This window comes from Aulonocara stuartgranti, assembly GCF_965226115.1.
Source record: "Aulonocara stuartgranti genome assembly, chromosome: 19".
NCBI classification, from domain to species: Eukaryota; Metazoa; Chordata; class Actinopteri; order Cichliformes; family Cichlidae; genus Aulonocara; species Aulonocara stuartgranti.
Genome location: NC_138955.1, coordinates 9,619,833 through 9,691,921, shown reverse-complemented (window position 1 = coordinate 9,691,921; position 72,089 = coordinate 9,619,833). Strand labels below are relative to the sequence as shown.

The 72,089-nt window shown below is 40.7% G+C and overlaps 1 protein-coding gene, 7 long non-coding RNA genes and 3 gene segments (V, D, J or C); 4 read left to right on the top strand and 7 right to left on the bottom strand.

Moving 5' to 3' along the window:
* Window positions 1-2,107: 2,107 nt before the first annotated feature.
* LOC309695010 lies at window positions 2,108-3,887 on the bottom strand. Its single transcript, XR_014273014.1, has 2 exons — window positions 3,262-3,887; window positions 2,108-2,639 (listed from the first exon to the last, which is right to left on the bottom strand). It is a non-coding gene; the product is annotated as an uncharacterized lncRNA (long non-coding RNA).
* A 73-nt stretch (window positions 3,888-3,960) lies between these two features.
* Window positions 3,961-4,435, top strand: LOC309695011. The gene is made up of 2 exons (XR_014273015.1): window positions 3,961-4,040; window positions 4,133-4,435. It is a non-coding gene; the product is annotated as an uncharacterized lncRNA (long non-coding RNA).
* Window positions 4,436-12,450: 8,015 nt separating this feature from the next.
* On the top strand, window positions 12,451-16,916 carry LOC309695063. Its single transcript, XR_014273036.1, has 2 exons — window positions 12,451-15,098; window positions 15,266-16,916. It is a non-coding gene; the product is annotated as an uncharacterized lncRNA (long non-coding RNA).
* A 2,859-nt stretch (window positions 16,917-19,775) lies between these two features.
* LOC309696250 (Ig kappa-b4 chain C region-like) lies at window positions 19,776-21,045 on the bottom strand. The segment is given in 2 exons: window positions 21,036-21,045; window positions 19,776-20,098 (listed from the first exon to the last, which is right to left on the bottom strand).
* A 2,576-nt stretch (window positions 21,046-23,621) lies between these two features.
* LOC309695496 (Ig kappa chain C region, B allele-like) lies at window positions 23,622-25,775 on the bottom strand. The segment is given in 2 exons: window positions 25,670-25,775; window positions 23,622-24,260 (listed from the first exon to the last, which is right to left on the bottom strand).
* Window positions 25,776-39,649: 13,874 nt separating this feature from the next.
* LOC309695970 lies at window positions 39,650-41,470 on the bottom strand. Its single transcript, XR_014273275.1, has 2 exons — window positions 40,833-41,470; window positions 39,650-40,182 (listed from the first exon to the last, which is right to left on the bottom strand). It is a non-coding gene; the product is annotated as an uncharacterized lncRNA (long non-coding RNA).
* A 7,069-nt stretch (window positions 41,471-48,539) lies between these two features.
* Window positions 48,540-50,313, bottom strand: LOC309696249 (Ig lambda-3 chain C region-like). The segment is given in 2 exons: window positions 50,256-50,313; window positions 48,540-48,862 (listed from the first exon to the last, which is right to left on the bottom strand).
* Window positions 48,872-54,196, top strand: LOC309696248 (uncharacterized protein; the record flags this gene model as incomplete). The annotated part of the gene is made up of 3 exons (XM_082517399.1): window positions 48,872-50,342; window positions 50,435-53,845; window positions 53,936-54,196. Exons 2-3 carry the CDS (start codon window positions 52,967-52,969, stop codon window positions 54,194-54,196), a joined length of 1,140 nt encoding a protein of 379 aa, XP_082373525.1. The 5' UTR covers window positions 48,872-50,342; window positions 50,435-52,966.
* Window positions 54,197-56,612: 2,416 nt separating this feature from the next.
* Window positions 56,613-58,619, top strand: LOC309696139. The gene is made up of 3 exons (XR_014273359.1): window positions 56,613-56,632; window positions 56,825-57,035; window positions 57,128-58,619. It is a non-coding gene; the product is annotated as an uncharacterized lncRNA (long non-coding RNA).
* Window positions 58,620-63,384: 4,765 nt separating this feature from the next.
* LOC309696030 lies at window positions 63,385-64,643 on the bottom strand. Its single transcript, XR_014273303.1, has 2 exons — window positions 64,540-64,643; window positions 63,385-63,899 (listed from the first exon to the last, which is right to left on the bottom strand). It is a non-coding gene; the product is annotated as an uncharacterized lncRNA (long non-coding RNA).
* A 4,912-nt stretch (window positions 64,644-69,555) lies between these two features.
* On the bottom strand, window positions 69,556-70,819 carry LOC309695521. The gene is made up of 2 exons (XR_014273171.1): window positions 70,712-70,819; window positions 69,556-70,070 (listed from the first exon to the last, which is right to left on the bottom strand). It is a non-coding gene; the product is annotated as an uncharacterized lncRNA (long non-coding RNA).
* Between the last annotated feature and the right edge of the window lie 1,270 nt (window positions 70,820-72,089).

The window sequence follows — 72,089 nt, the reverse complement described above, 5'->3', positions numbered from 1 at the left end:
TAGAAGGAGCAGTCAGGGAATGGACCACAGGAGGGAAACACAGCTGGGGCAAATTAGACCTGACGAGACAAGGAAACGTAAACTGAACACACTAAGATAACAACAGACCTTCAAAGTAAAACAGGAAACACATGACAGTCACGCAAAAACAAAACACTGACAACACCGAAACGTAACACATCATAGCTAAAACAACTAAATTTGGAACAGCAGGCTTCCTGACCAAGAACCTGATAGAGCTTTGTCAGAGGCTATGGAGAGAGAACCACCTTCTACGGCACTCCACCAATCAGGCAAGTACAGCAGAGCGGTCAGATGACTGGTGTGAAGGTTCATCTTCCAACAGGACAATGACCCTAAGAACACAGCCAAGATAACAGGAGTCGCTTCGGAACCACTCTATGAAGCTCCTTGAGTATCCCAGCCAGAGCCATACTTGAACCTGACTGAATATGTCTGAAGGGATCTGAAAATGGTTGTGCACTGACAGTAGTGATCCAAATTCACTGAACTTGAGGGGAAGAATTTGAGAAACTTTAAAAAAATACTACATCATTACAGAAAAAAAGTAGTGAGCAAAGGCTGTGAATATTTATACATATCATATTTGCCTTTTTTATTTCATTTTTTAATGCAATTTAATGCAGCCTTTTCTCTCTTCATCATTATGGGGTATTGCTTAGGATTTTAAGGTGAAAATGACAAAAATATGGAACTGAAGCACTGAATACTTTCCAGATGCACTCTGACTCTCCAAGTTGTTGTTGTCAACAGTATAGTAGTGTTGTACCCTGCACACTGGCTCATGTAGAGAGACGGGACTTCCTGTGTTCATTTTGGATGCCCCTGCAACTACCCTCACAGCATAGCTTTTTAATAAGTTTTATTAAAAGGGATTCACTCAAAGAAAGAGTTAGACCACTGTTTCAACCAAACCAAAAACAACCACAACCTAAAATATCCTGGGAAAAGAAAACAAGATACTTAACCAAGTTTCTGGTTTACTTCTGCTGCCAGCACAGACCAGATACTCAGTAGGCGCTCAACACCCAAAGCTGGCCCACTCGCTGAGTCAGCAGTGCTTCACTGGCTTCTATAGTTCTGGGTAGCTGATTGCTGAATGAATACAGTAGTGCACTGGTTCCTCAGGAGAAATGGGTGGCAGCTGAGCTCCTGGAAGAGACTGGGCACACCCACACAACACACAAACTGCTAGAGCTGTAACAAGGAGAAATGGGTAAAAAGCTGGACAGCCTTTCACTCGAGAGTAATAAAGTCCAACCACACGAAGATTTAAAGTACAGCGATATTAAGATAAAACCCATTATTCCAGCATTCTGTCTGAATTTATGTGTGACAAAGAGGAGAAAAAACATTTTTTCACATCAGGACTTTGGACAGTATGTTTTGCCATGTTGCTGCTTATTTTACCATTAGGAAGAAGACAAAAGACAAAAGTGAAACTGTATCAAGGAGAAAAAACACAAAAATAATATGACAGCTCAATCACATGAACATTCATAATACCTACCCTTTCTACTTTACAAGAACAGATGTGTGTTTGCCTCCTTAAATGTGTTTTGCATGATTTTTATGCCTCATTGCTTCTCAGAGTTTAAGTTCTTCTGTCACTGAGTGTCTGAACTGTTCATTCACTCACACTGAAAAGTACAGCAAAATGATGTTTTCTATAACTCAGATTGTGATGTTGGATTTTCTGACTCAGGGCGTGAGACTTCAAATGTGAAAATTATATTGTTAGAACAATAAAATTGTCATGTTTTAACCTCATATAGCTCTATATTTCTTTTGCCAAAGCTGTTCTAGATGATGAAGAATTTTGTTTAAGACTGAGTTTAGTGTTTTCCCATGTGATCAGTCTGAACCTGCTCATTGTGTGCCACCACCTGTTTGTAGAACAACCAAGCTAGTTAACGAAGAGACTTAGCTTCCCTTTAAAAAAACACCTGCAGAAACAGCTGCTCCAGTTGTTTTTGTGAGTTTTTTCCAAAGACTGTGGTGCTTCTCCTTGTTAAAAAAACAGGTACGGGTTTGATAAAGCATTTATATTTGATAAAGTATTGTGAAAAGGACCAAAGAAAAGTGATTTTTCTTAAGCTGTGATTTTATTTTGTGATTTAGACTTTTTTTTTACAGCACGGTTTTAAAGAACAACATGGATAATAATAGCTGCTCAAATTAGCATGCACATCAATAGAGAGTCAAATGTTTGCAGAGATATTGCAAGAACAGAAACATGTAGCTTCATCAAACTATAAAACACATCATATGCAGACAGGAAATGTTGCTGAAGCTCTACTATGAGCAGTGGTCAGGGTCCAGGGTTTGAGTGACGGGGCTCTGTCCACTCAGACTGGCCTCACAGCTCACTGAGCCCGCCTTCCTCCACTGGTCTGCGGAGAGGCTCAGGGTGCTGCTCCAGCTGTAGCGGCCGTCTGTCCCCAAGACCTCCAGGCTGGTTGACACCCCTGAGGATGTGCTGGTGCTCCCCACCTTCCAGCCCAAATTCCAGTTTGAGGGGAATCCCCCGGTTGCCAAACACACCACAGTGGCACTACTCTGTTTGTCTTCGTCTTTGGAGGGAGGGAGGACTGTGAGGGTGGGCCTCATCACACCCGCTGGAGGAGAAAAGGTTGAAGATAACCGAGAAAAGAGATACAAATGTACAAACATCTGAATAAATATATAGTCAGTGATTATTGATCAAATCTTTTTTTTATCATGTAGTTAATAACTTGAACCTGTGATTATTTTCATATTTGAAACTGACAAAGCTAAAGCACTCATGAGAATACAGTTAAAACTTCACATCTGTTTCTTTCACTTCCTTTAAACTTAATTTCAAATTGATCAGCCATGAATAAAAACTTGATGTAAGTATACTTAGTAAAAAAAATTTAAGTCGACAAAACATAATTCAATATTTGTTTTTACTTTAAATAAGTAAAAATACATTTTAATTTAAAGTGAGCTAAAACTTCACTATCACAGATTTTAATATTTTAACCGGATAATATTTAAAGAAGCAAAAAACAACCAAAAGAACATTAAAAATTGTTTTCTGTAAATTCAGTTCTTTAAAAGACTGAATGAATATTGATTGAAGAAAAGTTTATTATAAAATTATGACATTGAGTTAATAATAATCATTGAATTTGATCAAAGTTCTGTTTAATATATTTTAAAAAAATGCTTAATAAATACTACATTTTATAAAAATGACAAATTTCTGGTACTTACAGCCAACGATGAGTTTGGTTCCTCCGCCAAATGTGTACCACAGTGATACAAACTCATTAAGTGGCCGTACAAAAACCTCCTGCACTCTGAACAAACCTCTAACCACTGAAAATTAACCTTTTTGTCATGTAAAACATCACAGTACAACTGATTACATGTAGAAAATGATTTAACTAAAGTGACTTAAAATAATTTAATGAATTCAAATCATAATTATCTTAATTGTATTTTTACTAAGAACTGAAAGACAAAACTTAATTTTCACATAAACCTATAGCTATTTTAAAAACAAACAAACACACACACACACAAAACTGCTTAAAACAGCAAACAGAAAAACACTTTAAAAATCATGAATTCAGAAATTATGACAATATAATTTAAAAAAAGCTATACAGGTATATTGTATTTGTTGAAACCAAAATCAAAAAGTAAACATACAAACCAGAGTGCCATTTTAATCCAGGTGGTAAAAATACGTAAATCTTTCCAATATATTTTCCTCTATTACATAAAATTATTAATGGTATTAATTCAAACAATTTTTCTTCTGATTCTGTGCCCCACATTGCCCTCAGTGTGTTGAGAGCAGAGAAATGATTTCCATAGAGAGCAGGCTTTGCATCATCAGCTGATCCTCCAGAGAACTGAGAAGGTTTATAGTCCTGTGAGTTCAACACTGCAGGACTCACATCTGTCAGTCAACACAGCAGAAAGCACAACCGCCATGACTCTCATCACCATCCTCATCTGGACGCTGACCTGCTGCTGTTTTACAGGTTCATTCACTCAGCAACATTTCAAACATGATGTGCTGCTTTTTCTCTCATTGATTTCTGCTGATAAATGAATGATTTGTTTTTGTCTGCAGGAGGCAGCGGTCAGGTGACTGTGACTCAACCTCCAGCAGTGACATTTACTCCTTCAAACACTGTCACTCTGACCTGTAGGACCAGCCAAGCTGTTTACAGACGGTCTGATGGTGATGAGTGTATGTTCTGGTATCAACAGAAATCTGGACAGACTCCAAAGCTCCTAATAAGATACGCGAAAAAGCTTGAGTCAGGAACACCATCTCGATTTAGTGGCAGTGGAAGCAGCTCTGACTTCTCTATGACCATCAGTGGAGTTCAGGCTGAAGATGCAGCAGTTTATTATTGTCAGAGTTACCACAGCGGTGGGGTGTTCACACAGTGATTTGTAGTCGTACAAAAACCTCCCTCAGTCAGACTGCAGAGACACTGAGCTGTTACAGCACGAACTGACTGCAGCTGTTGAAGAGGAAGAAACTCTGACACAGACCACTGAACACAGTAACCTCACCAACTCACAGTTTTGTTTCTTTTTTACATTTCCCTAATAATCACATTGCATTAAGACTTTGTTTGTTTTTTTATTTTTTTTAAGCTTTATATTCCCAATATCTTCCCATGAAGGCCATGAAGATCATTAAAGCTTGATCGAAGCTTTAACTTGTTGTTGTCAACACTTTTTAGCAGTGATCTCTCTCACACAAAGTTTTCTTCAAAAATCATATTGATCAGAGCAGCAGGCGTGTTCCTTTTCCCAGTGTGAGTTCATGCCCAGCCTCTCTGATCTTTGCATTACCACAGATCTACTTTCAACCAATTCTCTTGGCTTTGCGTCGGAGTGCTGTTGTATCAGTAGTTCTGTCAGTACAAAACCTGAAGTACCAAAAGGACAACCTGTGGTTATCGCAATAAGCTCATGTTTACTATCGTGGGTGTCAGTCTGTCATATGTAAGGAATCATGATCTCATCATCAGATCATGATGAGATTGGACTTAATAACCTTTCCTGCACTGGACACCAGGTTCCTTCTTTGGTTTTTGGGTTATGTCATGTGGATAAAACATGTGCATGTGACAAAAAGAAAAAAGAAGTTTAATAGATCATAACAAGTTTAGGTAGTATGTTTTGCCAGCACACCAAAGCCATGTTCCTGTTTTTTTTTCTTAAAAAAAATTTTGATTTTCAGCAGATGAAAACACTATGTCACTGTACTGTTTTGGCCTCCGGCGCTGTCGGCCTCCGGGTCGGCCCCCCGAACTTGTCCGGTTGGGCCTTTTTGGACACTGCATGCATCTTGGGTCCTTCTTCCAACTCCACACGGCTCGCCTCGGCAGCCGTGACACTTTCCCTGTCATTGGTTATAGCTGGCAGGCAGGCAGGCAGGCAGGCAGGCATACATACATACGCCCAAAAAGCGGCCTGGCAGATGACCGACGATGTGGAGGTGGTAGTAGGGAACCTGAAGGCTGCGTTGCCCCCGCAGCACCAGGCGAGGCGGAGGCTGGACCAGACGAGGCGACACCAAAGCTGAACCAGGCGAAGCTGATGAGGACGCTGAAGCTGGACCGGACGCTGATGAGGGCGCTGAAGCTGGCCCGGACGCTGATGAGGGCGCTGAAGCTGGCCCGGATGCTGATGAGGCTGCAGCTGGCCCGGATGCTGATGAGGCTGCAGCTGGCCCGGATGCCGATGAGGCTGCAGCTGGCCCGGATGCTGATGAGGCTGCAGCTGGCGAGGCTGATGAGGCAGCAGCTGGCGAGGATGATGAGGCTGCAGCTGGCGAGGATGATGAGGCTGCAGCTGGCGACTGGACAGGCTCCTCGGGCCCTCCAGCTGACGAGGCAGGAAGCTGGCTAGGTTCTCCTGAACCTCCAGCTGACAAGTCTTGGGGCTGGACGGGCTCCTCGGGCCCCCCAGCGAAAAGTCTCAGAACCAGTGGGCACTGGAGCCCCTGGCACACACAGGACAGAACCAGCAGGTGTGGGGACCTCTGGCAGGGACAGAACAGAACCAGCAGGCGCGGGGACCTCTGGCAGGGACAGAACAGAACCAGCAGGCGCAGTGGCCCCTGGCAAACACATAGCAGGCTGCAGCTGCCCAGAGCATTGACTCTTCTCAGGCAGTGACAGCCGGGTGCAGTCCTCAGCTGGGTTCCTAGCCTCCAGGGGTCCAGAGTGGGCTGAGGGCTGAAACTCAGCCTCTGGGGAGGCCCTGGAGTGTGTCACAGTCTCTGAACTGGCCAGCTTTTTAGGAATGATTACATTATCATTAGGTTTGTCTCTCTGCTTAGAACAAACAGATGAAACAGTTCCTTTCAGATTGATTTGACTGAGCTTGTTGTACCGGAGTAGCAAGTGACACAGGATGCAGGGCTAGTGGCTGCTGAACAGGAGGCTGAACTGAGGGTGACTGAAACAATGGTTGGGATGATGACGGTGGTGGAACTGGAGACTGAGCTGGAGGCCGGGCGGCTACCTGAGCTTGAGGCCGGGCGGCTACCTGAGCTTGAGGCCGGGCGGCTACCTGAGCTTGAGGCCGGGCGGCTACCTGAGCTTGAGGTTGCAGTTCAAAAGAATAAACAGTCCTGGTATTATCAGAGCTGGTGTTAATTGTCTCTGGGATATATGCCACAGTTTTAGCAGACCCTGGGTTAGCTGACATGGGTTTAACAGGTTCAGAAGAAACAGAAGAACAACAGCCCTTTGCTTTCACTGAAGTCTTAAAAATGCCAACCTGGGAGAGATCAGTTACCACGAAGGTAGGTAAGCTTTGCGAATCAGCTCCCACTGACACACCCCGAACAACCCCAGAAGAAAAAGTCTCAAAGTTCAAATCGGAGCTGTTATCCTTTTTACTCACCACAGTCGGCCGCTCTGATATCCCAGGGTCCGACTGTGGCGAGGGGCGTCGACGGCTTGAGTGCCGTTTCCCATTTGAAGGCTGGACCGACGGGCCGGGCAGAACACTCTCCGTCGGGTCAGGGAGGGAAGCATGAGTTGCAGGGTGGGTGGTAGCAAGGGGGAGAAGATGAAGCTCGTTCAGAACAAAATTCTGTGTGAGCGGGTGAAGTGAGCTGAGCAACCAGGGGAGACCAGAAACTAAGAGCTGTAGCCGAACAGCTATGCCTTGGCGGAATTCTCTCGCCTCATGCTCCAGCCATAAGTTAATGAATTTGTCTACCGAGTAAATAATGTCCTCCCGGAGCTCCTCGGGCGGGTTGACTGCTGCTGGGTCCATAGTGGCCGGTTCGTACTGTCACGGCTGCCGAGGCGAGCCGTGTGGAGTTGGAAGAAGGACCCAAGATGCAGGCAGTGGATGAAATGCTAGTGAGGTTTATTAACAAAGGTGTAGTGGCAAACAAGCAGTGGGGCATGACAAATAACTGAAGACACCTAAACTGGGAGAACTAAAAATAACAGACCTGGGAGCATACGACAAAGGGATGAGACGCAGACAAGGAACAGGACACCGTAGGACACAGGGTAACGCAGACTGACACGAAGTAACACAGACAAACCAGCAACAGGCAGGAGAACTCACAGGGCTTAAATACACACACCAGTAATCAGGGGATGAGAGACAGGAGGGCAACACGGCTGGGAGGAATCAGAGCTGACGGGACAGGGGAAACGTAACTGAACACACTCACATCAGACAGAGACCTTCACAATAAAACAGGAAACTAACAGACAGAGAACCAGACAGGACATTGAACTTGACAGGCGGACTCATAAGTAGACACAATAACACCATGGACAGACAGAAGGAACACAGAGAAGTGGGAGCAGGCAGGCAAAGAACAGAAACCTAACAAATGGCAAAATCACAACAGAATACATACTCGGAATGAACAAAAGCATAAGGAAACACAAAACACTGAGTCCTCAGACTCAGGACCATGACAGAAAGCGAATAACACTGATTATCTCTTCTTCTTATCTTACCTCACAATTTGTTGTGTATGTGGCTGTATAGCCACAGACCAGTCAGGGTGCCCACCACTATAAGCGCCAACAATGGGCATCCGAATGTGGTCTGAGAAATCACATGTTCTTTTAAATAACATGTGTGTGCATTGCTTAACTGGAGAACACCAGGCACCAGGATGCACTATAGGAGGAAGTGTGATCTGTTTGGGAAACCTTGGGTCCTGGCATCCATGTGGATTCTACTTTGGCACTTACCACCTACCTGAGCATTGTTGCAGGCTTTTCGTAGAAATGATATTCCCTATTCGCTGTGGCCTCTTTCAGCAGGATAATGTGTTCTCCTGCAAAGCAAAAGTGGTTCAGAAATGGTTTGAGGAGCACAACAATGAGTTTGCAGTGTTGACTTTGTCTCCAAATTCTCCAGATTTCAATCCCATCAAAACATGTGTGAGATGCGCTGGACAAACAAGTCTGATCCATGGATGTCCCACCTTACAACTTACAGGAATTGAATGATACAGCAGGACACTTTCAGAGCTCGAATGGAGTCCATGTCTCAACTGTTCAGGGCTGTTTCACCAGCAAAAAATGGGACCAACCAATATCAGGCAAGTTTTTTTCCTGATTGATGTAGTCCTGCTGAAGACAATTCCAGGTCTATATTAAAGGGCAGGAAGAATAAGTCTGAGTTACAGCAGGATGATTATGTTAGTTTAAACGAATCAACACCCCCAAGAATCCTTGAGGGGGGCGGTGTGGCAGCAATTTTCCACACCAGCTTATTAACCAACCACAGACCAAGACAGAGTTTTAATTCAATTCAATTCAATTCAGTTCAATTTTATTTATATAGCACCAAATCACAACAAAAGTCGCCTCAAGGCGCTTCATAGATACAGAGAAAAACCCAACAATCATATGACCCCCTATGAGCAAGCACTTTGGCGACAGTGGGAAGGAAAAACTCCCTTTTAACAGGAAGAAACCTCCGGCAGAACCAGGCTCAGGGAGGGGCGGGGCCATCTGCTGCGACCGGTTGGGGTGAGAGAAGGAAAACAGGATAAAAGACATGCTGTGGAAGAGAGACAGAGATTAATAACAGATATGATTCAATGCAGAGAGGTCTATTAATACATAGTGAGTGAGAAAGGTGACTGGAAAGGAAAAACTCAATGCATCATGGGAATCCCCCAGCAGCCTACATCTATTGCAGCATAACTAAGGGAGGATTCAAGGTCACCTGGTCCAGCCCTAACTATATGCTTTAGCAAAAAGGAAAGTTTTAAGCCTAATCTTAAAAGTAGAGATAGTGTCTGTCTCCCGAATCCAAACTGGAAGCTGGTTCCACAGAAGAGGGGCCTGATGATTTCAAAGCCTGATGCTTAAACATGTTCACCCGGGCTGGAAAACCCCCCAAAAACAGTCTTATTTGTTCACATCTATCATCCACCTGGGCCTTACACAGAGTTTCTGTCTGATTTCTCAGACTTTTTATCTGATTTAGTGCTCAGCTCAGATAAAATAATTATTGTCGGTGATTTTAACATCCATGTAGAAGCTAAAAATGACAGCCTCAACAAGACATTTAATCTGTCATTAGACTCAATTGGCTTCTCTCAAAATGTAAAAGAACCCACCCACCACTTTAATCACACTCTAGATCTAGTTTTAACATGTGGCATAGAAACTGAACATTTAACAGTGTTTCCTGAAAACCTTATCTTTTCTAATCCTTTTCTAAGTACAATATTTGATTACACAGCAGTGGAGAGTAGACTTTATCCCAGTAGATGTCTTTCTGAAAGTGCTGTAACTAAATTTAAGGATATAATTCACTCACTGTTATCATCTTCAATGCCCTGTACCAACACTGAGCAGAGCAGCTATCTGAACACTGCTCCAACAGAGGTCGATCATCTTGTTAATAATTTTGCCTCCTCACTAAGTATGACACTGGTTACTGTAGCTCATGAGAAAAAGAGATCCTCAAATTAAAAGTACTTGACTCTATGGTATAACTCTCAAACACACACCTTAAAGCAGATAACTTGTAAACTGGAGACGAAATGGCGTATAACAAAGAAGATCATCATCATCAGGCTGACAAAAAGTCAGAGCGCTGTTGACTCAACCGTTCCTTTAACGTTAACTAGTAATGACTTCAAGAACTTCTTCACAAATAAAATTTGAACCATTAGAGAAAAAAATACTCATAATCGTCTCACAGATGTAACATTATCTACAGCTACTTTCAGTACCATTAATATTCATATAGAGTCTTTTTCTGCAGTTGGTCTTTCTGAGTTAACTTCAGTAACTGCTTCCTCAAACCATCAACGTGTCTTTTAGACCCCATTCCTACAAGACTGCGCAAAGAAGTCCTGCCATTAATTAATGCTTCAATCTTAAACATGATCAACCTGTCTCTAGTAATCGGCTATGTACCACAGGCCTTCAAGCTGGCAGTAGTTAAACACTTACTTAAAAAGCCTTCTCTTGACCCAGCCGTCTTTGCTAATTAGTCTTAGCTTTCTTTCATCTCAAAAATCCTTGAAAGAGTAGTTGTCAAACAGCTAACAGATCATCTGCAGAGGAATGACTTATTTGAAGAGTTTCAGTCATGTTTCAGAGCTCATCACAGCACAGAAACAGAATCTGCTTATAGCCTCCAGTGTTAGAGAGTAATGGAATACATGTACCGGCATCACATATTTAATACAAAATCTGAGTAAATGTATTTTGTTACAGTTACCATTTAAATAGGTGTCCCTCACGCCAACCGGTTGCGGCAGATGGCTATGGCGGGTTTTTTTGTGCCTCTGTTCTGAGCGCACATAAAGAAAACTTGCAAGTGCAAATGTTGCATTTTGAGGAGAAAATGATTTTGAGCGAAGAAAAGTTTAATTTGAGCGAACAAAATTCATTGTTGTGTGCAAGAAATGTATTTCAGTGTTTGCTATTATCCATATACACACATAATAACAGCCCCTCTCTTGCTCAGATCTCTGCTGTGTCCTCACAGACATCTGCAGACCTAAAAGCTAAACAACCTGAAACATGGAAACATAGCTGGAGAGACTCTGGGGAAGAGGAACAGGATGACCAACAGGCATGATACACAGAATGATACGCAGACACTCCCACGAAGAACAGAGGTAACCACGCACTAAATATACACACAAGGTAACAAGAAAATGGCAGACAGGAGGGAGACACAGCTGAACCTAATTAGACAAGACAACAGTGAAGCAAAACCCAAAACACTGAACACTGGACGTGCGTGTTTTAACCCTTGTATGGTGTTCGGGTCTGTGAGACCCGTGTTCAGTTTTTTTCAAAAGAAAAATTAAACAATTAATTATTTTTTCACGTGTAAATGTGTTGTGTCTTTCCACTCACTCCACTTGATTATAACTGATTTATTTATAACATTTTATATAAAAGAAAAACGAGAAGCACATTAATTCATAAATGTGATCTAACAAAGGTAAAGGGAAAAAATTAACCATGTTTGCTGTTCATATGTCTTGTAATTGGGATGAAGTAAACATCTGTTGAGTAATTTAACATAAAATTGTTTGATAGTGTTAATTTGGAAAGCCAAAACTCTAGCGGGTCCACCAGACCCATGAACACTGGCTGAGTAACAAAAATACGAACACCACACAAGGGTTAAAAGAGGTAAAAGAGGAAATACAAGACAGAAAGTCACAATTCCCAGAATAAAACTTAAAACAAAAACAGAAAACACTGAGTCGCAGTGTAACTGCTGAAGCTCTACTCTGAGCAGTGGTCAGGGTCAAGTGATGTTTCCAGTAACTCAGGTTATAATGTTTGGCTTTCTGAGTCAGGATGAGAGTTGTTTTATTTGTTTGTTTTTAATTCTGTTTGTGCTGTTCATGTTTCGCTGATTTAACCTGATACATTTTCTGTTTTTTCCTCAAGATTCACATCATTTTAGTCCTCATGTCATGGTCTGGAGTCTGCGACTCCATGTTTATGTTTAGTTTATTAGTGTTCTGTGGTTTTGGTTGCCTTGGGTGTTTGTACTCCTCTGTTTCATGGTTCATGTTCCTATGTTCTGTGTCCCCCAGTCTGTGTTACGTTGGTGGGTTATGTCATTGCGTGTATGTGTTTCCTGTTTTATTGTGAAGGTCTGCGTCTTATGTGAGTGTTTTCAGTTTGCCTCCCTAGTCTCGTCACGTAATCACTCCCAGCTGTGTTCCCCACCTGTGTGTAATCTCCCTGTGTTCTCTGAGTGTATTTAAGTTGTGTCTTCTGTCATGGTAGTTGCTGGTTCGTCTGTGTTGTTTCCCCTCGGTCTCCCTGCGTCTCTCCGTATGTATTTCCCCGGACCTCCCTGCATCCTCGTTTCTGGTTTGTCTTGTTAGTTTACCCAGTTTAGGTTTCCAGTTTCATGTTTTGCCACCATTGCTGTTTGTACAACTTGAGGATGTCAACAGCGCTGCAAAAAAGCGATCTCATGCAGTAGAGACGGAGAGCACTAAACCTAAAGCCCGTTTCACTACACGGGGGAAATTCCCAGGCTGCGTCAGCTGACAGAGCTGTGACGAGACGCGCATTAAGCCCGGAGGAAAAGGGAGGGTGAGCAAAAGAATGCTGACCTCTGAGAAGAGCCGAACAGCAGAGCTGCAGAAGGCCGTGGAGCAAAGGAAAGACAACATAAATAGACTCTGATCTGACGTGGAAGGAAAAGACTCTGAGGTTTTTGCCCTCAGTAAGAGCTTAAGGCATCAGAGCAGAAACTGAGCATGGCTCCGGAGGAGCTGGCTGCTAATGGAACTCATCAGTCAGATGTGGAGTTTCACGTACAGGACTTGAAATCAGGCGGAAGCTTGCTGGAGCAGGAGGTCGTCAGTAAACCCTGAAAGAGCTACAGAAGCAAAAGGGTCAAGTTACAAGGAGAAGATGCAGGCAGCTGCAACAACGGATGAAAACAGACCCTAAGAGGAGGGGAGGACCCTAGGCCATGCTTCAGGCCGCTGGTTTACCTAAACTACAGAACAGGAAGGTGATGAACACAAACATACACCAACACACGAACACACACTTCTGCATGCGCCTACTTAGAATGAAGAGAAACACACACATGAACACTTATGCACTCGTTGAGGGAGTGAAAACTGATACATACCCATGCACTAAAATCAAAATGTTGATTTAATTTACTAAGAAGTGACACACAATGCTCCAGCTGCTGCAATGAAGAATGCTTTACTGACAAAGGCTCAATGCTGCACACAACAAAGTCAAATATAGAATATGCTATAATAATAAGCCCAGAGGGCATTTGTGTGGTCTGGGGAGCAGAGTCCAGAGCGGTTTGGTTATGAAAACGATGCCTGTGCGAGATATCTGGGGCTTAAGGCCTCGACTTAATTGTTTACTGTACACTAAAAAGAAAAGAAAACACTCTGAGCAGTGGTGCAGAGTGAAAACGAGGAATTAACAGTGTGAGTCTTATTTCAGAGCGCCACGTCATTGTGATGGAGATTTAATAAAGGAGGAACACACGGACAAAGAAGAAGAGAAGGGGGGACAGCCCTTGAGCACGATTGCCTGAGGCATTAAAGTTCTGTACTAAATTCTGGTTTCCAGTGTGAGAAAAGTCACGCAGTGCCAGTAGTAGAGCTAGGTTGAGTGATGATTCTAAATTACTGTAAGTAAATCATCGTACACCGTTCAAGTTTCATGATAACGGGGATCTAGACTGTGTTGAACCCTAGGCAATTTGAACAGGTAAAATTTGAGTGACCAAGTAGCAGTTGAATAAAAGTCATTGAATAAGTGTGGAAATAAACTGGCAGAATTAAGAGAATTAAAACATTTCAAGAGCTCAAATTACTTAATGGTTCAATTTTGTTTCACGAACGCAAAACATATAGGTTTAGGAATATGAAAAGGTTGAGGTGGTGTTGATTTGACTCTGTGTAGGTTTAGGTGGGTATTTTTATTGATGGGAAGAATATTCAGTGACAAGTCTCAAGACCCGGGCGTCTGCATTTTGTTTTTGTTATTTTTCATTTTATTTTGTTTTATATTTTGAACAGTGCACTGATTTTTGTTTGTGAATCTTTTCTTTAAGCAGATCTGCACATCGGAAATTACAAGCATTACACGTCGGCGAGAAAATTGTTGTAAGTGAGTTTCTCCGCATTGAAATGGGTTCTGGAGGAAACACTTGTGGGGACAATTAGAAACGAGAGTCCCTGTTTAAAAAAGGATTCAGCGAGGTAATCCAAATTCAAGTTCTTGTTTTCTTTTTGAGATGACGTCATTTTGCTGAGTGTGGAAACTAAATGCGACGACAGGTTTCACTATCAGCAAAGAATGGATGAATGGATGAAAGACTGGGAATAAAAACAAACGGACTGACTGGTAAAAGATGACAAGACTTGACCATGACTCAAGGTTAACCACCTCCACCTAGATAGGATAAAAGGGTGGATGAATTTGTGTGTGTTTCTTTTTACAGGAGTAGAAGGATGACAAAATATTCGAGGATGAGTGAACCTGTAAATGCCATTTTTGTGTCTTGTGTTGCTTACAGAGGTAACTGCGCAGCGTTACCATTTACATTTTCTTCCCTACAGGGTTACAGTTTTAATGTTTTTCTATTACAGGATTTCTGGGCGGATGTGTGAAGAAACGGGGTTTATGGGTTAGGAGTTGGGGATGCTATTACACTGTATTCTGGTGAGAGTGTTGGGGGAGACACACCCTGTCTTGAAAACTGTGATTCTTTTACAGGAAATGTTTTTATAGCACCTATGGAATGAGGATGGCTGACTACGGTCAATGTGCTGCTAATGTTTGCTTTGCTTTGGTGAGAGGGGTGCAGTAGAAAACAGACAAGTGACATGAAAACAAGTAATAATAACAAATAACAAATTTGGGGACAGTTTGACCTAGAGCCCACTAACTGGCCATTAGGGGCTCTCTCTCTTGGAGTAATATTGCCCAAAGGGTGAATAAAACAAATTGTGGCAATAATAGTGATTTAATGATTGGAGAAATCCTGAACATGATACTTGTCTGTTGTGCTGAATCGTTTATTACTCTTATGATTTGCAGGTGGTTGTAAATAAGCTGTTTACTTTAACAGGTTTGCTTTCTAGCTGAATTGCAAAATACAACTAGAACGATTAATTGAGACTAATCGCAACTAACCGGAAACTGAGGAGGTTCTATATAAGGAAGAATTAAAACAGGTATAAAGTGCATTTGATCTTTAATTGCAGGTGGGACCATGAAGATTTTTTGGTACAGATTGCAGGTTGTTGCTCATTATTGAAGTGTGCTCATAAAGGTAAAAGCTATATAGGGGGTCTATCATTTGGTCTGTGTTTTAATAATTTAGGTATGGCAAAATTAAAGGTTTCTAGACAATTTAGGGAACGAGTGAGAAGCATAATTAGATGATCAGAAACTGAGTACTACACTCAAGTTAGAATTAAGAATGCCCAATTTGTTTGAGGTCTGTTGTTCATTTTTATACACACATTGCAAATGTGCTTATAAGGAGCTGGCACTTAGTCTGTGAAGGTCAAAAGCTTCATCCGACAACGGATCGGATTGATATATTGGAGCTATTGACTTCACGTGCAGAGGGTTAAATGCATGCACGCTTACACACATAAGCATGGCATAGGATTGGAATAAACAAAGTCAACAACATTAGGTTAGGAGAGCCAGCGCAGGAGAGCTGTTGGCTTTCTGTCTCTTGCAGAGAAGGGAACAGACACCAGACGGGGACACGGAGATATGGGGACCCTTCACAGCAACTGGGGTCAAGTGTCATGGCCTTGGGGCTCCTTGATAAGATGGATCCCATAACCACAGCGATAACCAGGAAGGGGTTGGCAAAACCTAGGAACACCAGAGACCAACGTGGTTCGAGAGGCTTTTGGCAAAAAGGGGGACACGGCGGTGACAACGGACAACAAACACACAGATTTGTGTAGCGACTGAAGGGTGGTCTAACCCCGGAAGTCGAAGAAAGAAGAATCCGAGGGCGTTTCTTCACTCCAAGAGGAGGTGGTAAAGGGGCCTGAAGCGTGTCAGGCTGAAACTCGAGTCCGAAGCTAAAAGAACAGCTGGGTTGTGGGAAAATTGGAAAACAACGGAGGCGTTGGGATTGATAAGTGTCATAACGTGTTTGTTTGGTTTGGAAATACATCCTGGTGTGAGTTGGGCTGGCAAGCCAGCCCAAAGAGGAGGAATGTGACCAGGAGATATTTTATTTTGTATTCTTATGATCACAGTTATAATCAGAAGTATCAATCATTAATCATTTACCATTGTTGAACCAGTTGACAGAATAATCTTTGAACCATATCTATGTTAACATTAATCTACACAGATTATCAGTACTTTAATCAGTCTATTGTTGTTCGGTACTATTCATGTTATTTGCTTAAAGCTGTTTCACAGTTCTGTAATCACTCAGAAGCCTGTGGGTCTTGCTGGACCCTGCCTTGGTTCTATGTTCAGTTCTGCACGTACACAGGCCTTGAAAGTACATGCACGCTCTTATATAACACATGCATGTGTACACACACACTTAGTAAGAATAGGAGGGTTGTCTGAGGACAGTTTTCTGATAGATATACTTTCACAATAGACACGAATAGATATACACACCACACACTGGTTTTCTCTGAGTGCTGGGCTGAGTGGAAACATCTGGAGGCCTTATAAGGAGAACTTGTGGAGTGAGGGGAACTTCCTGAGATCTGAGAACTGACTGATACTTATCATGGGACTTGACGTCATCATTGTAATAAAAGCCTTGTGAGATGCTTGTTCGGGGGAGATCGGCTCTAAAAGGCTTGTGATGCTCATCTTCCCCATATGTACATATGTATAATAAAATCACTATTCTGACATCTACTGAGACCATGCAGTCGTTTGTCTCTTCCTCAAATTCGAACCCTGACATTACCCACCCCTGTAAATAAACACTCACCTGCAGCAGAGCTGCCGCCTTTTTGGTCCTTTCTACAATTCCACACGGCTTGCCCCGGCAAACCGTGACACCTCATTTCAAAGTTTTTTGCCAAAAGTTTTCTAACTCTGAAGAAAAGCCAAATGGCTGCTCTCTGGGACTCTAAGTGTTTTAAGCCAAGCCTGTCAGGCACTGTGACCATTAGTGCCACAGGGAGTTGCTGGACTTAGTTAGTACCTTTAGAAACCTGGACAGCCTCCCAAACTCAGGAACTCCATCTTGACTCCAAGGCAGTAGATCTGGTTCTCAGTACACTTTATCCATCAGTGATCTTCAGGCAGTAGATGCTGGAGATTATTACTGTCTGGGTTATCATGATAGTGAAGTGTTTACACAATGATTCATGGCTGTATAAAAAATTTCTTCACTTTGGCTGAAGGCTGCAGGTGTAGAGTTTTCAACTGCAATCAGAATAACTAGAATAACCACTTAAACACAACACAAGTGTACCCCCCCACCCATAACCTACAGACTTCATTTCAGCCACAGTGAAAGTTTTAAAAAGCTAAACGGGATAATAAGTGAACAATCAGCAATTTCCCATCAGCTCAAAAGTATTTTTCATTAAGGCCATTTCAACTTCAGTTTAATAAATAACCACTGATGAACACTGATCCTGCTGTTTGTTAGAAAAATTCCAAACATCCCTGATCTTTTGGTACTGCAAAAATTGAAAAATATCTAAACAGTGTGAAGCTCTATAAGTATTTCTATTGATTCTGATCCTGTAATGAACTACTGAGATGATGGTCACTGATAACAGTGTTGACAGATTATATCACTTTGCATCTAGCAATCCCCCCAACCCGCCACTCCCCCCAGCTCTCTCTTTCTCTCGCTCTCTCTCTCTCTCTCTCTCTCTCTCTCTCTCTCTCTCTCACACACACACACACACACACACACACACACACACACACACACAAACAGGTATTTGTTTGTAGGTTCTGTTTTGAATGCTTGCTGCGCTTCACTGATCCTAAACCAGTTTAAGAAGAACCAGCGGGAAACATCTGTGCAGAGTCTCTGACAGTGAGATTTTTCATAATGATGATGATGTTACTGACTTCACTGCTGATCACAATCATGCTCAGACTTCAAGGTGATGAGTGATGTGGTTCTGTTATATTCTCTGTTATGTTGTAATTTACATCACACTGTCATTTTAACAAAGTAACATATTTTAATTTCCAGGATCAGATGCCAGTTCATCTGTGACTCAGTCTCCTGTGTTTAAAGCTGCTGCTTTGGGGGAGACGGTCTCTCTGAGCTGTACAGCCAGTAAAGGAGTTTACAATGATCTCAGCTGGTATCTACAGAAACCTGGACAGCCTCCCAAACTGCTGTTTTACAAAATCAGCAGCCGTGAATCTGGTACTCCGAGTCATTTCAGCAGCAGTGGATCTGAGCCTGAGTTCACTTTGACAATCAATGGAGTTCAGGCTGCAGATGCAGGAGATTACTACTGTATGGGACTGTATGACGGCCCAGTGTTCACACAGTGATACAGAGTCGTACAAAAACCTCCCTCAGTTACTATTTGCAGTGTTGCAGCTGTGAGCTTCTGATACAGACTCTGACATGCATCACTGGTTCACTGAGTTAACTTTCAGAGGTGGAAACTAAAATATGTATTCATTCCTGATCACATTATTAAGAGTATTTTAAATTAAGTAACACTGTTTAGAATTTGCAACATATTATCCTTATTTCACTAAATTTTGTATTAATTCTAATTTGCTGTGGATAATAAGGTGATATGAAAATCCTTTGTTTATACAGTACATTTTAAATCACAAAGTTATAGGGTGCTTCACATTTTAAATAAAATCAACTTATAAGAAATAAGTTTTCATATCACAGCATACATAAATACATATTTAAAACTAATTGGTGACAACAAAGGTCAAAATTAAACCGCCACATGATCGGGATAACGAAAACGAGCAAAAATTGCAGAAAAATGTATTTGGTTAATTTTATTAATTTGATTAGTAAAATTTTAATATTAATTCTACAGTTTGCCAGAAGGCCACAAAGGGAAGCAAGAGAAGATCTGGTGTTCTTTGATGATACTTTGAGTCAGATTTTTGCAGTATTAATTCCTTGAGAAAACAAGACTGGATGGGCTTGGAGGCTCAAAATTCAAGTCTTAATCAAAAAACTTGCACAGAAAATTTATCTAGTCATCAAAACCAAATATTGAACCCAGACCCTGTACACAGTTTTTAACTTAATCATCTACTTTGATTTGAACTTAACAATGATTGCATTCCATACATGAAAATGTTGTTTGTATTTGTTTTTTCAGTTTCCTACCAGAGGGTTGGAATCAGGTGTTAAAGTTGGATTTGGGAGGTGGAAAGTTCAGCTGTAGCAGGGCAGCAGCGACTTTACATTTTGCAACATATAAGACCATATTACATTCATGATGGAAATTTTCCAACTCTTCACCAGTATAAAGCTGGATTTTAGCAATCGCCGACTTTGCAGACAGATAAGCTTTTAAAAGCTTCTCCCCAAGAACAAAATAAAAGTGATTTTTCTTAAGCTGTGATTTTATTTTGTGATATTTGCTTTTTTTACACCATGGTTTTAAAAGAACAACATGGACATATTAACTGACAAACTTATCATGCACATCAATAGAAAGTCAAACGTTTGCAGAAATATCGCAACAGCAGAAACATGTAGCTTCATCAAACTATAAAACACATCATATGCAGACAGGAAGTGTTGCTGAAGCTCTACTCTGAGCAGTGGTCAGGGTCCAGGGTTTGAGTGACGGGGCTCTGTCCACTCAGACTGGCCTCACAGCTCACTGAGCCCGCCTTCTTCCACTGGTCTGCAGAGAGGCTCAGGGTGCTGCTCCAGCTGTAGTGGCCGTCTGTCCCCAGGACCTCCAGGCTGCTTGACACACCTGAGGATGTGCTGGTGCCCCCCACCTTCCAGCCCAAATTCCAGTTTGAGGTGAAGCCCGTGGTGGCCAAACACACCACAGTGGCACTACTGTGTTTGTCTTCCTCTTTGGAGGGAGGGAGGACTGTGAGGGTGGGCCTCACCACACCCGCTGGAGGAGAAAAGGTTGAAGACAAGCAAAAAAAGAGATACAAATGTACAAACATCTGAATAAATATATATTTAGTGATTACTGATCAAACCTTTATTATTTCATAGTGTGTTACAGTTAATGACTTGACCTTGTGATCATTTTCTTATGTGTTGTTTAAATTAGAGACTGCACTTGTGACAGAACAATAAATATATTTTATTTCGGTTATGTAAGTAATGTAAGTACAAAACAAACTTGAGGTAGGCCTAAACTTATTTTCAGAATAATTAAATCTGAGACTTTGTTTCATTGTAAGATTATAACAGTGATGGCAATATAATTGTTTGTTGTTCAGCAGAACAGTGTCCAGTATGTTGGCTGTTATACTTTGTTGCATTTGAAAATAAAAGTTGGGCTGATTTTAACATCATTACAAAAAGTGTTGTTAATTATTTTTAATCATATTCAGGTTACCACAAATAGTTTTTTTCATTTAGTTGAAATTGAAATGTTTGTCAGTAGGTAAACAATTAGTATTGTACAGTCAGAAATATCAAGTTATTCTTAATACTGTAGACTTGCAATGAATAAGTTGTCCTAACATCTTAAATGTTAGGACAACCCCCCCCCCCGCCGCCGCCGTGAAATGACCTAACATGACAACGGCCAGAGTTCAGAGATGATCCTAGTGTTCTGGCTGCCAGGCTTCTTTCCACATTGCAATGTGTTTATTGAACCATTTCAAAACGCTCACTGGATCTGTTGCAGGTTATTGTTAAAATTTCCATAACAATATTTACCTCATAACATCACTGTACATAATGAGGTAATATAAAAGATACAATTATTTTGTAGAGTATATTGAATTAATCACATTGTTATAATGAGAAATAAAACATTTGGAATAATTGGGTAGAAGTTGCTGATTTACATATTTGATTATGAGCACACTAACTAAGATACATTCTACACTCACATTTTGAGCTTTTATTTTCTAGATCTCTTCATGGTTTTAATTTCAAGTAAAACATTTATTTACTGAATCAAACTCAAGTTATTTATTTTTCTGCAAGAGTAAAATTTGGAGGGCGGGGGAGGACGCTGGACAGACCTGGTGCACCTAAACGCGTAGTGAGGGTGTGCTGGGAACGTCTAGCAGAGGCCCCAGTCCGCGAGATCTTCAACGCACACCTCCGGCAGAGCTTCAACAGCATTCCGAGGGAGACTGGGGACATTGAGTCCGAATGGACCATGTTCAGCGTCTCCATTGCCGAAGCTGCTGCATTGAGCTGCGGCCGCAAGGTGGTTGGTGCCTGCCGTGGTGGTAATCCCCGAACCAAATGGTGGACACCAGAGGTGAAGGGAGCCACCAGGCTGAAGAAGGAGGCCTATCGGGCTTGGTTAGCCTGTGGGACTCCGGAGGCAGCCGACAGGTATCGACAGGCCAAGCGGAATGCGGCTCGGGCAGTGGCTGAAGCAAAAACTCGGGTGTGGGAGGAGTTCGGAGAGGCCATGGAAAAAGACTTTCGGACTGCCTCGAAGAGATTCTGGCAAACCGTCAGGCGTCTCAGGAGGGGAAAGCGGTGCTCTACCTGCACTGTGTATAGTGCTGGCGGAGCGCTGTTGACGTCGACTGAGAAAATTGTCGGGCGGTGGAAGGAATACTTCGAGGACCTCCTTAATCCCACTGACACGTCTTCCGGGGAGGAAGCAGAGTCTGGGGATGAGGGGTGTGACCCACCAATTTCCGGGGGCGAGGTCACTGAGGCAGTTAAACAACTCCTTGGTGGCAGAGCCCCTGGTGTCGATGAGGTCCGCCCCGAGTTCCTGAAGGCTCTGGACGTTGTAGGGCTGTCTTGGTTGACACGTCTCTGCAATGTTGCGTGGAGATCAGGGGCAGTACCTGTGGACTGGCAGACCGGGGTGGTGGTCCCCATCTTCAAGAAGGGGGACCGGAGGGTGTGTTCCAACTACAGGGGGATCACACTCCTCAGCCTCCCCGGGAAAGTCTATGCCAGGGTGCTGGAGAGGAGGGTTCGTCCGCTAGTCGAACCTCGGATACAGGAGGAACAATGCGGTTTTCGTCCTGGTCGCGGAACACTGGACCAGCTCTTTGTCCTCTCGAGGATACTTGAGGGTGCATGGGAGTTTGCCCAACCAGTCTACATGTGTTTTGTGGACCTGGAGAAGGCATTCGACCGTGTCCCTCGGGGCGTCCTGTGGGAGGTGTTGCGCGAGTATGGGGTGTCTGGCCCATTGCTACGGGCCATTCAATCCCTATACAACCGTTGCAAGAGCTTGGTTCGCATTGCCGGCAATAAGTCGGACTCGTTCCCGGTGGGTGATGGGCTCCGCCAAGGCTGCCCTTTGTCTCCGGTTCTGTTCATAATTTTTATGGACAGGATTTCTAGGCGCAGCCAAGTGGCGGAGGGCTTTCGCTTTGGTGGCCTCAGAATCTCATCTCTGATTTTTGCGGATGATGTGGTTCTGTTGGCTTCATCGGGTGAGGGCCTCCAGCTCGCACTGGAGCGGTTCGCAGCCGAGTGTAACGCAGCGGGAATGAGGATCAGCACCTCCAAATCTGAGGCCATGGTTCTCAGCCGGAAAAGGGTGGAGTGCCCACTCCGGGTCGGGGATGAGTTCCTGCCCCAAGTGGAGGAGTTCAAGTATCTCGGGGTCTTGTTCGCGAGTGATGGGAGAAGGGAGCTGGAGATCGACAGACGGATTGGGGCTGCGGCTGCAGTAATGCGGACGCTGCACCGGTCAGTCGTGGTGAAGAGGGAGCTGAGCGTAAAAGCGAAGCTCTCAATTTACCGGTCGATCTACGTCCCTACCCTCACCTATGGCCACGAGCTGTGGGTAGTGACCGAAAGAACGAGATCGCGGATACAAGCGGCGGAAATGAGCTTCCTCCGAAGGGTGGCTGGCCTCTCCCTTAGAGATAGGGTGAGAAGTTCGGCCATCCGGGAGGGGCTTAGAGTAGAGCAGCTGCTGCTCCACATCGAAAGGAGCCAGCTGAGGTGGTTCGGGCATCTGGCAAGGATGCCCCCTGGGCGCCTCCTGGGCGAGGTGTTCCAGGCATGTCCCACCGGGAGGAGGCCCCGGGGCAGACCCAGGACACGCTGGAGAGATTATATCTCTCGGCTGGCCTGGGAACGCCTTGGTATTCCCCCGGACAAGCTGGAGGAGGTGGCTGGGGAGAGGGAGGTCTGGACCTCTTTGCTTAGGCTGCTACCCCCGCGACCCGACCTCGGATAAGCGGATGAAGATGGATGGATGGATGGAGTAAAATTTGGAGATATTGTCATCCTGCTAAAAGATATAAATACATGACCACAAGCTTCTTTCAGCTTTTCCATTAATTTCAAATGATGAACACATATTTGATTTGTCCCAGATGTTCAGGCCAGATGCAGCCCTGCCATTTTCATCTCCTCCCAGACTTGATTTTTCATGTGTTAGGCAAACAGGTTAATTTATAGTACACAACACTGAAATTATAGAACAATTATATTTAAAAATAAGACAGAATGCTTAGTAATATGGATCACTGCAAGCTTTATTGGAAAAAGAATGAATCATTAATATGGCAGTTATTAGACACAAGCACATCCAGCTGCTACACATGTCACTGTGTAAGTTACTGTTATCAAACAACTTCATCTGCAAACTTTCAAACTCATATTGATCAGAGCAATTCAATTCAAATCAATTCAATTTTATTTATATAGCGCCAAATCACAACAAAAGTCGCCTCAAGGCGCTTCATAGATACAGAGAAAAACCCAACAATCAGAGCAGCAGGGATGTATCTCCTGCTCCCCCACACTAAGCTCCTGTACTGGACTTCAGCAGCCCCTCTAGCCCTCACACCGGTTCTTGTGGAAGGACTTGGCCTGCTGGTGGTCATGATGGTTCACCCTGCAGGAGAACACCTCTGCGTTCATCCAGTTGTCTTGGCTCAGCATCAGGGTGCTGCTGCTACTGTAGCGACTACTCTTCTCTTCTTCTAAGCTGTTCAGGACCCCCTCTGTCACCTCTGTGCCATCTACTTCCCATCTCACTTCAGCTCCCTGAGGAGAGTAGCCGGTCAGCAGGCAGGCCAGAGTGACTGGGCCTCCAGAGAGCTTCTCAGAGGAGGGTTGGAGCAGAGAGACTGAGGGTCTGACCATGGGGCCAGCTGGAGGAAAGATCACAGACACACAACAATAGATTAACCTCTACTGTAGGACAGATAGCTGACACAAGACAGTTATGATCCATGACAGAGATTAACAGGCCTGTGGGTTAACTGTATGATGATATTGTGATAAAACAAGGTAGAGAACTAAGAAACTGGAGGATGTAACATTTTAAGAAAGTATAAATAATTAGTGACTGTGCTGCTGCATTTGTTTTCATGATGAGTGTACAGGAAAAGTTTGTCATCTGTTTGTTTCACTTCCTTTTCATCACATCAGACTAACGAACTGTAAACTCAACCATTAAAGTGCATCTGTATGAAAACTAATTCATTTAGTCTACAGCATAAAATGTTATATCCAACATGGTGCCAAACATTTCAGTGCCATCATCATAAGTCATCAGATCATATTTTCAGCGACAGACAGCTGAGCATTACACAGTTATGATACATGACAGTGATTAACAGCATTGTGGATTAACTGTGTGCATGACACTGTGATCAGACTGAGGAAAGGAGGTTAATAAAAATGTGTTTTCACACTCAATTAAAATCTTTGTTAAAGTTACAATGATAGTAAATGTCTTGTTGTTACAGTTATATTCTTGATGGAAAACAAACAGAGCTGGATTTTGTCATCTGTTTGTTTCACTTCCTTTTTACTACATTATACTGATAAGCTATTAACTCAGAGATGAAACTGTTAATCTGTAATCAAATAAAAGATATTTAAGGCAACAATATTTTTGATCCTGCTGACTGTTTGTATAAATAACTAAAAATCATTTTGCTATATTTTTAATCTCAGATTTTGTGAAAAATCATTTATTAACTAAAAAAAATATTTAAATTTTCAGTACTATATAAACATTTAGTCATGATACTGTATTATAGATTCACACTTTCTGATACCAAGTTTTCAATAACAGCTACTATGACTAAATACGATCGGGCGATCGTGGCTCGAGAGTTGGGAGCTCGCCTTGTAATCGGAAGGTTGCCGGTTCGAGCCCCGGCTTAGACAGTCTCGGTCGTTGTGTCCTTGGGCAAGACACTTCACCCGTTGCCTACTGGTGGTGGTCAGAGGGCCTGGTGGCGTCAGTGTCTGGCAGCCTCGCCTCTGTCAGTGCGCCCCAGGGTGGCTGTGGCTACAATGTAGCTGCCATCACCAGTGTGTGAATGTGTGCGTGAATGGGTGGATGACTGGATATGTAAAGCACTTTGGGGTCCTTAGGGACTAGTAAAGCGCTATATAAATACAGACCATTTACCATTTACCATATATACATCAAGTAAAACACCCAGAATAAAATTGAATACACAATGTTTAAATACACTCTGATGACATATTTCAAATAGTAATAGTGTAGTATTATGTAGTAATATGAGGGGATTTAGATACTTACAGTGAATGATGAGTTTGGTTCCTCCACCAAAAGTCCACCACAGTGATACAAACTCATTAAGTGGCCGTACAAAAACCTCCCACACTCTGATCAAGCCTCTAAACGCTGGAAATTAACTTTTTTCTTTATTAAAACTTGTGAATTAACTTCAAAATTTACAAAATTAAAAAGCATTTACTATCAAAGACATTTAACTTTTTCTTAAACAATTTATGATCATTTTTTATAATTTTTCTTCTGCTGGTTGATCCAAAAAAGTTAAATATATAGTTGCCAACAACTGTGGCAGATGTTAAAAAAACCGCTCTCATCTTTTCTGATCTATTTGTCGGTATTCTGTCAGAATCATAATTATTTCATAACAATTCATTTTGATATCAAAAGTATTTCTTCTCACATTGTTTTGTTGTGTGTTGAGAGCAGAGAAATGATTTCCATAGAGAGGAGGCTTTGCATCATCAGCTGATCCTCCAGAGAACTGAGAAGGTTTATAGTCCTGTGACTTCAACACTGCAGGACTCACATCTGTCAGTCAACACAGCAGAAAGCACAACCGCCATGACTCTCATCACCATCCTCATCTGGACGCTGACCTGCTGCTGTTTTACAGGTTCATTCACTCAGCAACATTTCCAACATGATGTGCTGCTTTTTCTCTCATTGATTTCTGCTGATAAATGAATGATTTGTTTCTGTCTGCAGGATGCAGCGGTCAGGTGACTGTGACTCAACCTCCAGTAGTGACATCTGCTCCTGGAAACACTGTCACTCTGACCTGTAGGACCAGCCCAGCTGTTTACAGATGGGGTGATGGTCAGTGTATGTTCTGGTATCAACAGAAATCTGGACAGACTCCAAAGCTCCTAATAAAATATGTAAAAACGCTTCAGTCAGGAACACCAACTCGATTTAGTGGCAGTGGAAGCAGCTCTGACTTCTCTATGACCATCAGTGGAGTTCAGGCTGAAGATGCAGCAGTTTATTATTGTAAGAGTCGACATTACATAAACAGTGCTTGGGTGTTCACACAGTGATTTGTAGTCGTACAAAAACCTCCCTCAGTCAGACTGCAGAGACACTGAGCTGTTACAGCAGGAACTGACTGCAGCTGCTGAAGAGGAAGAAACTCTGAAAAAGACCAGTGAACACAGAGCTGACAGTAACCTCACCAAGCACTAAATCTCACACAGATAGATTTGTTTGGGGGTGTTTTTAGAAAAAGGAATAAAAAAAATCCACAAAGTTACTTTGTCATTGCATTTCCAACTGTATTTATATGAAGAGTTGTCAAATTATACAAACAGATCAGATGTTTCTTTATATTTATATTCCCATTAAGCTTCTTGATGATTATAAAACAAAATGATCTGAGTTTTTAAATACTGTATGATCCCACATCTATAATGATTTAAAAACAAGCAAACAAAACAAAACAGAAAGAAGAGCAATTTCTTCAGCAGTCACACTATTGATTCTCCACAAAACGTTGGTTGAAACAATATGATTTCTACTGATTTATATCAAAGACCAAAAACATTATTAGCAATAATAATCACATGAATAAAAAAAACTGGTGGCTTCATTTACAGTGCATAAGGAAAGTATCTACAGTACTTTAATTGTTCTGTAATGTGTCACATTACAGCCTTATTCCAAAGCTGAATTAAGTCTTCGATGTTAAAATTCTACACAAAACACTCCATTATAACAAAATGACAAAATGTATACTTGCAATTCTTACTAATTTATTCTAAAAAAAGAAACGGCCTTTACCATGACACTCAAAATTTAGGTCAGGTGCATCACGTTTCAAAAGATAATCTGGTAGATGTTTCTACAACTTGGAGTGTGTGGAGGCAGATTTCTTTTCTCATGTATTAATCACATATTTAATCATATCACATTAGTTATAGTAATATCACTTTCTGACTTTACTGTAGTAAGAACACTCCTGTCACCAGTTTGCATGCATGTGGAATGTTAACACAGTGAGACCATTGTAATGGGAAATGTTAAACAGATAGTGGGACTCCTCCTTATCAGGGATGTAAATCTTTAGGTGACGGCCAAGCAGAAAACCAGGTCATAATTCTCTCTGTGAGGGAGGGGGTATAGCCCCCCCATGAGAGGGGCCAACATGAGTTTGTGGAATATTCTTTTCTGTGTCTCTGTATGTAAGATGTAAGGGCGGTGGCTACAATTCAGAGATGATCCTAGTGTTTCACTGGGATGCTCTCTCCAAATTGCAATGTGTTTATTAAACCCACTTCACATCAAGCTCACTGGGTGTGTTGCAGGTTGTTGTTAAATTTTCCATAACAAGTGCAACTGTGGTAAATTTAGTTTTTTTTTTTTTTTTTTTTTTTTAAATGACATCAGAAACAGCAGTATGCGACATTACGTGATGGCAGAGCTTCAGTTCATCCTTTGTCATTTTTTTTTTTTTTTTTTAATAAATAGGACAGGGGGAATGAATGAGAGAGAGAGGGGGAGAGAAAGAAAGAAAACCCAAGGGGAGAAGAGACGGTGAGAAGGGGGGGAAGAGAGACAAAAAAAAAAACTCCTGGGTCACCTGTATGGAGAAAAAACAAACAAACAAACAAACAAACAAACAAACAGAGGAGACAGCAAACAACAAAGAGCAACATAATAATAGAGAAAACAAAGCACCATCACAATAAACTAGCTAGTCATAGATATCAGTATTTACTAAGTAATAAACGATATTGTGCAGCACGCAAGATAGACAGCGCACAGTGTGCTTTGAGGCAGCAGCCAAGAAAGCTTTAGTCCGCGTCTGTGAATACCCATGTGTGCATACCTGTGTGGATCAGCATGCTTGCATTCCAAAGGTTTCTCCATGTAATGATCTGCTAGGGAGTGTGGGGGGGCCACAGCCCCGTCCTCCAGGGTGTGAAGCGGGTATGGAGGAGATCAAAACTCCAGACATCCAGAGGCCCCCAGAACACAAGAGACCATGGAAGACCAACAGAGGGGCAGCCGCGCCACTGTTCCAGTAAGAGCTGAGGAGAGTCCCAGATGAGGGCTCACTCAGCAGCCGCGGAGCAGAAGCCAGGGGGGGTTGCAGTGACGCGCCCGTGAGCTCCGCCGGCCCCCAGCTGCGCCTGAGTGACCGAGCCCTAGGCCGAGAGGCCGGGGGCACCCCACCTCCAAAGGGGCCCGAGCGAGCCCCAGGCCCCAGGCCCCGACAAGCGGCCGCCAAGGAGTGAGCCGGTGTGTACCCGGACGCCCACCCCCAGACACAAAGAACCACCAACACACCGACACCTGAGGGAGTCCGCCACCGGCAGGGGAAGTGGTGGTGGGTGGAGATAGGTCTCCAAACCTTGGAGGGCCTGAGGTGTCCCCAGAGAGGTGGCGTCTGATACCCAACCTGACATATAGACACAGACATACAGGCACACACAGACACAAACATCCATTCCCACCCTCATGCTCTCATATGCACTCACTCCACACTCAACCAACGTGGAGACAGACATAAAGAGACGCTGTACACACAATCACACTCCCCAAGCGTACTCTACAAACCGGGTCTAGGTACCCTTGCCCCTGGAGGGGGGAATTGCACCCAGACCCAGGTGGTGTTACCCTTTTCCCTGCGGTGGGGAGAGGCAGACCACCCCGACTCCGCAGCAGCAGGGAGGCCCCACACCCCAGACCGCAGTCGGACGGCCAACTCCTCCTACTAGCCCCCCCGCTCCAGCAGGCCGCAGAGAATGGGGGTGGGAGAAGACTCCAAACCTCCCTCCACCCGCTCATTGTAGTGTTGATGCATATGTGTTCTAAGGTGCAATTAAAACCCAGGAGGGCATGGAGCTACCTGCCAAGGAGCAGCAGGTAAGCGCATGGTCCCTCCTGCTAGCCCTCAATGACTAAGTGTATTTAAAATTGAGAGGTGGGCAACGACGTCAGGGGTGAGGTATACACCCTGATGGTGATTTGGACTCCGTGATTGTGCCCACCCCCAAGATCCTATATGTATGTGTAATGAGAGTGTGAATAATGTGAATGTCTAAGTTGTGGGATAAAATTGAGGCAGAGGCAGCCAGAAGGGGACAGGGGGGGGGGGGGGGGGGGGGTAGCCTCCTCTGCACCCTGGTGACATACCCCCACTCCAAGGCCCTGCATGTGTGGGTGGTTGTGGAGGAGCGGGAAAAATAAATTTAGTTGATTGGACATGATTTGGGTGTTGCAGCATAGGCTGCGAATTCTTGTTATATATATTTTTTCAGTTTCAAACAAAAGCTTTTTTTCCTCCACATTGTCATTAAAGAATATTGTTTCCTTGTTATACAAAGAGACAGTTCCAGACGTTCTTGTTCTAGGGGTGCTTGAAATTTCACACAATATTGAAAGTCCCAATGAGAAGAATTTACTCCATCATAGGTAAAACAACTAAACTTGGAACCACCAGGACTCTTCGTACAGCAGGCTGCCTGACCAAGAACCTGATAGAGCTTTGTCAGAGGCTATGGAGAGAGAACTACCTTCTACAGCACTCCACCAATCATGCCTGTATAACAGAGCAGTCAGATGACTGGTGTGAAGGTTCATCTTCCAACAGGACAATGACCCTAAGAACACAGCCAAGATAACATGAGCCAGAGCCCAGGCTTGAACCTGACTGAATATGTCTGAAGGGATCTGAAAATGGTTGTGCACTGACAGTAGTGATCCAAATTGACTGAACTTGAGGGGAAGAATTTGAGAAACTTTAAAAAAATACTACATCATTACAGAAAAAAAGTAGTGAGCAAAGGCTGTGAATATTTATACATATCATATTTGCCTTTTTTATTTCATTTTTTAATGCAATTTAATGCAGCCTTTTCTCTCTTCCTTATTATGGGGTATTGCTTAGGATTTTAAGGTGAAAATGACAAAAAATATGGAACTGAAGCACTGAATACTTTCCAGATGCACTCTGACTCTCCAAGTTGTTGTTGGCAACAGTATAGTAGTGTTGTACCCTGCACACTGGCTCATGTAGAGAGACGCGACTTCCTGTGTTCATTTTGGATGCCCCTGCAACTACCCTCACAGCATAGCTTTTTAATAAGTTTTATTAAAAGGGATTCACTCAAAGAAAGAGTTAGACCACTGTTTCAACCAAACCAAAAACAACCACAACCTAAAATATCCTGGGAAAAGAAAACAAGATACTTAACCAAGTTACAGGTTTACTTCTGCTGCCAGCACAGACCAGATACTCAGTAGGTGCTCAACACCCAAAGCTGGCCCACTCGCTGAGTCAGCAGTGCTTCACTGGCTTCTATAGTTCTGGGTAGCTGATTGCTGAATGAATACAGTAATGCACTGGTTCCTCAGGAGAAATGGGTGGCAGCTGAGCTCCTGGAAGAGACTGGGCACACCCACACAACACACAAACTGCTAGAGCTGTAACAAGGAGAAATGGGTAAAAAGCTGGACAGCCTTTCACTCGAGAGTAATAAAGTCCAACCACACGAAGATTTAAAGTACAGCGATATTAACAGGCTCACCAACAGCTTCATCCACCAGGCTGTGAGACTGCTGAACTCTCTTCCCTCCCGGCTCCCAGCCAGCAGAATCACCAGATTGGCAGAAGTATAGTAGACAGATTGGACTCTACCCCCCCCCCCCCCCCCCACACTCTCCAACAAGGAAACACTCTCTGAACCAAGAACTGAAACATTCCTGACTTGCATTGCAATTGCACACACCTGCTGCTATATATATATTTTTAGTATTCTTTTAGCACTATTTATATTATTATATTACTATTTATTATCTTATTGTTAGGGCTGTTTTTGTTTTTGTTGTGCATCTGCACCTTATTGTTGTCAATGCCTACGCATTTTTTTGGGACAGTGTGAAACGTAATTTCAATTCCTTTGTATGGCAAGTACATTTGAAGAAATTGACAAATAAAAGTATTCTATTCTATTCTATTCTATTAAGATAAAACCCATTATTCCAGCATTCTGTCTGAATTTACGTGTGACAAAGAGGAGAAAAAAACATTTTTTCACATCAGGATTTTGGACAGTATTTTTTACCATGTTGCTGCTTATTTTACCATTAGGAAGAAGACAAAAGACAAAAGTGAAACTGTATCAAGGAGAAAAAACACAAAAATAATATGTCAGCTCAATCACATGAACATTCATGATATCTACCCTTTCTGCTTTACAAGAACAGATGTGTGTTTGCCTCCTTAAATGTGTTTTGCATGATTTTTATGCCTCATTGCTTCTCAGAGTTTAAGTTTTTCTGTCACTGAGTGTCTGAACTGTTCATTCACTCACACTGAAAAGTACAGCAAAATGATGTTTTCTATAACTCAGATTGTGATGTTGGATTTTCTGACTCAGGGCGTGAGACTTCAAATGTGAAAATTATATTGTTAGAACAATAAAATTGTCATGTTTTAACCTCATATAGCTCTATATTTCTTTTGCCAAAGCCGTTCTAGATGATGAAGAATTTTGTTTAAGACTGAGTTTAGTGTTTTCCCATGTGATCAGTCTGAACCTGCTCATTGTGTGCCACCACCTGTTTGTAGAACAACCAAGCTAGTTAACGAAGAGACTTAGCTTCCCTTTAAAAAAACACCTGCAGAAACGGCTGCTCCAGTTGGAGCCTCCTGGAGGCTGGGTTTTTTGTGAGTTTTTTCCAAAGACTGTGGTGCTTCTCCCTGTTTAAAAAACTGGTACGAGTTTGATAAAGCATTTATATTTGATAAAGTATTGTGAAAAGGACCAAAGAAAAGTGATTTTTCTTAAGCTGTGATTTTATTTTGTGATTTAGACTTTTTTTACAGCACGTTTTTAAAGAACAACATGGATAATAATAGCTGCTCAAATTAGCATGCACATCAATAGAGAGTCAAATGTTTGCAGAGATATTGCAAGAACAGAAACATGTAGCTTCATCAAACTATAAAACACATCATATGCAGACAGGAAGTGTTGCTGAAGCTCTACTATGAGCAGTGGTCAGGGTCCAGGGTTTGAGTGACGGGACTCTGTCCACTCAGACTGGCCTCACAGCTCACTGAGCCCGCCTTCCTCCACTGGTCTGCGGAGAGGCTCAGGGTGCTGCTCCAGCTGTAGCGGCCGTCTGTCCCCAAGACCTCCAGGCTGGTTGAAACCCCTGAGGATGTGCTGGTGCTCCCCACCTTCCAGCCCACATTCCAGTTTGAGGGGAAACCCCCGGTGGCCAAACACACCACAGTGGCACTACTCTGTTTGTCTTCCTCTTTGGAGGGAGGGAGGACTGTGAGGGTGGGCCTCACCACACCCGCTGGAGGAGAAAAGGTTGAAGATAACCGAAAAATGAGATACAAAGGTGTAAACATGGGAATAAATATATTGTCAGTGATTATTTTTTTATGAGGTGTTACAGTTAATAACTTGACCCTGTGATCATTTTCTTGTTTAAAACTTTTTGTTCTTTTTTGACCGCAAAGCTCAAGCACTCATGAGAATACAGTTAAAACTTCACATCTGTTTCTTTCACTTCCTTTAAACTTAATTTAAAATTGATCAACCATGAACAAAAAAGATCTAAAGTATTTTTTTTTGCTAACAGAAGTTCACAAAACACCAGTCAATATTTGTTTTTATTTTAAAATTCATAAGTAAAAATACATTTTAAATCAAAGTGAGCTAAAACAAAGTGAGCTGAAACACATTTTAATATTGTAACCAGATAATATATAACGAAGCAAAAATTACCAAAAAGAACATTAAAAAATCTTTTTAAAAAAAATTCACTTCTTTCACAGACTGAATGAATGAATTTTGATTGAAGAGAAGTTTCTTCCAAAATTGTGACATCAATTTAATAATAATCACTGAATTTGAACACAATTCTGTTTAGTAGATTTATTTATTTTTAAAAAAGCTTAATAAATACCACATTTTTCAAAATTAGAAATTTCTGGTACTTACAGCCAACGATGAGTTTGGTTCCTCCACCAAAAGTCCACCACAGTGATACAAACTGATTAAGTGGCCGTACAAAAACCTCCTGCACTCTGAACAAACCTCTAACCACTGAAAATGAACCTTTTTGTCATGTAAAACATCACAGTACAACTGATTAAATACAGATGATTTAACTAAAGTGATTTAAAATTATTTAATGAATTTAAGTCATGATTATCTTAATTGTATTTTTAGTATTAAGAACTGAAAGATAAAACTTAACTTTCACATTACACATATGTATTTAAAAAACACACAGAAAACTGTTTTAACACAGCAACCAGAAAGGCTTCAAAAAATAATGTATTATGAGACTATGACAATATACTTAACAAATATACAGGTATACTGTATTTGTTAATAGCAGAATGAAAAAGTAAGCATACAAACCAGAGTGCCATTTTAATCCAGGTGTACAAAGTATGTAATAATGTTTCCAAATATATGGTATATATGTTCCTCTGTTCTATAAAATCGTTAATGTATTAGTTCAAACAATTTTTCTTTTGATTTTGTGTCACAAAGTTTCCTTCAGTATGTTGAGAGCAGAGAAATCATTTCCATAGAGAGGAGGCTTTGCATCATCAGCTGATCCTCCAGAGAACTGAGAAGGTTTATAGTCCTGTGACTTCAACACTGCAGGACTCACATCTGTCAGTCAACACAGCAGAAAGCACAACCACCATGACTCTCATCACCATCCTCATCTGGACGCTGACCTGCTGCTGTTTTACAGGTTCATTCACTCAGCAACATTTCAAACATGATGTGCTGCTTTTTCTCTCATTGATTTCTGCTGATAAATGAATGATTTGTTTTTGTCTGCAGGATGCAGCGGTCAGGTGACTGTGACTCAACCTCCAGTAGTGACATCTGCTCCTGGAAACACTGTGACTCTGACCTGTAGGACCAGCCAAGCTGTTTACAGATGGGGTGATGGTAGTGAGGGTATGTACTGGTATCAACAGAAATCTGGACAGACTCCAAAGCTCCTAATAGAATATGTAAAAACACTCCAGTCAGGAACACCATCTCGATTTAGTGGCAGTGGAAGCAGCTCTGACTTCTCTATGACCATCAGTGGAGTTCAGGCTGAAGATGCAGCAGTTTATTATTGTAAGAGTCAACATTACATAAACAGTGCTTGGGTGTTCACACAGTGATTTGTAGTCGTACAAAAACCTCCCTCAGTCAGACTGCAGAGACACTGAGCTGTTACAGCAGGAACTGACTGCAGCTGCTGAAGAGGAAGAAACTCTGAAAAAGACCAGTGAACACAGAGCTGACAGTAACCTCACCAAGCACTAAATCTCACACAGATAGATTTGTTTGGGGGTGTTTTTAGAAAAAGGAATAAAAAAAATCCACAAAGTTACTTTGTCATTGCATTTCCAACTGTATTTATATGAAGAGTTGTCAAATTATACAAACAGATCAGATGTTTCTTTATATTTATATTCCCATTAAGCTTCTTGATGATTATAAAACAAAATGATCTGAGTTTTTAAATACTGTATGATCCCACATCTATAATGATTTAAAAACAAGCAAACAAAACAAAACAGAAAGAAGAGCAATTTCTTCAGCAGTCACACTATTGATTCTCCACAAAACGTTGGTTGAAACAATATGATTTCTACTGATTTATATCAAAGACCAAAAACATTATTAGCAATAATAATCACATGAATAAAAAAAACTGGTGGCTTCATTTACAGTGCATAAGGAAAGTATCTACAGTACTTTAATTGTTCTGTAATGTGTCACATTACAGCCTTATTCCAAAGCTGAATTAAGTCTTCGATGTTAAAATTCTACACAAAACACTCCATTATAACAAAATGACAAAATGTATACTTGCAATTCTTACTAATTTATTCTAAAAAAAGAAACGGCCTTTACCATGACACTCAAAATTTAGGTCAGGTGCATCACGTTTCAAAAGATAATCTGGTAGATGTTTCTACAACTTGGAGTGTGTGGAGGCAGATTTCTTTTCTCATGTATTAATCACATATTTAATCATATCACATTAGTTATAGTAATATCACTTTCTGACTTTACTGTAGTAAGAACACTCCTGTCACCAGTTTGCATGCATGTGGAATGTTAACACAGTGAGACCATTGTAATGGGAAATGTTAAACAGATAGTGGGACTCCTCCTTATCAGGGATGTAAATCTTTAGGTGACGGCCAAGCAGAAAACCAGGTCATAATTCTCTCTGTGAGGGAGGGGGTATAGCCCCCCCATGAGAGGGGCCAACATGAGTTTGTGGAATATTCTTTTCTGTGTCTCTGTATGTAAGATGTAAGGGCGGTGGCCACAATTCAGAGATGATCCTAGTGTTTCACTGGGATGCTCTCTCCAAATTGCAATGTGTTTATTAAACCCACTTCACATCAAGCTCACTGGGTGTGTTGCAGGTTGTTGTTAAATTTTCCATAACAAGTGCAACTGTGGTAAATTTAGTTGATTGGACATGATTTGGGTGTTGCAGCATAGGCTGCGAATTCTTGTTATATATTTTTTTTCAGTTTCAAACAAAAGCTTTTTTTCCTCCACATTGTCATTAAAGAATATTGTTTCCTTGTTATACAAAGAGACAGTTCCAGACGTTCTTGTTCTAGGGGTGCTTGAAATTTCACACAATATTGAAAGTCCCAATGAGAAGAATTTACTCCATCATAGCTAAAACAACTAAACTTGGAAACACCAGGACTCTTCGTACAGCAGGCTGCCTGACCAAGAACCTGATAGAGCTTTGTCAGAGGCTATGGAGAGAGAACCACCTTCTACAGCACTTGACCAATCATGCCTGTATAACAGAGCAGTCAGATGACTGGTGTGAAGGTTCATCTTCCAACAGGACAATGACCCTAAGAACACAGCCAAGATAACATGAGCCAGAGCCCAGGCTTGAACCTGACTGAATATGTCTGAAGGGATCTGAAAATGGTTGTGCACTGACAGTAGTGATCCAAATTGACTGAACTTGAGGGGAAGAATTTGAGAAACTTTAAAAAAATACTACATCATTACAGAAAAAAAGTAGTGAGCAAAGGCTGTGAATATTTATACATATCATATTTGCCTTTTTTATTTCATTTTTTAATGCAATTTAATGCAGCCTTTTCTCTCTTCCTTATTATGGGGTATTGCTTAGGATTTTAAGGTGAAAATGACAAAAAATATGGAACTGAAGCACTGAATACTTTCCAGATGCACTCTGACTCTCCAAGTTGTTGTTGGCAACAGTATAGTAGTGTTGTACCCTGCACACTGGCTCATGTAGAGAGACGCGACTTCCTGTGTTCATTTTGGATGCCCCTGCAACTACCCTCACAGCATAGCTTTTTAATAAGTTTTATTAAAAGGGATTCACTCAAAGAAAGAGTTAGACCACTGTTTCAACCAAACCAAAAACAACCACAACCTAAAATATCCTGGGAAAAGAAAACAAGATACTTAACCAAGTTACAGGTTTACTTCTGCTGCCAGCACAGACCAGATACTCAGTAGGTGCTCAACACCCAAAGCTGGCCCACTCGCTGAGTCAGCAGTGCTTCACTGGCTTCTATAGTTCTGGGTAGCTGATTGCTGAATGAATACAGTAATGCACTGGTTCCTCAGGAGAAATGGGTGGCAGCTGAGCTCCTGGAAGAGACTGGGCACACCCACACAACACACAAACTGCTAGAGCTGTAACAAGGAGAAATGGGTAAAAAGCTGGACAGCCTTTCACTCGAGAGTAATAAAGTCCAACCACACGAAGATTTAAAGTACAGCGATATTAACAGGCTCACCAACAGCTTCATCCACCAGGCTGTGAGACTGCTGAACTCTCTTCCCTCCCGGCTCCCAGCCAGCAGAATCACCAGATTGGCAGAAGTATAGTAGACAGATTGGACTCTACCCCCCCCACACTCTCCAACAAGGAAACACTCTCTGAACCAAGAACTGAAACATTCCTGACTTGCATTGCAATTGCACACACCTGCTGCTATATATATATTTTTAGTATTCTTTTAGCACTATTTATATTATTATATTACTATTTATTATCTTATTGTTAGGGCTGTTTTTGTTTTTGTTGTGCATCTGCACCTTATTGTTGTCAATGCCTACGCATGTTTTTGGGACAGTGTGAAACGTAATTTCAATTCCTTTGTATGGCAAGTACATTTGAAGAAATTGACAAATAAAAGTATTCTATTCTATTCTATTCTATTCTATTAAGATAAAACCCATTATTCCAGCATTCTGTCTGAATTTACGTGTGACAAAGAGGAGAAAAAAACATTTTTTCACATCAGGATTTTGGACAGTATTTTTTACCATGTTGCTGCTTATTTTACCATTAGGAAGAAGACAAAAGACAAAAGTGAAACTGTATCAAGGAGAAAAAACACAAAAATAATATGTCAGCTCAATCACATGAACATTCATGATATCTACCCTTTCTGCTTTACAAGAACAGATGTGTGTTTGCCTCCTTAAATGTGTTTTGCATGATTTTTATGCCTCATTGCTTCTCAGAGTTTAAGTTTTTCTGTCACTGAGTGTCTGAACTGTTCATTCACTCACACTGAAAAGTACAGCAAAATGATGTTTTCTATAACTCAGATTGTGATGTTGGATTTTCTTTTTTTTTTTTACTGGAGGAAAGAGGGGGAGAAAGAAAGAGGGAAAGAGAAACAGCTGAGAAGAGGGACGGGGGAGAAGGGCAAAAAACAAAAACCAACAGAATGGGCAGGGGAAAAAAAAAAAAAAAAAAAAAGGAAAAAAAAATGCATATATCAATCACCTGGATCACCTGTTGAGAAAGAAAAAAGAAAACAAGCAGAAGAGAACAAGAGTAATAGAATAAACAACATCACAATGATATATGGGAATATGACAGTAAATACTAAATATTAAACATTATTGTGCAGCACATAAGATCAACAGAACACAGTGTGCTTTGAGGTAGGAACCAAAAAGGGTGTAGTTTGTGGGTGTGATCACCCGTGTGTACACCTGTGAGCATGGACGCGCTTGTTTTTTGTTTTTTTTTAAAAGGTTCCTTCATGTAATGATCTGCTAGAGGGTGTGGGGGGGGCCACAGCCCCGTCCTCCAGGGCATGAAGCAGGTATGGAGGAGATCAAAACTCCAGACATCCAGAGGCCCCCAGAACACAAGAGACCAAGGAAGACCAACAGAGGGGCAGCCGCGCCACTGTCCCAGAAAGAGCTGAGGAGAGTCCCAGATGAGGGCTCACTCAGCAGCCGCGGAGCAGAAGCCAGGGGGAGTTGCAGTGACGCGCCCGTGAGCTCCGCCGGCAGCCAGCCGTGCCTGAGTGACCGAGCCCCAGGCCGAGAGGCCGGGGGCACCCCACCTCCGAAGTGGCCCGAGCGAGCCCCAGGCTCCAGGCCCCGATAAGCGGCCGCCAAGGAGTGAGCCGGTGTGTACCTGGACGCTCATCCCCAGACACAAAGAACCACCAACGCACCGATGTCTGAGGGAGTCCGCCACTGGCAGGGGAAGTGGTGGTGGGGGGAGATAGACCTCCAAACCTTGGAGGGCCATGTTGGATTTTCTGACTCAGGGCGTGAGACTTCAAATGTGAAAATTATATTGTTAGAACAATAAAATTGTCATGTTTTAACCTCATATAGCTCTATATTTCTTTTGCCAAAGCCGTTCTAGATGATGAAGAATTTTGTTTAAGACTGAGTTTAGTGTTTTCCCATGTGATCAGTCTGAACCTGCTCATTGTGTGCCACCACCTGTTTGTAGAACAACCAAGCTAGTTAACGAAGAGACTTAGCTTCCCTTTAAAAAAACACCTGCAGAAACGGCTGCTCCAGTTGGAGCCTCCTGGAGGCTGGGCTTTTTGTGAGTTTTTTCCAAAGACTGTGGTGCTTCTCCCTGTTTAAAAGACTGGTACGAGTTTGATAAAGCATTTATATTTGATAAAGTATTGTGAAAAGGACCAAAGAAAAGTGATTTTTCTTAAGCTGTGATTTTATTTTGTGATTTAGACTTTTTTTACAGCACGTTTTTAAAGAACAACATGGATAATAAAAGCTGCTCAAATTAGCATGCACATCAATAGAGAGTCAAATGTTTGCAGAGATATTGCAAGAACAGAAACATGTAGCTTCATCAAACTATAAAACACATCATATGCAGACAGGAAGTGTTGCTGAAGCTCTACTATGAGCAGTGGTCAGGGTCCAGGGTTTGAGTGACGGGACTCTGTCCACTCAGACTGGCCTCACAGCTCACTGAGCCCGCCTTCCTCCACTGGTCTGCGGAGAGGCTCAGGGTGCTGCTCCAGCTGTAGCGGCCGTCTGTCCCCAAGACCTCCAGGCTGGTTGAAACCCCTGAGGATGTGCTGGTGCTCCCCACCTTCCAGCCCACATTCCAGTTTGAGGGGAAACCCCCGGTTGCCAAACACACCACAGTGGCACTACTCTGTTTGTCTTCCTCTTTGGAGGGAGGGAGGACTGTGAGGGTGGGCCTCACCACACCCGCTGGAGGAGAAAAGGTTGAAGATAACCGAAAAATGAGATACAAAGGTGTAAACATGGGAATAAATATATTGTCAGTGATTATTTTTTTATGAGGTGTTACAGTTAATAACTTGACCCTGTGATCATTTTCTTGTTTAAAACTTTTTGTTCTTTTTTGACCGCAAAGCTCAAGCACTCATGAGAATACAGTTAAAACTTCACATCTGTTTCTTTCACTTCCTTTAAACTTAATTTAAAATTGATCAACCATGAACAAAAAAGATCTAAAGTATTTTTCTTTGCTAACAGAAGTTCACAAAACACCAGTCAATATTTGTTTTTATTTTAAAATTCATAAGTAAAAATACATTTTAAATCAAAGTGAGCTAAAACAAAGTGAGCTGAAACACATTTTAATATTGTAACCAGATAATATATAACGAAGCAAAAATTACCAAAAAGAACATTAAAAAATCTTTTTAAAAAAAATTCACTTCTTTCACAGACTGAATGAATGAATTTTGATTGAAGAGAAGTTTCTTCCAAAATTGTGACATCAATTTAATAATAATCACTGAATTTGAACACAATTCTGTTTAGTAGATTTATTTATTTTTAAAAAAGCTTAATAAATACCACATTTTTCAAAATTAGAAATTTCTGGTACTTACAGCCAACGATGAGTTTGGTTCCTCCACCAAAAGTCCACCACAGTGATACAAACTGATTAAGTGGCCGTACAAAAACCTCCTGCACTCTGAACAAACCTCTAACCACTGAAAATGAACCTTTTTGTCATGTAAAACATCACAGTACAACTGATTAAATACAGATGATTTAACTAAAGTGATTTAAAATTATTTAATGAATTTAAGTCATGATTATCTTAATTGTATTTTTAGTATTAAGAACTGAAAGATAAAACTTAACTTTCACATTACACATATGTATTTAAAAAACACACAGAAAACTGTTTTAACACAGCAACCAGAAAGGCTTCAAAAAATAATGTATTATGAGACTATGACAATATACTTAACAAATATACAGGTATACTGTATTTGTTAATAGCAGAATGAAAAAGTAAGCATACAAACCAGAGTGCCATTTTAATCCAGGTGTACAAAGTATGTAATAATGTTTCCAAATATATGGTATATATGTTCCTCTGTTCTATAAAATCGTTAATGTATTAGTTCAAGCAATTTTTCTTTTGATTTTGTGTCACAAAGTTTCCTTCAGTATGTTGAGAGCAGAGAAATGATTTCCATAGAGAGGAGGCTTTGCATCATCAGCTGATCCTCCAGAGAACTGAGAAGGTTTATAGTTCTGTGACTTCAACACTGCAGGACTCACATCTGTCAGTCAACACAGCAGAAAGCACAACCACCATGACTCTCATCACCATCCTCATCTGGACGCTGACCTGCTGCTGTTTTACAGGTTCATTCACTCAGCAACATTTCAAACATGATGTGCTGCTTTTTCTCTCATTGATTTCTGCTGATAAATGAATGCTTTGTTTTTGTCTGCAGGATGCAGTGGTCAGGTGACTGTGACTCAACCTCCAGTAGTGACATTTACTCCTGGATCCACTGTCACTCTGACCTGTAGGACCAACAGTGCTGTTGGAACCTGTAATAGTAAACCTTGTATGTTTTGGTATCAACAGAAATCTGGACAGACTACTAAGCTCCTAATAAAGCACGGCAGCATAATTCATTCAGGAACACCATCTCGATTTAGTGGCAGTGGAAGCAGCTCTGACTTCTCTATGACCATCAGTGGAGTTCAGGCTGAAGATGCAGCAGTTTACTACTGTAAGAGTGTGCATAACGGGCCAGTGTTCACACAGTAATTTGTAGTTGTACAAAAACCTCCCTCAGTCACACTACAGAGACACTGAGCTGTTACAGCAGGAACTGACTGCAGCTGCTGAAGAGGAAGAAACTCTGACACAGACCACTGAACACAGAGCTGACAGTAACCTCAACAAGCACTAAATACAGATCCACATTTATACATTTATACAGAGCTGACAGTAACCCCACAGAGAATTACCAATCAATCAATTTATTTATAAGCACATTTAAAAACAACACAGGTTGACCAAAGTGCTGTACATAGTAAAAAAGGAAAAGGTAAAACAAACACATGCAAAGAACAAAACAAAAGCTCAGTCACAATTAAAAGCTAGTGAATAAAAATGTGTTTTTAGACGGGTTTTAAAGATGTCGAGAGTTAGAGAGATCCTAATTCGAAGAGGCAGACTGTTCCAAAGTTTAGGCGCAGTAATCGCAAAGGCCCGGTCTCCTCTGTGTTTTAGTCTGCTTCTAAAAATTGTCATGGTATGCGCCGGCAGACCATGGTAATTTTGGGAAAATAAGACCCAGGACCCAAATAAGACCCAAATGCAGGAGTGTGCGATAAATCTAGTGTGTTTATTTACAGTGAAGTAAATAGTACACAACAATACATCTCTATGCATTTCCAACTCCCATGCCGTGTCTTCTTCCCAGTGCTCGTGCTCCACACACACACACACACACACACACACACACACACACACACACACACACACACACACACACACACACACACACACACACACACACACCACTACACAGGGAAACAAGGGACAGCAGTACAATAGACACACACCCCATCAAACATAAACAAGTCCATACAGTTGAGACAGTCCCTCGACCCAGGTCCTTCACAGGAACAGTCAGAAGTAACTTATCGGCAGACCTAAGAGTGCTGTTTGAAGTATTTCGGTTAAAAGATCAGAGAAGTATGATGGAGCTAATCCATTTAGAGACTTAAAAACAAGTAATAAAATCTTAAAATCAATTCTATAACATACTGGAAGCCAGTGTAAACGAGCCAAGACTGGGGAAATATGGTTGTGTTTATAAGTGCCTGTCAAGAATCTGGCACCAGTATTCTGAACAAGCTGAAGATGAGAGAGCAGAGCCTGGCTGATACCAAAATAAACACTAATACAGTAGTCAAGCCTGGATGAAATTAATGCATGACTCACTTTCTCAAAGTCAGCAGATAACAAAAGGTTTTTAATTTTAACAAGGGCCCCTGAGCTGGAAGAAGCTGGCTTTTACAACAGAATTTATTTGTTTCTCAAATGAAAAACTGGACATTTGAGTATTAATCCACATTAGTATAAACAGCTCTTACAGGTTACTCCAGCCTTCTAAAAGAAACAGACCCCCTGGGCTTTCTTTTTCAAACCACTACACTGAACCCAGTTATTCCAAGCACACTGATCAAGAGGTAGTAATGGGCTTATTCCCTCACCCCATCTAAGCTTTGTATTGCTTCCTGGGTAACACTCTTACAATCAGAGATTTAGTTAGACTGTGAGCCGATTCAGACACCCTGTACTGGGGTGCTGGTAGTGTTGTTCTCTCACACACAAAGTTTTTCTTCCCTTCTAAAAACTTTGAAATTCATATTGATCTGAGTGTGCTCATCTCACACTGAGGTCCTCACCTGGACTTTAGCATTCGCTGTACCCTGCACACTGTCTCCTGCAGAGGGACTGTCTGTGGTCATGATGGATGATTCTGCAGAGTCCACTTCTCCTTTCAACCAGCTCTACCAGCTTAGCCTCAGTGTGTTACTGGTGCTCTTCTCCTTCGAACTGGTCAGAATCGTCTCTGTCACATTTGTAAGATTTAAAGATTTAAAATTCATGAATATTTAAATTATTGTTTATGTTGCTGTAAGTCATTAAAAAACACTTAAGGATTTTAACTGATATATTCTCTGTTTTTCTTCCCTCAAGACTGAAATAATTTTATTTATCATTTCAGACTCCTTTGACAATAACTTTTTTTTTTTAAAACTCAAACCAATAAAGCAAAGTCTGTCAGTCTTGAAGGGACTCTCACCATCAGCTCTGCAGGGAGTTCAGATATTGATAATGATCTCAGTTGGTACCTTCAGGAACCTGGACACCCTCCAAAGCTCCAACCACAAAACTTTGTACATACTTGGCATTAAATTGCTTGTCAGGAACTCCATCTTGATTCAGTGGCAGTGGATCTATTTCTCAGTATGCTTCAACCATCAGTGATATTCAGGCTGAAAGAGCTGTTTAAAACCCCTTTTATAAATCCAAATAAGAATTTATCAGAAAAGATCAATGATCGTTTGGAATTGAGAGAATAATGATAAAATAAAATTTGAAAAAATTCTATAGAGAGATGAGGGATGATTTCACTTTCGCTTGTTATGCGTCACTGATCCTAGACCAGTTTAAAAAGAACCAGCAGGAAACGTCTGTACAGAGTCTCTGACAGTTATTCATGACAATGATGATAATGTTACTGACTCAACTGCTGATCACACTTATGCTCAGACTTCAAGGTGAGAAGTGATGTGGTTCTATTATTTTCTCTGTTACACTGTAATTTACATCACACTGTCATTTTAATAAAGCATATTTTAATTTCCAGGATCAGATGCCAGTCCATCTGTGACTCAGTCTCCTGTATTTAAGGCTGCTGCTTTGGGGCAGACGGTCTCTCTGAGTTGATGATGATCTCAGCTGGTATCTACAGAACCCTGGACAGCCTCCGAAACTGCTTTTTAACAAAATCAGCAGATGCGAATCTGGTACTCCAAGTCATTTCAGCAGCAGTGGATCTGAGCCTGAGTTCACTCTGACAATTGTTATGACCCGGCTCAAAAGCCGCAACATGAAAAAGGAGATGAATACCGGAGTGTGAGTGAGAAGAGGTTTTATCTTAAAATGGCATAGCAGGCTGGCTGAAATGGCTGGTGACACCAAGGCAAAGACCAGTGAGCCTTCTGGAAAGCCTGCCTCAAGTATGCTCTTATTCACACCTGACTAGGTGTGGCCAATTAGCAACAACTGAACACACTAAGGAGATTACGGGCTGCAGAGGGGCGTAACACCTCCTGCCTCAGAAGGGTTCCTCTAGGACCCCTAAATTTATTAAAAGCCCCTCTGGACCTTGATCCCTCAAACATAAGCTTTTCTTCTTTTTAATGGATTTACACAGAAAACTTAATGATTTTTCCAATAACTCTGTCATGTTGGGTTTTCTGAGATGCTGCAGATTATTACTCTCTGTGTTGGCATGATGGTGGAGTGTTCACACAGTAATTTAGACTAATGAGAATAACTGGTCCACTAAAGACAGTCAGAGTCGGGTGGAGGGAGGTTTGGAGTCTTCTCCCATCCCCATTCTCTGCGGCCTGCTGGAGCGGGAGGGCTAGTAGGAGGAGTTGGCCGTCTGACTGCGGTCTGGGGTGTGGGGCCTCCCTGCTGCTGCGGAGTCGGGGTGGTCTGCCTCTCCCCACCGCAGGGAAAAGGGTAACACCACCTGGGTCTGGGTGCAGTTCCCCCCTCCAGGGGCAAGGGTACCTAGACCCGGTTTGTAGAGTACGCTTGGGGAGTGTGATTGTGTGTACAGCGTCTCTTTATGTCTGTCTCCACGTTGGTTGAGTGTGGAGTGAGTGCATATGAGAGCATGAGGGTGGGAATGGATGTTTGTATATGTGTGTGCCTGTATGTCAGGTTGGGTATCAGACGCCACCTCTCTGGGGACACCTCAGGCCCTCCAAGGTTTGGAGGCCTATCTCCACCCACCACCACTTCCCCTGCCGGTGGCGGACTCCCTCAGGTGTCGGTGTGTTGGTGGTTCTTTGTGTCTGGGGGTGGGCGTCCGGGTACACACCGGCTCACTCCTTGGCGGCCGCTTGTCGGGGCCTGGGGCCTGGGGCTCGCTCGGGCCCCTTTGGAGGTGGGGTGCCCCCGGCCTCTCGGCCTGGGGCTCGGTCACTCAGGCACAGCTGGGGGCCGGCGGAGCTCACGGGCGCGTCACTGCAACTCCCCCTGACTTCTGCTCCGCGGCTGCTGGGCGAGCCCTCATCTGGGACTCTCCTCAGCTCTTACTGGAACAGTGGCGCGGCTGCCCCTCTGTTGGTCTTCCATGGTCTCTTGTGTTCTGGGGGCCTCTGGATGTCTGGAGTTTTGATCTCCTCCATACCCGCTTCACACCCTGGAGGACGGGGCTGTGGCCCCCCCACACTCCCTAGCAGATCATTACATGGAGAAACCTTTGGAATGCAAGCATGCTGATCCACACAGGTATGCACACATGGGTATTCACAGACGCGGACTAAAGCTTTCTTGGCTGCTGCCTCAAAGCACACTGTGCGCTGTCTATCTTGCGTGCTGCACAATATCGTTTATTATTTAGTAAATATTGATATCTATGACTAGCTAGTTTATTGTGATGGTGCTTTGTTTTCTCTATTATTATGTTGCTCTTTGTTGTTTGCTGTCTCCTCTGTTTGTTTGTTTTTTGTTTGTTTTTTTTTGTTTTTTTTTCTCCATACAGGTGACCCAGGAGTTCTTTTTTTTTCTCTCTCTCTCTTCCCCCCCTTCTCACCGTCTCTTCTCCCCTTTGGTTTTCTTTCTTTCTCTCCCCCTCTTTCTCTCATTCATTCCCCCTGTCCTATTTATTAAAGAAAAAAAAAAAAAAAAAAAAAAAAGACAAAGGATGAACTGAAGCTCTGCCATCACGTAATGTCGCATACTGCTGTTTCTGATGTCATTTAGAAAAAAAAAAAAAAAAAAAAAAAAAAAAGACAGTCAGAGTCATCAAGCAGAAACACAATGAATGAAAGAAATTAAATCAAATTAATGGATTTTAGATGCAGCATTAACTTGAGTTTAAATAATCTATTATTGTGTTTAAGTATATGATTATGGTTAATGTAGCCCAGTTGATATAATTTACATATTATTGAATTTAATTAAATGTTTTACTTTACATATTTTTAAGATTACCAGCAAAAACAGTCTAATGTAGAGTGTGATGATGTGAGTATTTTATTATTTAGATTTTTTCAGTGTTGATATATAAACTATAAAAATCTACAGACCACATACAATATAACTATGTAACTTATGTAAGTTTTTGTTCATGAATAAATTTAACAAACCCGCTAAAAGATGTTTTCCAAATATGCAATTGTTTTTCTAAAGTTGCAAAACTTGCACTTTATACAACAGAATGGAAGGGAAATGAAAAGTGACCTCACAGTTGTCAAGTATACTTGAAAAGTATACTTGACAACTGTGAGGTCAGAAAACTGATGCACTGATGAACATGAATAAGGCTCATAAGTATACTTATGAGCCTTATTCATGTTCATCAGTTTTCTTTTGTGAGCTGAATAAAAACCTTGTTTGTCTGCAAAGAGTTTTTAAATTACATCAATGTAACACATTGGTGAAGTGAAAGCAGTGATCTGTTTATTTATTTTGGTGTTAGGTTTCAGTAGACATCATCTATTTATATAAATATATTTAAATTATTTAAATTATTTTCATATTAATAAAAAAAAAGTTCTGATACTTGAGAGTAAATGTCTTGTTGATGCAGTTATATTCTTGATAGATTTGGGTACTTATAATGACTGAAGAGTTTGGTTCCTCCACAAAAAGTCCAGCACAGTGATCCAAAGTCATTAAGTGGCACAAACACCTCTGAACAAGCATCTAACCACTTTTTTTTTTCTAGTAAAGCAAATATTTTAAAACCTCTGTGTTGAAAAAACTGTTCACTACCAAATCATTTTCATTTCTTTTGAGATTGTTTCTGTAATATTTCTTAATTGGTTAAATTATAAAAATGGCTTTAAATCGCAATAAAAATGCATAATCATGGGTTAAAAATGAACACAAGAGAAATAAGAATGTCTCTTGAAATAACCCTGCTGTCTTACTCCTTTCAGCTTTGTGAAAGTCCAGGATCGTGGACTCTGTGGTGAAGCACTGACAGTTGCTCTGTCTAAAGCAACAGTGGACTGTGCAAAGCAGCAAAATATAACACATCTGTCAGAAAGGTTGACATTTGAACAGCAGAGAAGTCAAGAATGAGTAGGTTTTTTGATTTCTTTTCAGGCATGACTGAGAAAAACAGTGACCAAATTGTTCAGAAATTGAAAGTTTGTGAGTGCTGAAGGATGCTTTCTCAGTGTGTGAGTGACAAGTTGTAACTCAGCTGCTCAGTAAATCACTGTTATAGTGTTGCCCTCTGGAACTCACATAGAGCATTCTGTGCATGGTTGGAAAATATAAAGTTATAAATTCTCATTGATAAAGAATAAAAGGATAAAACATTAGTGATTTTTCATAAACTGGGGTTTTATTTTGTGGTGCAGACTTGCTTTTTATAGCATGGTTTGAAAACACAATATGAATAAACAGATGACATCTGCATGCACAATAGACAATAGAGAGTCATGAAAATTAGAACAAATGAAACATGTAGCTTCATCAAACACATCATATGCAAACAGGAAGTGTTGCTGAAGTTCTACTCTAAGCAGTGGTCAGGGTCCAGGGTTTGAGTGACAGGGCACTGTCCACTCAGACTGGCCTCACAGCTCACTGAGCCCGCCTTCTTCCACTGGTCTGCAGAGAGGCTCAGGGTGCTGCTCCAGCTGTAGTGGCCGTCTGTCCCCAGGACCTCCAGGCTGGTTGAAACCCCTGAGGATGTGCTGGTGCCCCCCACCTTCCAGCCCAGCTTCCAGTTTGAGGGGAAGCCCCCGGTGGCCAAACACACCACAGTGGCACTACTCTGTTTGTCTTCCTCTTTGGAGGGAGGGAGGACAGTGAGGGTGGGCCTCAACACACCCACTGGAGGAGAGAGTGGGGAGAAGAACAACCAAAGACATGAGAATCAAAGCAGGAAAGAAATACCTACATGGTTTTTAATCATTGTTGATTGATGAATATTATTATTTCTGTAATGTTTTACAGTCAATAACTCATCTATGTGATAATTTTTAATGTTACACTCACAGAGTTGAAACACTCATGTACAGTTTAAACTGTGTCATCTGCTTCTTTCACTTCCTTTTAAACTACAAGTACAATCAATCATCCATGAACTCAAAGCTGGTCTGTGTTTACTGACACTTTTTATTTTGGGGGGATTCCATAAATTAATGTTTGAAAAAAGTTATTTTCAAAATAAAAACAATAAAGAAATAGATGAACATATTTGACAATTACAGCGTGAAAATAACCAAACCTGAAATATTTTAACTGGAAAATACTAAAAGGATATTAATTAACTTTTCAGAGAACCCTAAAATGAAAAAGGAGCAAAAGATTTTTTGGTTTTTTGTGGTTTTTTTTTCTTAACATAAATTCTGATATTTGTAAATCTGAATGAGTTCTGATCTTTGGGAAGTTATTTTGCAGACTGTGAGATCAACTTTGTTTCACAAATAATGAAAATGATCAACAACAATTACCAAACTTAATCAAATATCTTTTAAAAATTTTATAAAATGTTTTGTAAATGCTCATAGTTGCAAAAATTAAACATTTCTGGTACTTACAGTCAACGATGAGTTTGGTTCCTCCACCAAATGTGTACCACAGTGATACAAACTGATTAGGTGGCCGTACAAAAACCTCCTGCACTCTGAACAAACCTCTAACCACTGAAAATGAACCTTTTTTTCATGTAAAACATCACAGTACACCTGATTAAATACAGAAGATGATTTCACTAAAGTGACTTAAAAGTATTTAATGATTTTAAGTCATGATTATCATAATTGTATTTTTAGTATTAAGAACTGAAAGATAAAACTTAATTTTAACATTACACATATTTATTTAAAAAAACCACATGTGCACAAAACTGTTTAAAACAGCAAAGAGAAACAGTTCAAGAAATATGAATTCCAAAACTATGACAATATAATAAAGACAATTTTACAGGTATATTGTATTCGTTAATACCAACATCAGAAGTAAGTATACAAACCAGACTCCCATTTTAATCCAGGTGTTAAAAATGCATAAATATGTTTCCAATATATTTTCTCTATTCCATAAAATCATTAATGGTATTAGTTCAAAGCAATTTTCTTCTGATTTTGTGTCCCCACATTGCCGTCAGTGTGTTGAGAGCAGAGAAATGATTTCCATAGAGAGGAGGCTTTGCATCATCAGCTGATCCTCCAGAGAACTGAGAAGGTTTATAGTCCTGTGATTTCAACACTGCAGGACTCACATCTGTCAGTCAACACAGCAGAAAGCACAACCACCATGACTCTCATCACCATCCTCATCTGGACGCTGACCTGCTGCTGTTTTACAGGTTCATTCACTCAGCAACATTTCAAACATGATGTGCTGCTTTTTCTCTCATTGATTTCTGCTGATAAATGAATGATTTGTTTTTGTCTGCAGGATGCAGCGGTCAGGTGACTGTGACTCAACCTCCAGTACTGACATCTACTCCTGGATCCACTGTCACTCTGACCTGTAGGACCAGCCAAGCTGTTGCTACCTGTGGTGGTGAACAGTGTATGTCCTGGTATCAACATAAATCTGAACAGACCACAAAGCTTCTAATAAAACAGGGGAACAAAATTCAGTCAGGAACACCAACTCGATTTAGTGGCAGTGGAAGCAGCTCTGACTTTTCTATGACCATCAGTGGAGTTCAGGCTGAAGATGCAGCAGTTTATTACTGCATGAGTATCCATGTGATAAACAGTGCTAATGTGTTCACACAGTGATTTGTAGTCGTACAAAAACCTCCCTCAGTCAGACTGCAGAGAAACTGAGCTGTTATAGCAGGAACTGAGTACAGCTGCTGAAGAGGAAGAAACTCTGACACAGACCACAGAGCTGACAGTAACCTCACCAAGCACTAAACAAAGAATTAAATTGAGACATTACATGTCTATTGTGGCATTTTGAAAAAAGGATTTTAAAATGATCTGCTGTAATCAAGTCATTTTCTGTTACATCACATTACTTGACTGTATTTACATCAAGAGTTTTGCTGTTTCTATAAACAGATGAATCATAAATGTTTACATTTATGTTCATATTAAGCTTCTTGATGATGATGAAAAGATATTTTCTGCCAAAAAGATCCCATCTTTACCAAAAAATATCTTTTGATACCCTTTTAAAGCTTTTGGGAAAATATTCAGTTCACCAATGAGACAAAAGTTGAACTTTTAGCCAGTTTGCAAGGCAGTAAAACTAAAACAGCATTTTATCAAAAGCACCATACCAGTAGTCAAATACAATGATGGTAGTGTGATGGTCTACTTGCAGCTGGTTTGCTGCTTCAGGATCTGGATTAAATGCCATAGTTGATGATTTCTGCTCTCTGCAAGAAAATCCTGAAGAAGAATGCCCAGCCATTAGTCTGTGCCCAACAGCTCAAGAGCATTCCGATTATGCAACAGGACAATGATCCTAAACACTCCAGCAAGTCCACCTCTGAACAGTTAAGAAAAATTTTAAAAAGAATATTTTTGCAGTGGCCAAGTCAAAATCTGGACTTAAATCCAGTTAAGATGCTTTGCTATGACCTTAAACCAGTCATCCATGCTTGAAAACCCTGCAGTGAAGCTTAATTAAAACAAACTGCAAAGAAGAGTTGGTAGAAATTCCTCCACAGAAAGACACATTGCCAGATATCGCAAACACTTGATTGCTGCCAAGGGTGACACAACCAGTTGTTAGGTTTAGGGTGAAATTACTCTTTTACAGAGGACCATGTCAGTTTGGATAACTTTTAAACGAAATCACCATTTAAAAAATGCATTTTTAATATAGCTGGGTTATATCTTGATGCAATATCAATCATCCAGGTAAGAAAATCCCAATAATCTGATTCTGTTCATCTCAGTGTTTGGTGATGTGAAACACGTTAGTGTTACTTCTCAGGATCTTTTTCTTAATTCACTGGTAGTAGATCTGGTTCACAATCAGTGTTGGGTGTAACGCGTTACTAAGTAACGTGTTACTGCATTTAAATTACTTTTCCACTGAAAAAGTAGAGTAACTAATTACTGTTCATTTTTAGGTATTTTAAATACAGTTACTTACAATGTACTTGCGTTACATTGTTAAATAACTAAACTCGCTGAAAATCATTATTTAATTTCAATAATTTATCTTCTAAAGGTAAAAATAAACTCTGCCGCTTTAACATCGCTGTAGTGCAGCTGTACGTCATTTTGCGCCAGTTTGCCGCATAGTCGTATTCTACAGTGGAAGATGTCGGACTCGGCTGAAGTGAGTGTGGTGTTTCGACAGAAGAACGGAGACGGCTTGGTTTGTAATGGAACGTATATATATTCAGCAGTAGTTCGCCATTTTACATCTCTACATACACTTTACTTCTTCTCTCCTTCCATCATTCTTAGTCACAGAGCCCCCCTACTGGTAACTGAGTATATGTTCATATTCAGTCCCCCTTGTACAGCAACCCTTCACCATCTTAGCAGTGTATGTAAACACAACAGTGAGGGCCTGTTTTATGAAATGGAAATATTCCCGTCACTTCACTTTTCTAAAACAAGCAGACAAGAACATTACGGTAATATGTAAGCTATGTCCTGGGGAGAAAAAACTTATCGGCCGCTGTCAATAGCACGAGTAATCTGCTGAAGCACACGGCAGCAGAGATAAAGCCTTCTGAGTGAGCCATCTTCATCATCCATGGATAACACCGCGGCAACTCCTGCTAAGCAGACAAAACTTGATTTCACTTCAGCAACACAGAAAGTGTCTGAAGGTGAGCTTAAGAAAATGATTGCAGGCTACGTTGTGGAAGAGATGCTACCGCTGCGTACTGTAGAGTCTCCGTCTTTTAGGTGCATATTAAACAAAATACCTGTGTGTGGCAAAAAAGCAGCACTGCATGATCGAAAAACGTTTTCTACTTACTTAGATAAGTGTTATGCTGACATGTAAATGGAGCTAAAAGAGACATTCGAGAGTTTGGAATATATTTCCACGACTGCTGACATTTGGACCAGCCATAACAAAAGTTTTCTCGGAATGACGGCACACTGGATTGATCCTTCTACTTTTGTACGAGGACATGCAGCGCTAGCATGTAAAAGAGTTCGAGGGAGACACACATATGATGTCATCGGCAATGAAATCGAGCAAGTACATTCGGCTTATGGACTGAACTCTAAAGTGACAGACAACGGGTCCAATTTTATCAAAGCTTTTAGAATGTTCCAAAAATCAGACTCTGATGAGGAATCGGAAGAAGATGAAGAGGTGACATTTACTGATGTTGAGCAGACCCTCTCCACAGAATCTGAAGGACAGTTTTCTCTCCCTCCACACTTAAGGTGTGCATCACACACACTGAACTTAATTTTTCATGATGTTGAGAAATGGCTTCAAGCAAATGAGGCAAAATTCATCTACAGAAGTGCAACTTCAAAGTGTTCTGCAATGTGGACAAAAGCAAACCGTTCTTCTGTTGCTTCAGAGTTGGTAGATAATTTTTTCAAGAAAAAACTCACAGTACCTGTTTCAACACGATGGAATTCATTTCACGACGCTCTGTCCAGGATCACTGACATTCCCCTTGCTGAATTAAATACTGTCTACACTCAGTTTGGAGTCAAATGCTTCACTGATCGGGAGTATCTGTTCCTAAAGGAGTATTGTATCGTGCTGAAGCCACTCACTGTTGCACTAGACATATTGCAAGGAGAAGAGAACTGCTATTTTGGAATCCTTCTTCCAACTCTGGAGATTCTAGTGTCCAGGACGCTGGCACTACAGGACGAGCTTAAGCTGACAGCATCCCTCCCTGATATCATTGTTAAGGTAATCTATATATAGCCTTACCCTAAAATAAATTTTTGTTTTATTTATCATGCTCTTATGTGAAGTGTCTGATGTATTTTTTTCTCATAGGCGATCAAGGTGCGCTTTTCCTCAATGATGGACAATAAAGAAGCTCTCCTGGCTGCAGTCACTTTGCCTAAATTTAAGTTACGCTGGATCAGAGAAGAAGAGAAAAAAGACATGGTTAGGGCAATGCTTACTATAGAGTGCCGTGGGTTGTCTCTTGAAGACCAACAACCTGCTCAAGATCACAAGAACCCTGCTAACTCCACTGATGACTTTTTTTCATTTGAGGAGGACGACTGTACCTACTCTGCTGAAACAGAGTGATGGAATATTTGAAATCTGCTGGGTCTGAGCTGGGTGTTCTTAGCCAGTTTCCCAGGATTAAGGCCATTTCACTGAGGTACAACACAGCCACACCATCAAGCGCACCAGTCGAAAGGCTTTTTAGCCTCGGCAATCTTGTGCTTGCACCCAGAAGGAACAGACTGTCAAGTGAACACTTTGAGAGACTTACATTAATGAGATACAACAACTTTTTCAAAAACAACACAGCTAAGTAGTACAAAAAATGTTTTGGAAAACATGAGTGCATACAGCATGCAGGAAATATGGTGCTCATTGGTTTGAGGAAGTTTCAGAGGAATTCTGTTTGTTAACCAAAGTTCAGAGTTAACTTCACTTTGTTGAATCACATGACATGATTACATACATTATGTATGAATATGTTGCTCATTGCTTTGAAAATGTAAAAATTTTAATGTTTACTGCGTGAAATATGTCATGTATAACATTTCTTAAGTTAAGCTGTTTTGTTATTCAGATATGTTGCAGAAAAATATATTTGTTATTCTGGAATTGTGTTTCTTAGCTAAAGAAAGTTACATTCCTTACTAAAAAATGTAATTATTAAAGAATGTTTTTTTTATAGAATGTAATAAAGATGATTCAGGAAGCAAAAAGGCTAAACTATTTCATGTTGACTCGTTTTTTTTTTTAAATTATTTATTATTTAAAGAGTTTAATTTCTATTGTTTGTCCACTCAAGGTTTATGGGGATTTTAATAAGTATTTAGTTAAATTACTTATTGAGTAATTAAGTTACTTTTCAGACACAGTAATTAGATAAGTACTTTAAATACAATATTGATTAAGTAATTAGTAATAGTAATTAATTACTTTTTTAAAGTAACTTACCCAACACTGTTCACAATACACTTGAACCATCAGTGGTATTCAGGCTGAAGATGCTGAGTATTACTGTCTGGACTTTCATGGTGTTGGAGTGTTTACACAGTAACTTAGAGTTCCTCTAAATTTTCAGTGTGAAGGCTGCAGGGGCAGAGTGTTGGTGAAGAGACTGTGATAAGATTAACTGGCCCGCAGAACACAACGAGATCAAGCACAAACACAATGAATCTAAATGAACTGGAACAAATTCATAGTTGCATTTACTTTTCATTTGTATCACCGTAATTATTGTGTTTTCAAGTACATGACTGTTTTTAATATAAGTCATTTGAGAGTGGCAGGAGGGAGAGGAAGGAGAGTAGGGCAAGAAAAAAAGAGTTAAAGTGAAAGCTGGTAAAAAAGTAAATAAGATAATAGTTATTTGATTACAAATCTTCAGGGTCCAGACACAGTTTTTCTCAAAACACATCGGGTAACGGGTGTGGATCCAGATGTCAACTTTCAGGTTCCTGGGTTTAGTGTCCGACCATATTGGGTGCCAAATGTCAATCTGCGAGACCCACAACCCTTATATAGGACGTCTGGTTCTGCTCTCTGTTAAAAAAGTTCTAACCTCTGATCCTTCTGAATGAACCAGCTTACATGGCAAAAATTAGCAGGTTAAGAGCCCAAATTTATTGTTAACAAAGAGAATTCACATTCACATATATGGATCCACTGTCACTTTGACCTGTAAGGCCAGCAAAGCTGTTCTAAGGCGGTCTACTGGTGAAGAGCAGATATACTGGTATCAACAGAAATCTGGAAAGACTCCAAAGGTCCTGATAAAATATGCAAAAACACTTCAGTCAGGAACACCATCTCAATTTAGTGGCAGTGGAAGCAGCTCTGACTTCTCTATGACCATCAGTGGAGTTCAGCCTGAACTCAGCGGAGTTCAGGCTGAAGATACAGCAGTTTACTACTGCTGCAATGCACAATTTCCACTCGGACTCCATTGGTGCAGGTGTATGCTCACTGACCCATGCATTAATTTGAATATCTGTCATGCACCCTGGATGCAAAATAGTTTTTTATAGTTTCAGTATCAGAAATTTTTGTCCTTCTGTGGTGGTGTTATGCTGTGGTGTGCTGGGGGAGCAGCACAGCAAAGAAGGACTCGTCCAGGCTGGAAAAACTAATCAGGAAGGCTGGCTCTGTGGCCGGCATGAAGCTGGACACTCTGGTGACAGTGACAAAAAAGGACACTAAAGAAACTGTTGGACATTATGGACAATGCTGGGCATTCTCTGCACACGGTCCTAAATAATCAGAAGAGCCTATTCAGCGACAGGTTGCTTCTCCCAAAGTCAAGAACCAACAGACTTAAAAACTCCTTTGTCCCACACGCCATCAAACTGTTTAACTCCTCATTGGAGGAGAGAGGGTGGAGAAACAGCAGGACAAAGGAGGGTGGGAACAACTGAGCTGTAGTGCTTTTTTTCACTGTGCAATATTTGCAATATTTTTTTCTTATATTCGACTGTGCAATAATCACTGTGCAATAGACTCACTCAAATGTGCAATCCACTGGTAATCTGATTTATCCCTATTATATATTCTGTATTTATAGTATTTATATATAAAGTAAGTATACAAACCAGAGTGCCATTTTAATCCAGGTGTTAAAAATATGTAAATTTGTTTCCTATATATTTTTCTCTATTCCATAAAATTAAAGGTATAATTTCAAAACAATTTTTGTTTTGATTTTGTGCCACAAAGTTTCTTTCAGTGTGTTGAGAGCAGAGAAATGATTTCCATAGAGAGGAGGCTTTGCATCGTCAGCTGATCCTCCAGAGAACTGAGAAGGTTTATAGTCCTGTGACTTCAACACTGCAGGACTCACATCTGTCAGTCAACACAGCAGAAAGCACAACCACCATGACTCTCATCACCATCCTCATCTGGACGCTGACCTGCTGCTGTTTTACAGGTTCATTCACTCAGCAACATTTGAAACATGATGTGCTGCTTTTTCTCTCATTGATTTCTGCTGATAAATGAATGATTTGTTTTTGTCTGCAGGATGCAGTGGTCAGGTGACTGTGACTCAACCTCCAGTAGTGACATTTACTCCTGGATCCACTGTCACTCTGACCTGTAGGACCAACCCAGCAACATATTCCAACTGTGGTGATAGTCGTCAGTGTATGGCCTGGTATCAGCAGAAATCTGGACAGACACCAAAACTTCTAATAAAGCAAGTGAGCATAAGTCATTCAGGAACGCCAACTCGATTTAATGGCAGTGGAAGCAGTTCTGACTTCTCTATGACCATCAGTGGAGTTCAGGCTGAAGATGCAGCAGTTTACTACTGTCAGAGTGTTCATAACATAGACAGTACTTGGTTGTTCACACAGTGATTTGTAGTCATACAAAAACCTCCCTCAGTCAGACTGCAGAGACACTGAGCTGTTGCAGCAGGGACTGACTGCAGCTGCTGAAAAATGAGAGACTGCTGACACAGACCACTGAACACGCAGCTGATAGTAACCTAACCAACACTCCCAAAGTTGATTCTGTTCATCTGGACGTAGCCTTTCAGTGGGACAACTGACTTCTTCACTCTCAGCTGACTGCAGCTTTTTATTCATTCATTTGCATAATGAATGAAACTAGCACCACTGGCGAACAATGTGCTGTGAGGTCTGTTTATTGATCATTAATATGCAAATTGTCATGACCATTGATCAACAGCCAGTGATCAAAGACCATAAATCCATGATCAATGACCACTGCTCTATGGCCATGAGTACCATACACAGAGAATTGGGGAATGGCTGCAATCACAGCACTGTAAAATGGTGAAAGATGTACCCTTAGGCTCCCTCCTCAATCCAGAGATGGCTTTTCCCTTTCACGTAAATGGATTCTGTGACTCCACGCTCAAACCAGCATTCATCCCTGTTCAAGATGTGTACATCTTCATCCACTGGCCTGAAGAGTTAGGTCTTCTGTGTTGTGCCATCTGCTTGATATGATGTTCTTCTGCTTCCCTGGCCCCTGTATCTTTGGGGATGATGTTCTCTGATGTGTTGTAGTGTCCCGATCACACCCATTTTGTGCTCCAGTGGATGATGAGAGTCAGACCTTAAATGCTGATCCGTATGCGTTGGTTTACAGTACACATCAGCTTCTAAATGTCTCCCATTACTGATGGAAATCTTACAGTCTAAGAAGGCCAACCTGTCATTTTTGATATCCTCCCTTGTAAACTTGATGTATTGGTCCAACGAGTTAATGTGATCCGTGAATTCTGGTGCGTCCTGCGATTTGATTTTCACCCAGGTGTCATCCTGTGATATAAGGTCCGGTCAATAGCATTGCCTTGTTCTAACTGCTTCAGACAATCTATCACCCTCTTCCTGTAACCACATCCTGGGTCTCGTTTCAGGGACTCATTGGTATTTTGTCCTTTTTCTGGAACAAAATACAGCATTGTTATACATTGTGTTTGAAAATGTAATTTGTCTCAGTTGACAATATTAACTCAGTGACCACTTTTTCATTTTGACTCTACAAAAGGGGGAGGGGGGGGGGGGGGGTTACAACCTTATCTCCTCTTACGGTGTCACCTAAAGATTGCTTTAGATGAGAACTAAAGGTTTCACCACCAGTTAAATTAGCCAGAGCCCAGACTTGAACCTGATTGAATATCTCTGAAGGGATCTGAAAATAGTCTATAGCACACAGGAGTATTAGGTTATTATGTACATGTTGTTAAGTTGTCTTCTGGCAACCGATGACTTGAAACAAATGAGCATGCTTTGTTTGCACTGTGCAACAGCACGACAAAACATTACCTGTCCTTTATTAACTGCACAAGAAGTGGTGGTCATTAGCCGCTAGCTATTTGGGTAAAGCTGTCATGGGACTTTAGCTCTTTCCACTGTTTTAGGGAACTAAATATTTCTTTTTAAAGTAAGTTACAGGACTTTGACCTTCCTGGAGGGCTTTTATTTTGTTAAAATCTATCTAATATGCATATCCACATAATTGTGGATTATTATAATTATGATATTCACAAAAAACACACTGTATTGTAAAGAAAATACATTAAGAAACAAATTAGATTAGATTTTTATTTCAAATATGGCAAAAACTGCAACAAAAGGAGCCATGTGAGGCTGCTAAAGGCAACAGCTGGATGAAAAAGAGTACAGGCAACAATAACACATGTACCAGTTGTTACATTGCAGAGGTATTCAAATATAAACACAATAATAAACACAATTGCAATGATTTGGTTCTACATTTTTCTATCATTAAATTATTATGGATTAGGTGCAAAAGCTGTTAATTGCAGATACTTAAATAATAGATTAAGCAACAGCAAATTGTGCCTTGTTTTCAGATGGAGAGCAAGTGGAGAGTGATAGATCAGATGAAGATGAGGTGGAAGGAGGAAGAGAGGCAAAGAGTGATTCACAGGCAGAGCCTAGTTTATTTCCCACTCTTTTTTCAATCCGTTGCCTTGTGGTTCCAAGCGCTGTCACCAATCTTTACATTTTATTATCATCTCATAACACTTGTTTTATCAGCTACCATCTCTCCTATGGACTTTTTTATGTCTGCAGTCTCAAATCAACACAGCCCTTCCCACCAGCACTATCAGCAGCAGGAGCAGCAGCAACCCATCAACAGCAACATTGTACCCCATCAAGTAAAACATAGGCTATGTTTGCTTTGCATTGTCCCCACCTGATGACAGTGATATAGTATGATGCAATTCCATGTTAGATTCTTGATAAATGTGTGTTTTCTCAGCCTGGTCCCTTTTAACTTTAAGCACCCGCCCCTTTAAATATCTCTGCACATACTCCTTATAAAGGTTGGGGAAACCTGCAGTCAGCCTACATAGAAGTAGTCACTGGTATGGGTGACGAAACGTTGCTCCCACTGTAAATGCTACGCCCAGATGAACAGAATGAACTTTTTGGGATTTCCTTAACTGGATGATTGAGCATACATGAAGACATCTATGACTCCAAGTTTACAGCAGTGCTGTACCCTGCACACTGGCTCTTGTAGATAGACTGGGACTGCCTAAGGTCATGAGAGATGACCCTGTAACTACTCTCCCAGCATAGCCTCCGGGTGCTGCTGCTTTAGTAGTATGTCTTCTTCTCTTAAGACTTAAGTGATCAAGAGGAACCCCTCTATCACATCAACTGGCCCACAACCCCTGCTAGTGTTTAGAGCAGAGAAACAGAGTAAACTGAGAAAATCAAAGTTTTCTTTAAAAAGATACTAACTCAAAGAAAGGGCTAGACCACTGTTTGAACTGAAAACCAAAAAACAACCACAACCTGCAATTTGCTGCCAGCAAATACCAGATACTCACTGGGAGCTCAACACATCTCTCCATTAATACAGGCAGACTACACCACTAACACTCATCACCCAAGGCTAGCCCATTCACTGAGTCAGTGGCACTTCACTGCCTTTATACTTCTGGTGGCTGATTGCTAAATGAATGCAGTTGCGCACAGGCTCCTCAGGAGAAATGGGTAGCAGCTGAGCTCCTGGAAGAGACTGGGCACACCCACACAACCTTTCACTAGAGTAATAAAATCCAACCACACAAAGAGTTAAAGTGCAGTGGTATTAAGATATTGGCTATTTTGCTGTAAAGTGGAAGTGGAAGAAAAAAAATTAAGATATAAAAAGAGAAGTCCTTTTTAAAATAAGTCCATGATATTTTGATAAATATGAGTGTCAACCTAGCATGTGAAGAAAAAATTCAGGCAATGGGTCAAATGCCACTAAGTACAGTCTAAGTTTAACTCGGGAATTTATATTCCTTTGTGAAACACATTATTCCAGCATTCAATCTAAATCTATATGTGACAAAGAGGAGAATTTTTTTTCTCAAGGCTTTGGACAGTATGCTTTGCCATGTTGCTGCTTGTTTTGCCATTAGGAAGAAAACGAAAGTGAAATTCTGCCATGAAGAAAAAACACTTTTCCAAAAGAATATATCAGCTCAATCACGTAATTATCAATAATATCTACTTTTCTGAATTACAAGAACAGATGTGTGGTTGCCGCCTAAATGTGTTTTGCATGATTTTTATGCCTCACTGCTTCTCAGAGTTTAAGTTCTTCTGTCACTGTTCTGAACTGTTCATTCACTCACACTGAAAACTGCATTAAGTCGATGTTTTCAATAACTCTGATTGTGATGTTGGGTTTCTGACTCATTTTTTTATTCTGTTATGCTGTCAGAGTTTTTCTGATTTAAAATGACGTATTTTGGGATGTTTTTTTCTTAAGATTGAAATCAATTTAATTTTCATTTGCCAGTCATTTGCCAGCAATGTTCTTACTCAAACTGATAAACTAAATCTGTCAGTCTTGGAGGGACTGTGACCATCACTGCACAAGGAGTTCAAATATTAGTGCTATTCTAAGCTGATACCTTCAGAAACCTGGACAGCCTCCCAAACTTCTAATATACTAGACGATACATTTCTACTCAGGAACTCTGTTTCAGTTTAGAGGCTGTAGATCTGGTTCTCAATAGACTTTATCCATCAGCGATGCTGGAGACTATTACTGTCTGATAGTGGAGAGTTCACACTGTGATTTACAGTTCAGTCTGGCTGAAGGCTGCAGGTGCAGAGCTTTCAACTGACATGAGAATATAGGTATTTGTTTGCAGGTTGTGTTTTGAATGCTTGCTGCGCTTCACTGATCCTAAAAATGTTTAAGAAGAACCAGTGAGGCACGTCTGTGCAGAGTGAGATTTATCATAATGATGATGATGTTACTGACTTCACTGCTCATCACAATCGTGCTCAGACTTCAAGGTGATGAGTGATGTGGTTCTGTTATATTCTCTGTTATGTTGTACTTTACATCACACTGTCATTTTAACAAAGTAACATATTTTAATTTCCAGGATCAGATGCCAGTTCATCTGTGACTCAGTCTCCTGTGTTTAAAGCTGCTGCTTTGGGGGAGACGGTCTCTCTGAGCTGTACAGCCAGTGAAGGAGTTGACAATGACCTCAGCTGGTATCTACAGAAACCTGGACAGCCTCCCAAACTGCTGTTTTACCAAATCAGCAGCCGTGAATCTGATACTCCGAGTCATTTCAGCAGCAGTGGATCTGAGCCTGAGTTCACTTTGACAATCAATGGAGTTCAGGCTGCAGATGCAGGAGATTACTACTGTATGGGAGCATATACAGGCCCAGAGTTCACACAGTGATACAGAGTCGTACAAAAACCTCCCTCAGTTACTATTTGCAGTGTTGCAGCTGTGAGCTTCTGATACAGACTCTGACATGCATCATTGGTTCACTGAGTCCACTTTCAGAGGTGGAAACTAAAATATGTATTCATTCCTGATCACATCATTAAGAAGATTTTAAATTAAGTAACACTGTTTAGAATCTGCAATATATTATGCTTATCTCACTACATTTTGTATTACTTCTAATTTGCTGTGGATAATAAGGTAATATGAAAATAATTTTGTTTATACAGTACATTTAAATCACAAAGTTATAAGGTGTTTCACATTTTAAATAAAATCAAATTATAAGAAATACTTTTTCATATCACAGCACACATAAATACATATTTAAAACTAATTGGTGACAACAAGGTCAAAATTAAACCGCCACATGATCGGGATAACGAAAACTAGCAAAAATTGCAGAAAAATGTATTTGGTTAATTTTATTAATTTGATTAGTAAAATTTTAATATTAATTCTACAGTTTGCCGGAAGGCCACGTAGGGAAGCAAGAGAACATGTGTTGTTCTTTGATGATACTTTGAGTCAGATTTTTGCAGTATTAATTCCTTGAGAAAACCAGACTGGATGGGCTTAGAGGCTCAAAATTCAAGTCTTAGTCAAAAAACTTGCACAGAAAATTCATCTAGTCATCAAAACCAAATATTGAACCCAGACCCTGTACACAGTTTTTAACTTAATCAGCTACTTTGATTTGAACTTAACAATGATTGCATTCCATACATGAACATGTTGTTTGTATTTGTTTTTTCAGTTTCCTACCACAGGGTTGGAATCAGGTGTTAAAGTTGGATTTGGGAGGTGGGAAGTTCAGCTGTAGCAGGGCAGCAGCGACTTTACATTTTGCAACATATAAGACCATATTACATTCGTGATGGAAAATTTTCCAACTCTTCACCAGTATAAAGCTGGATTTTAGTTGGTATCTTTATCTTTTGTTTCAAAGGTCAACAGCAATCGCTGACTTTGCACACAAATAAGCCTTTAAAAGCTTCTCCCCAAGAACAAAACAAAAGTGATTTTTCTTAAGCTGTGATTTTATTTTGTGATTTTTACTTTTATTACACCCTTTTTTAAAGTCGACATGGATAATATTAGCTGATAAACTTAGCATGCACATCATTAGAAAGTCAAATGTTTGCAGAAATATCGCAACAGCAGAAACATATAAAACACATCATATGCAGACAGGAAGTGTTGCTGAAGCTCTACTATGAGCAGTGGTCAGGGTCCAGGGTTTGAGTGACGGGGCTCTGTCCACTCAGACTGGCCTCACAGCTCACTGAGCCCGCCTTCTTCCACTGGTCTGCGGAGAGGCTCAGGGTGCTGCTCCAGCTGTAGCGGCCGTCTGTCCCCAAGACCTCCAGGCTGGTTGAAACCCCTGAGGATGTGCTGGTGCTCCCCACCTTCCAGCCCAAATTCCAGTTTGAGGGGAAGCCCCCGGTGGCCAAACACACCACAGTGGCACTACTCTGTTTGTCTTCCTCTTTGGATGGAGGGAGGACAGTAAGGGTGGGCCTCACCACACCCGCTGGAGGAGAAAAGGTTGAAGATAACCGAAAAAAGAGATACAAATGTACAAACATAGGAATAAATATATATTTAGGGATTATTGATCAAACCTTTATTATTTCATGATGTTTTACAGTTAATAACTTGACCCTGTGATAATTTTCTTATTTGAAACTGACAAAGCTAAAGCACTCATGAGAATACAGTTAAAACTTCACATCTGTTTCTTTCACTTCCTTTAAACTTCATTTAAAATTGATCAACCATGAACACAAAATTGATCTAAATATACTGAGTTAATTTCCTTTTTCTAATATAAGTCGACAAAACATAATTCAATATTTGTTTTTATTTTATAATTCCTGAGTAAAAATACATTTTAAATCAAAGTCAGCTAAAACGTCACTATCACAGATTTTATTATTGTAACCGGATAATATTTAAAGTGAAATGAACCCAAAAAACCATCAAAATTTGTTTTCTGTAAGTTCAGTTCCTTAAAAGACCGAATCAATATTGATTTAAGAAAAGTTTCTTTCAAAATGTTGCCATGACATTAATAATAATCATTGAATTTAATCAAAGTTCTGTTTAATAGATTGATTTAAATGCTTAATAAATACTATGTTTATCAAAAATTACGAATTTCTGGTACTTACAGCCAACGATGAGTTTGGTTCCTCCACCAAAAGTGTTCCACAGTGATACAAACTCATTAAGTGGCCGTACAAAAACCTCCTGCACTCTGAACAAACCTCTAACCACTGAAAATGAACCTTTTTTTCAAGTAAAACATCACAGTACACCTGATTAAATGCAGAAGATGATTTGACTAAAGTGACTTAAAATTATTTAATGAATTTAAATCATAATTGTCATTACTGTATTTTGAGTATTAAGAACTGAACGACAAAACGGAATTTTCACATTACACATATAAATTTTTTAAAACACACAAAACACTGTTTAAAACAGCAACCAGAAATGCCTCAAAAAAGCATGAATTGTGAAACTATGACAATATACTTAAGAACGTTATACAGGTATATTGTATTTATGATATCAAAATCAAAAATGAGCATACAGACCAGAGTGCCATTTTAATCCAGGTGTTAAAAATACATAAATATGTTTCCAAATATGTTTTTCTCTATGGCATAAAATTATTAATGGTATTAATTCAATCAATTATTCTTCTGACTTTGTGCCTACGTTGCCCTCAGTGTGTTGAGAGCAGAGAAATGATTTCCATAGAGAGGAGGCTTTGCATCATCAGCTGATCCTCCAGAGAACTGAGAAGGTTTATAGTCCTGTGAGTTCAACACTGCAGGACTCACATCTGTCAGTCAACACAGCAGAAAGCACAACCACCATGACTCTCATCACCATCCTCATCTGGACGCTGACCTGCTGCTGTTTTACAGGTTCATTCACTCAGCAACATTTCAAACATGATGTGCTGCTTTTTCTCTCATTGATTTCTGCTGATAAATGAATGATTTGTTTTTGTCTGCAGGATGCAGCGGTCAGGTGACTGTGACTCAACCTCCAGTAGTGACATCTGCTCCTGGAAACACTGTCACTCTGACCTGTAGGACCAGCCAAGATGTTTACAGAGATTTTGAGGATGATGATTATGTATTCTGGTATCAGCAGAAGTCTGGACAGACTCCAAAGCTCCTGATAAGATATGCGAAAAAGCTTCAGTCAGGAACACCAACTCGATTTAGTGGCAGTGGAAGCAGCTCTTACTTCTCTATGACCATCAGTGGAGTTCAGACTGAAGATGCAGCAGTTTACTACTGTCAGAGTTCACATGAAATAAACAGTGCTTGGGTGTTCACACAGTGATTTGTACTCGTACAAAAACCTCCCTCAGTCAGACTGCAGAGAAACTGAGCTGTTACAGCAGAAACTGACTGCAGCTGCTGAAGAGGAAGAAACTCTGACACAGACCAGTGAACACAGAGCTGACAGTAACCTCACCAAGCACTAAATACTCATCTACACTTCTTTTGGGGAATTCTGAAATATTCACTCCCTTTTATCATTTTCAATGCCCTTTACCAACATAGAGCAGAGCAGCTACCTGAACACTGCTCCAACAGAGGTCGATCATCTTGTTAATAATTTTGCCTCCTCACTAAGTATGACTCTGGTTACTGTAGCTCATGAGAAAAAGAGATCCTCAAATCAAAAGTACTTGACTCTGTGGTATAACTCTCAAACACGCACCTTAAAGCAGATAACTTATAAGCTGGAAACAAAATGGCGTAAAACAAAGTTAGAAGATCATCTTTTTGCTTTAGTTTGCTGCATTATAAGAAAGCCCTCTGTAAAGCTAGAACATCTTTCTATTCATCACTGATTAAAGAAAATAAGAACAACCCAAGGTTTCTCTTCAGCACTGTAGCCAGGCTGACAAAAAATCAGAGCTCTTTTGACTCAACCGTTCCTTTAATGTTAACTAGTAATGACTTCATGAACTTCTTCACAAATAAAATTTGAACCATTAGAGAAAAAATACTCATAATCGTCTCACAGATGTAACATTATCTACAGCAACTTTCAGTGCCATTAATATTCATATAGAGTCTTTTTCTCCAGTTGGTCTTTCTGAGTTAACTTCAGTAACTGCTTCCTCAAATCATCAACATGTCTTTTAGACCCCATTCCTACAAGACTGCGCAAAGAAGTCCTGCCATTAATTAATGCTTCAATCTTAAACATGATCAACCTGTCTCTAGTAATCGGCTATGTACCACAGGCCTTCAAGCTGGCAGTAGTTAAACAGTTACTTAAAAAGCCTTCTCTTGACCCAGCAGTCTTTGCCAGTTAGTCTTAGCTTTCTTTCATGTCAAACATTCTTGAAAGAGTAGTTGTCAAACAGCTAACAGATCATCTGCAGAGGAATGGCTTATTTGAAGAGTTTCAGTCATGTTTCAGAGCTCATCACAGCACAGAAACAGAATCTTCTTATAGCCTCCAGTGTTGGGGAGTAACGGAATACATGTAACGGCAACGAAGAACAGAGGTAACCACGCACTAAATATAATAATAATAATGATAATGGATTGGATTTATATAGCGCTTTTCAAGGCACCCAAAGCGCTTTACAATGCCACTATTCATTCACTCTCGCATTCACACACTGGTGGAGGCAAGCTACGGTTTGTATACACACAAAAGTAACAAGAAAATGGCAGACAGGAGGGAGACACAGCTGACCCTAATTAGACAAGACAACAGTGAAGCAAAACCCAAAACACTGAACACTGGACGTGGGTGTTTTAAAAGAGGTAAAAGAGGAAATACAAGACAGAAAGCCACAATTCCCAGAATAAAACTTAAAACAAAAACAGAAAACACTGGGTCGCAGTGTAACTGCTGAAGCGCTACTCTGAGCAGTGGTCAGGGTCAAGTGATGTTTCCAGTAACTCAGGTTATAATGTTTGGCTTTCTGAGTCAAGGTGAGAGTTTTTTTATTTGTTTGTTTTTAATTCTGTTTGTGCTGCTCATGTTTCTCTGATTTAACCTGATACATTTTCTGTTGTTTTTTCCTCAAGATTCACATCATTTTAGTCCTCATTTCAAAGTCATTTGCCAAAAGTTTTCTAACTCTGTTAAGCCAAGCCTGTAAGGGACTGTGACCGTCAGCACCACAGGGAGTTGCTGGACTTACTACCTTTAGAAACCTGGACAGCCTCCCAAACTCAGGAACTCCATCTTGACTCCAAGGCAGTAGATCTGGTTCTCAGTACACTTTATCCACCAGTGATCTTCAGGCAGTAGATGCTGCAGATTATTACTGTGGGTTACCATGGTAGTGAAGTGTTTACACAATGATTCATGGCTGCATAAAAAATTTCTTCACTTTGGCTGAAGGCTGCAGGTGTAGAGTTTTTTAACTGCAATGAGAATAACTAGTCTCTCTCTCTCTCTCTCTCACACACACACATGCACACGCACACATGCACACACGCACATGCACACACACACATGCACACACACACACAAACACACACACACAAACAGGTATTTGTTTGTAGGTTCTGTTTTGAATGCTTGCTGCGCTTCACTGATCCTAAACCAGTTTAAGAAGAACCAGCGGGAAACATCTGTGCAGAGTCTCTGACAGTGAGATTTATCATAATGATGATGATGTTACTGACTTCACTGCTCATCACAATCATGCTCAGACTTCAAGGTGATGAGTGATGTGGTTCTGTTATATTCTCTGTTATGTTGTACTTTACATCACACTGTCATTTTAACAAAGTAACATATTTTAATTTCCAGGATCAGATGCCAGTTCATCTGTGACTCAGTCTCCTGTGTTTAAAGCTGCTGCTTTGGGGGAGACGGTCTCTCTGAGCTGTACAGCCAGTAAAGGAGTTGATAATGACCTCAGCTGGTATCTACAGAAACCTGGACAGCCCCCAAACTGCTGTTTTACAAAATCAGCAGACACCAATCTGGTACTCCAAGTCATTTCAGCAGCAGTGGATCTGAGCCTGAGTTCACTCTCACAATCAATGGAGTTCAGGCTGCAGATGCAGGAGATTACTACTGTATGGGAGCATATGTAGGACAGCGCACACAGTGATACAGAGTCGTACAAAAGCCTCCCTCAGTTACTATTTGCAGTGTTGCAGCTGTGAGCTTCTGATACAGACTCTGACATGCATCACTGGTTCACTGAGTCCACTTTCAGAGGTGGAAACTAAAATATGTATTCATTCCTGATCACATCATTAAGAAGATTTTAAATTAAGTAACACTGTTTAGAATCTGCAACATATTATGCTTATCTCACTACATTTTGTATTACTTCTAATTTGCTGTGGATAATAAGGTAATATGAAAATAATTTTGTTTATGCAGTACATTTTAAATCACAAAGTTATAAGGTGTTTCACATTTTAAATAAAATCAAATTATAAGAAATACTTTTTTATATCACAGCATACATAAATACATATTTAAAACTAATTGGTGACAACAAAGGTCAAAATTAAACCGCCACATGATCGGGATAACGAAAACTAGCAAAAATTGCAGAAAAATGTATTTGGTTAATTTTATTAATTTGATTAGTAAAATTTTAATATTAATTCTACAGTTTGCCAGAAGGCCACAAAGGGAAGCAAGAGAACATGTGTTGTTCTTTGATGATACTTTGAGTCAGATTTTTGCAGTATTAATTCCTTGAGAAAACCAGACTGGATGGGCTTAGAGGCTCAAAATCCAAGTCTTAGTCAAAAAACTTGCACAGAAAATTCATCTAGTCATCAAAACCAAATATTGAACCCAGACCCTGTACACAGTTTTTAACTTAATCAGCTACTTTGATTTGAACTTAACAATGATTGCATTCCATACATGAACATGTTGTTTGTATTTGTTTTTTCAGTTTCCTACCAGAGGGTTGGAATCAGGTGTTAAAGTTGGATTTGGGAGGTTGAAAGTTCAGCTGTAGCAGGGCAGCAGCGACTTTACATTTTGCAACATATAAGACCATATTACATTCGTGATGGAAAATTTTCCAACTCTTCACCAGTATAAAGCTGGATTTTAGTTGGTATCTTTATCTTTTGTTTCAAAGGTCAACAGCAATCGCTGACTTTGCACACAAATAAGCCTTTAAAAGCTTCTCCCCAAGAACAAAACAAAAGTGATTTTTCTTAAGCTGTGATTTTATTTTGTGATTTTTACTTTTATTACACCCTTTTTTAAAGTCGACATGGATAATATTAGCTGATAAACTTAGCATGCACATCATTAGAAAGTCAAATGTTTGCAGAAATATCGCAACAGCAGAAACATATAAAACACATCATATGCAGACAGGAAGTGTTGCTGAAGCTCTACTATGAGCAGTGGTCAGGGTCCAGGGTCCAGGTGATGGGGCTCTGTCCACTCAGACTGGCCTCACAGCTCACTGAGCCCGCCTTCTTCCACTGGTCTGCGGAGAGGCTCAGGGTGCTGCTCCAGCTGTAGCGGCCGTCTGTCCCCAAGACCTCCAGGCTGGTTGAAACCCCTGAGGATGTGCTGGTGCTCCCCACCTTCCAGCCCAAATTCCAGTTTGAGGGGAAGCCCCCGGTGGCCAAACACACCACAGTGGCACTACTCTGTTTGTCTTCCTCTTTGGATGGAGGGAGGACAGTAAGGGTGGGCCTCACCACACCCGCTGGAGGAGAAAAGGTTGAAGATAACCGAAAAAAGAGATACAAATGTACAAACATAGGAATAAATATATATTTAGTGATTACTGATCAAACCTTTATTATTTCATGATGTTTTACAGTTAATAACTTGACCCTGTGATAATTTTCTTATTTGAAACTGACAAAGCTAAAGCACTCATGAGAATACAGTTAAAACTTCACATCTGTTTCTTTCACTTCCTTTAAACGTCATTTAAAATTGATCAACCATGAACACAAAATTGATCTAAATATACTGAGTTAATTTCTTTTTTCTAATATAAGTCGACAAAACATAATTCAATATTTGTTTTTATTTTATAATTCCTGAGTAAAAATACATTTTAAATCAAAGTCAGCTAAAACGTCACTATCACAGATTTTATTATTGTAACCGGATAATATTTAAAGTGAAATGAACCCAAAAAAACCATCAAAATTTGTTTTCTGTAAGTTCAGTTCCTTAAAAGACCGAATGAATATTGATTTTAGAAAAGTTTATTCCAAACTGTTGCCATGACATTAATAATAATCACTGAATTTAATCAAAGTTCTGTTTAATAGATTGATTTAAATGCTTAATAAATACTATGTTTATCAAAAATTATGAATTTCTGGTACTTACAGCCAACGATGAGTTTGGTTCCTCCACCAAAAGTCCACCACAGTGATACAAACTCATTAAGTGGCCGTACAAAAACCTCCTGCACTCTGAACAAACCTCTAACCACTGAAAATGAACCTTTTTTTCAAGTAAAACATCACAGTACACCTGATTAAATGCAGAAGATGATTTGACTAAAGTGACTTAAAATTATTTAATGAATTTAAATCATAATTGTCATTACTGTATTTTGAGTATTAAGAACTGAACGACAAAACGGAATTTTCACATTACACATATAAATTTTTTAAAACACACAAAACACTGTTTAAAACGGCAACCAGAAATGCCTCAAAAAAGCATGAATTGTGAAACTATGACAATATACTTAAGAACGTTATACAGGTATATTGTATTTATATCAAAATCAAAAATGAGCATACAGACCAGAGTGCCATTTTAATCCAGGTGTTAAAAATACGTAAATATGTTTCCAAATATGTTTTTCTCTATGGCATAAAATTATTAATGGTATTAATTCAATCAGTTATTCTTCTGACTTTGTGCCTACGTTGCCCTCAGTGTGTTGAGAGCAGAGAAATGATTTCCATAGAGAGGAGGCTTTGCATCATCAGCTGATCCTCCAGAGAACTGAGAAGGTTTATAGTCCTGTGACTTCAACACTGCAGGACTCACATCTGTCAGTCAACACAGCAGAAAGCACAACCACCATGACTCTCATCACCATCCTCATCTGGACGCTGACCTGCTGCTGTTTTACAGGTTCATTCACTCAGCAACATTTCCAACATGATGTGCTGCTTTTTCTCTCATTGACTTCTGCTGATAAATGAATGATTTGTTTCTGTCTGCAGGATGCAGCGGTCAGGTGACTGTGACTCAACCTCCAGTAGTGACATCTACTCCTGGATCCACTGTCACTCTGACCTGTAGGACCAGCCAAGATGTTTACAGAGATTCTGATGATGATGATTATGTATTCTGGTATCAGCAGAAGTCTGAACAGACTCCAAAGCTCTTAATAAAATGGGCAAAAACACTTGAGTCAGGAACACCATCTCGATTTAGTGGCAGTGGAAGCAGCTCTGACTTCTCTATGACCATCAGTGGAGTTCAGGCTGAAGATGCAGCAGTTTACTACTGTCAGAGTTACCATGAAATAAACAGTGCTGATGTGTTCACACAGTGATTTGTACTCGTACAAAAACCTCCCTCAGTCAGACTGCAGAGACACTGAGCTGTTACAGCAAGAACTGACTGCAGCTAAGAAGAGGAAGAAACTGACACAGACCAGTGAACACAGTAACTTCACCAAGCACTAAATACTCATCTACACTTCTTCGGGGGAATTTTGAAATAAGGATTTTTTTTAAACATC